Source organism: Dendropsophus ebraccatus, chromosome 10 (genome assembly GCF_027789765.1).
Source record: "Dendropsophus ebraccatus isolate aDenEbr1 chromosome 10, aDenEbr1.pat, whole genome shotgun sequence".
Taxonomy (NCBI): Eukaryota; Metazoa; Chordata; class Amphibia; order Anura; family Hylidae; genus Dendropsophus; species Dendropsophus ebraccatus.
The window spans coordinates 48,418,078-48,481,076 of record NC_091463.1 but is presented as its reverse complement, the minus strand read 5'-3'; the positions used below and the strand labels follow the sequence as shown (position 1 = coordinate 48,481,076).

Here is a 62,999-nt window from a genome sequence, read left to right as displayed (position 1 = left end):
ATGTTTTTTTTTAATAAAATGGTCAATGAGGGGTGTGGGGGTGTTTTTATTTGAATAAAAAAATTTTTTAACTTGTGTCTTGTCTTTATTTCTTTACTTTATAGACTTAATAGTGGAAGCCTTCTAATAGACGGAATCCATTACTAAGTTGGGGCCTAGTGTTAGCCGGTATAAAATGGCTAACACTAACCCCTATTATTACCCCAGTACCCAATGCCACCAGGGGTACTGGGAAGAGCCGGGTGCCAGTGGTCCCTTAGCGTCAAAATTGGCGCTCCTGGACCGGGCGGCAGCAGGCTGGTAAGATTTAGGCTGGGGAGGGCCTAAACCAATGGCTCTTCCCACCCTGGTGTTACCAGGCTGCTGTCGTTTGGTTTTTAACCCGGCTGGTTATAAAAATAGGGGGGACCCTATGCGTTTTTTTTTTTAAATAAATAAATAATAAAAAAAAAACGCATAGGGTCCCCCCTATTTTTATAACCAGCCGGGTTAAAAACCAAACGACAGCAGCCTTGTAACACCAGGGTGGGAAGAGCCATTGGTTTAGGCCCTCCCCAGCCTAAATCTTACCAGCCTGCTGCCGCCCGGTCCAGGAGCGCCAATTTTGACGCTCCGGGACCACTGGCACCCGGCTCTTCCCAGTACCCCTGGTGGCATTGGGTACTGGGGTAATAATAGGGAGTTAGTGTTAGCCATTTTATACCGGCTAACACTAGGCCCCAACTTAGTAATGGATTTTGTCTATTAGACGGCTTCCACTACTAAGTCTATAAAGTAAAGAAATAAAGACAAGACACAAGTTAAAAATTTTTTTATTCAAATAAAAACACCCCCACACCCCTCATTGACCATTTTATTAAAAAAAAAACATTAAAAAAACGCTGGTCATCGATGTAGTCCACGGAATCCGACGTAATCCACAGGATACCGATATCTGAAAAACAAAAAGGGAGAAACACACAAAAAACACACAAACAGGAGCACAACACCCATCATTGTGAGCGGTGTTGTGCACCTTACAGTATGCAGCATCTTTACAGATCGCTGCTTACAGTCTGGCCCCCAAGGGGTTAAGGGAGGATGTATTGCATCCCCCTTAACCCCTTGGGGGCCCAGACTGATGTTAGACTGCACCCATCCCAGCAAGGAAGGGGTTAACTGACCCCCCCTTCCTTGCTGGGAGGGGTGCAGTGCTGGGGAGGGGGTGGGGAGAGCTCTATACTCACCCCGATGTGTCCTCTTCGCTGGTCCGCAGCACATTGAAGTCACTGTGCTGCGGACCGGCTTATTATATGTGCGCTCAGCCGATCAGCCAATCAGCTGAGCGCACATATAATTCTAAATGTTTCTTCTAATAATGCTATTGTGATAACATAATTAGAAGAAACATTTGATGTTTTCATTAAAGTAAAGTGATGATTAGTACAGAAAGCTCTTTTGCCGGCAATATGAATTAACGGCTTATGCAGCTTCCTGTACTAATTAATATTTAATTAATAAAACACATTTTCGATGAAATAAATTCAGTTTCGTTGGTCAATAATTTAATTCTAACGAATCCATCATTGTGCAATTAAATATACTGTCAAAAAATAAATATATATATAAATATACATTTATTTATATATCTATTTATTTTAACAGTATATTTAATTGCAAAATGATGGATTAGTTTAAATTTAATTATTGAACAATGAAAGGCACTTTATTACAACGAAAATGTGTTTTATTATTTTAATAGATTAACCATGAGAGACATCGGCATTACTGCAGAGGATCGCAAACCCCGGTAATAGCAATTCATGTAAACTGTGTTCCCTGCTTTCCCAGATGCATCCAGAGGTGTTTGCATCACTTTCTTAAGATTTTATTTGTTATTTTTAGTTGAACCAGATTTCAAAGTAAATGACCGTATGTTTTGAGCCGCATGTCTATTTTTTCCCACGGCCGTAGTTTCATCCGCACATTTACAGCCGCATAAAAAATACAGCCGCACAGTTACATAGTGTGAACCTAGCCTAAGGCTGTAAAACTGCAAGCTGCCAGGCTGCATTCAGGATGTTCCTGCACCCGATACCTCTATATTGGCTGCAAAAACATTCTTTTTTTACTATTGATTTGCAGGCACCGTCGGGTGTGCCCGCAAATCAATTAGCCATTCACTTCAATGTAATGTGTGGCCGTCGATCAGCTATTATTTCCAGACGCTGTTTATTGAACAGCGTCCGGAAATGATAGGCAGGTACATTATTTTAACGCCCATTTTAAAGAGCGGGTGTTAACATAAAGCGCATGGACACATCGGGCAGCATTACATTGACTTCAGTGCAATGCCACCCTTGCAGTAAAGAATGGGCGCTGATTCCATTGCAATCAGCATCTGTTCTTTACTCAAAAATGACATTGTGTGAACATAGCCTAAATCTGTTAGTTGAATAATAAGTGCTATTTATGGCGGTCTGTATGGAGCAGCAGGTATAATCTCATAACACATGCTAATTCTGATGTCTTCCCTTTAACATTGCAGATGTTCCAGAGGACAGAGTAAACGATCCAAACAACCGCTATTGCCAAAGACCTGAAATCGTTCACCCATGGGTTTTGTAAATCAGACACCCCTTTAAAAGCTTGCATATTATTTATATTTACTGGTGATTTTTTGATTCCAGGTGGAATTCCTTATCCTAATAAAACAAATTCCGCTTTTTCCATTGGTTGCCAGGGAAAATAAACCCTAAATAAATAAAAAAGAATCCTGACTTTCATGTTACAGAGAAGTTCAGGAGGAGAAGCCAGTACAGAAAGAAAAGCTTTATTCATTTCTTGGCCCCGGCCTGTCTCTATCTTTTTGTTATCATTTTGATGATCTTTTTGCCATGTGTTATATATCACTTTTATATTTTTGTGCTGACTCAAAGTATTGGAATTAAAACCTTAGTGACCAGTCAGTATGATCTGTATGAACATGGCAACATCATCTGTCTGATCCACTGCCCACTTCAGGGATCCGGGAGCCGGAGAAGCAGCCAGGAGCGTGGACAGGTAATATATTAGCCCGGCAGCGGTGGGTTAAGTGGGCAGGGGCTACATTCTCGCATCAGAATGAAAATCAGTGGAGAGAATGTAGATTCATAGGAAATGACAGGACAGAGCAGCGCAGCGAATTTTGCTGCGGAACTCTCAGCGTGAAATCTGCTGCAATGCCGTATGTATGATACTGGCCTAAACCAGAATCTTGTGTAAAATGTTCCTGGTTCTGCCAGTTTTTAGACCAGGGTTATCATAGGGATAGTTGCAGGGACAGTGAGGCATAGTCATATCCTTTATTAGGTTTAGTGTTCAGGGTAAGATCTAAGCCAGTAGGAGGAGGATGGAAGTAGTGTGTGTGTGTGTGTGTGTAGGAGGAGGAGGATGGGGGTAGAGTGTGTGTGTAGGAGGAGGATGGGAGTAGTGTGTGTGTGTGTGTGTGTAGGAGGAGGAGGATGGGAGTAGTGTGTGTGTGTGTGTGTAGGAGGAGGAGGATGGGGGTAGTGTGTGTGTAGGAGGATGGGAGTAGTGTGTGTGTGTAGGAGGAGGAGGATGGGAGTAGTGTGTGTGTGTGTGTAGGAGGAGGAGGATGGGGGTAGTGTGTGTGTAGGAGGAGGAGGATGGGGGTAGTGTGTGTGTAGGAGGAGGAGGATGGGAGTAGTGTGTGTGTTTGTGTGTAGGAGGAGGAGGATGGGAGTAGTGTGTGTGTGTAGGAGGATGGGGGTAGTGTGTGTGTAGGAGGAGGAGGATGGTAGTAGTGTGTGTGTGTAGGAGGAGGAGGATGGGGTAGTGTGTGTGTAGGAGGAGGAGGATGGGGGTAGTGTTTGTGTGTGTGTGTGTGTGTAGGAGGATGGGGGTAGTGCGTGTGTAGGAGGAGGAGGATGGGGAAAGTGTGTGTGTAGGGGGAGGAGGATGGGGGTAGTGTGTGTGTGTGTAGGGGGAGGAGGATGGGGGTAGTGTGTGTGCGTGTGTAGGAGGATGGGGGTAGTGCGTGTGTAGGAGGAGGAGGATGGGGAAAGTGTGTGTGTAGGGGGAGGAGGATGGGGGTAGTGTGTGTGTGTGTGTAGGGGAGGAGGATGGGGGTAGTGTGTGTGCGGATGGGTCAGATGGGGGTAGTGTGTGTGTAGTGGGGTCAGATGGGGTAGTGTGTAGGGGGGCAGGTTTATTGTAGGCAGAGGGGGGAACTTTATTACTATGGTGGGTACAGTAGGTGCTATATTACTATATAGGGACATAGCAGTGGGGGGGCATTTTTACTATGGGGGACACAGCAGGGGGCAATATTACTATATTTGGGTGCACAGCAGGAGACATTACTACTATATGAGGGGCACAGCAGGAGGTAGTATTACTATGTGGGGTGCAGCAGGAGACATTATTACTATGTGGAAGCACAGCAGGGGACATTATTACTATATGGAGGCACAGCAGGAGATATTACTACTATATGAGGGGCACAGCAGGAGGCAGTATTACTATATGGGGGCACAGCAGGAGGTATTATTACTATATGGGGGCACAGCAGGGGACATTATTACTATATTTGGGTGCACAGCAGAGACATTATTACTATATGGTGGGCACAGCATTAGACATTACTATATGGGAGCAAAGCAGGGGACATAATTACTATATGGGGGCACAGTAGGGGCATTTAACAAAGTGGGATAGCACAGCAAGGAGCATTATTACTGTATTTGGGTGCACAGCAGGGGATATTCTATATGGGAATGCTGCACAGCAGGGGGGCTATTCTATATAGGGAGGATGCTGAGCAGGGGGGGCTATTCTATATAGGGATGCGGCACAACGGGGGGGGGGGCTATTCTATATGGGGATGCTGCACAACAGGGGGAGCTATTCGATATTGGGATGCTGCACAGCAGAGAGGATGCTGCACAACAGGGGGTATTCTGTATGGGAATGCTGAACAGCAGAGGGTATGCTATATGGTAAAGCTGCACAACAGGTGGTATTCTACATGGTAATGCTGCACAGCAGGAGGGAAGTTCTATATGGTGATGTTGCACAGCAGGGGGGATATTCAATATGGGGATGCTGCACAGCAGAGGGGGGCATATACTGTATTGGGTCTGATGCATGGGGGGCATATACTTTATAGTGTGTGTTGCACAGGGGGCCATATACTTCATAAGGACTGCTGCATGGGAACCTATACTATTTGGAGGCACAAGGTAGCACAGGTAGGGCATATAGGGCACAGAGGAGACCTAATCACTGTGTGTGCTGGAGCAAGGAGCCTAAAATGTTTTTCCTGGCAGATTCTGGAGAGAAGGGTTATGGCTGGGGCCGAATGGAAAAGAAAGAGAAACGTGAGTGACTCTGATCAGAGAAGACGTCAACTGTGAGTCACAATTTCAAATACTAGCCTATGTGATCGTCTGTTTTAAAAAAAAAAAAAAAGATATATATATGTGTGTGTAACGTCACTGCAGACTGCACATGCCCCGGATGTTTTAGGACCCTAGCAACGCCCCTGATTGTAATCCTTTTTCTTTATTCTTCTTCTTCCAGTTTGTCTCAATTTTCTGCAATACAGCCCGAACCACTTTGCACACAGACTCTATTTAAACTGCGTTTTGAAGCTCTCGGCGGTGACAGGTGTGCTAAGTATTTTTGGTTTCGATTGGATTTGTCTTTTTTAAGAAATTTACATTTAGGGTGCGTTCACACCTACAGGATCTGCAGCAGATTTGATGCTGTGTTCAGTTATTTAAATGAAATCTGCTGCAGAAAATCAGCTGCAGATCCTGTGGGTGTGAACGCACCATTAAAGACCAAACATTCCCCATAGAAATGAATGGTGGAATGTTCTGAAATTCAAATATCACACGGCACAGCCCTAACCAGCCAATTACAGCACATATGCAAATAGCTGAAATGTAGAAGCCTATAGAAACTCACAGGTACTTCACTCAATGTCTTAAAGGGACGGTACCGAACTCGCCTCTAAAGGACAAGTACCACATTTACTCTTAAAAGGCCAGTACTGAATTTGCTGGCCGTCACCCCGAATAACAGGAGACTGCCGCTCTCTTCTATGAGCTTTAGATTGTATGGACAGCCCCTCCCACTTCTCCCCGCGGCCCCCTGCTTGATGACAGTGCATCTAATAGCACCAACAGCGAGTAGGGAACGAGGAGACTTGCTCTGAAATATCAGGCTGTCTAGTACGGCCCTTAGACTTCAAGTGTAACCACATTGCATTTTAGCATTGTTCCTCTACTGTGACTTGTTTACAGTGGTGCCTTGGATTACAAGTATAATTTGCTCGGGGATCATGCTTGTAATCCAAATCAGAGGGTCAGAGTACAGTGCTGTAGACCCCAAGATGCAGACCATGCCCCTCCGCCGCTACCCCTCCTAGCCAGTACAGGGAGCTCTTAAACCAAGTAACAATTTTGAAACTGTGATTTCTTCTTGCAAAACGCTCTCAATCCAAGTTACTCTTAAACCAAGGTACCACTGTATTATACTATTAAACAAATAAGTATTATCCATTACCTACATTATATTTTGACATCATTATACCATTGACATCATTGCATGTATTACATCTGTGCTGTAGAATGCTGGCATCACTCATTTACTAAAACATCAATATAACATCATTCATATGAAGCGAAGTGTGAATTCTCCTTGTATTTTGTTGCCACTATATGAATTATAATATATTTATGTGAACTAAACCCTTTTATTGTGATAGCATTTCTGTACCGTGACCTTACTTTGAGGTTTGTCCCAATATTACAACATTGCATGGAGATTCTTAAACTTGTATATTACTGCACACATTCTTTTTCTGCATTCTGGCATCATTGTGTACGAGAACACTTAGATAGTGTACATGGACGCCCAATAAGAATAGATACAGTATTACACATGACATGTACAAGCTTCCCTGATAAGTAGGAAAAACTGGACACATCTGGAGACCTGGAAAAGAGTCAACAATGACCTAACAGCGAAAACCCTCAGTATCGGGGAATCAAGTATACAACATCCTGGACAGTTCTACATAGAGATCAAGATTGGAGAGTACAGGATGTTCTGATAAAGTTATGAGACTTCTTAGGACAGGTCTTATGTGTACAGATGTACTGTACACTCAATGGCTGGAAATATAAGTCCTTAAAGCTGCAGGGTACAATGGTGAGAAAGAGGGAGAGAGATGAGCATGGCTCCTCCTTCTCCCTGACAGATAAAATCACTGCTGAATCTCATTGAAAAAAAAATAATGTACTCAAAAATGTAAGATTGCTGCAAAAGTGCCTCCCTTGCTGCCCTAAGAAGCACATGAAGACATTTGCCAATTTGCCACACCTTGAGACTGGACTGGACTGAGAGAAGCAGGATGGGTGTTTCAACGAAGTGTCCACCATTTAGGTTGTTTTGACCAAGCTGTTCAGAGGTGTTGGGAGCCGTGGTTATGTGAGGGCATGTAAACACCCCAAACAGGTTCCAGACGGCCCAGAGAGATCACCAGTAAAGAGGATGGTTTAATCCTCTGCCAAGCACCAGCAGCTCCCCCAGTTTCCTTGTCCACCATCCAGACACAGGCACGTTCATTACACATCCCTACCTCAGCCTGAATTATTGGCAGATGCTTAGCAGAAAGAAATTTGGTGACATGACGGCGATTACAAGCCCTCTAACTGACAGCTAGCCAACATCACCTTCATTTCCCGTGGTGTGAAAGAGTAACATGGACTGCTAAACACTGGAACCAAATCCAGGTTCTGCTTGATTTTTAGATGATGGCTGGGTTCAAGTATCAAGGCCTTGTTATAGCGCTTCAATCCTGAATTTGTTGTCAAGCAACACAATGCCCCAATTGCTGGTGTGATGATCTGAGCAGCCATTGCAATAGACAGCTAGCTATCCCTAGAAGTGATAGGAGGGACACCTTCTCTGCCTGCTTGTTTGCCACTGTGCGACAAGTAGAGTGATAGTACCTGGAGGTTATGTATCAGATTCATTGTGCCATTTTTTTTTAGTGTGTTTTACAACTATTTTTCCCTGCAGATTCATCAGGTGCTGTTGTCTTTTCCCCCCTATTTTGTGCCTAGAAGTATTTCAGCGATAGAAAGGCCTGGCAGCCCAATGCAATCCCATTATATGAATGACAGGTGCATATTACCCCACACAGGGGCGTAACTAGAAATGGTTGGGCCCAGTGGCGTAGCCACCGTGGTCGCGGGGGTCGCCGCCGCGACCGGGCCCGCCACAAGGGGGGCCCACGGGGCCCCCCGATCAATCACTCTTGTGACCGCAAGCATTGTTTTGCTTGCGGTCACAAGAGTCTGGCTCCGTCTCTCCCACGGCTGCTGCGCGGCTGCCGGGGGTGTCGCGTCTTACCCCCGGCAGCGCGCGCATCCCAGAACTCCCTGCGCGCCTTGGGCCCTGACTTCCGGTTTCCGGCGCGCAGGGAGTTCTGGGATGCGAGCGCTGCCGGGGATAAGACGCGACACCCCCGGCAGCCGCGCAGCAGCCGGGGACAGAAGTGAGGATCAACGTGGGAGCGCGATGTCAGGTGAGTTAAGTTTTGTTTTTTTTATCAGCCTGTACGGGTGGGGGGAAAGGAGGGGGGCATCTATGAGGGTGGGGGGGAAGGAGGGGGGCATCTATGAGGGTGGGGGGGAAGGAGGGGGCCATCTATGAGGGTGGGGGGGAAGGAGGGGGCCATCTATGAGGGTGGGGGGGAAGGAGGGGGCCATCTATGAGGGTGGGGGGGAAGGAGGGGGCCATCTATGAGGGTGGGGGAAAAGGAGGGGGCCATCTATGAGGGTGGGGGGGAAGGAGGGGGCCATCTATGAGGGTGGGGGGGAAGGAGGGGGCCATCTATGAGGGTGGGGGGGAAGGAGGGGGCCATCTATGAGGGTGGGGGGAAAGGAGGGGGCCATCTATGAGGGTGGGGGGAAAGGAGGGGGCCATCTATGAGGGTGGGGGGAAAGGAGGGGGCCATCTATGAGGGTGGGGGGAAAGGAGGGGGCCATCTATGAGGGTGGGGGGAAAGGAGGGGGCCATCTATGAGGGTGGGGGGAAAGGAGGGGGCCATCTATGAGGGTGGGGGGGAAGGAGAGGGGCATTTATGAGGGTGGGGGGGAAGAGGGGGCCATTTATGAGGGTGGGGGGAAAGAGGGGGGCCATCTATGAGGGTGGGGGGGAAGGAGGGGGCCATCTATGAGGGTGGGGGGAAAGAGGAGCCATCTATGAGGGTGGGGGGGGGGAAGGGGACCATCTATAAGGGAGGGAGGAAGGGGACCATCTATAAAGGGGGGGAAAGGGGACCATCTATAAGGGAGGGGGGGGAAGGGGACCATCTATAACGGAGGGGGGGGGAAGGGGACCATCTATAAGGGAGGGTGGGGGGAGAGGGGGCCATCCATAAGGGAGGGTGAGGAGAGAGGGGGCCATCCATAAGGGAGGGTGGGGGGAGAGGGGACCATCCATAAGGGAGGGTGGGGGGAGAGGGGACCATCCATAAGGGAGGGTGAGGAGAGAGGGGGCCATCTATAAGGGAGGGGGTAGAGGGGGCCATCTATAAGGGAGGGTGGGGGGAGAGGGGACCATCCATAAGGGAGGGTGAAGAGAGAGGGGGCCATCTATAAGGGAGGGGGTAGAGGGGGCCATCTATAAGGGAGGGGGTAGAGGGGGCCATCTATTTGGGGGGGGGCAACATAGGGGGAGAGGGAATACACAGAGGGGGGCATATATTATTAGGAGGTCACATAGAGTCAGGGCTACCCACTAAATGAGGGTGTAAAGGGGACAGTACAGATGTGCAGTGTGTATAGAGATGAGGATGGTGCCAGAGTGTGGAGCCTAATATATCTGTCTGTCAGATTCTGTGGATTCGTGGCTCGGAAAAGTTCTCATAACGGCCCAGGACGGATGGAGAAGATGATGAAAAGGAAAGAACTCCGATCAGAAAAGACGTCTCCTGTGAGTCACCTGATATAACTGCACAGTAATGTATATGGTGTATAGAACCTGTGTAGAGCTGGGGCCACCTCTATATGACTGGATGAGGTGATTTAGTGTACTGGATTTGGTCAGTAACAATATGGTGGTGATGGTTGTGGTTGTGGTGTGGCAGTAATGTTTCCTCCCTATATACTGGTATTACTGGTAATATTGGTCTCAGTATACAGGATTTGGTCGGTAACAGTATGGCGGTAATAGGTAATATCTGTCTTGGTGTGTGTGTGTGTGTGTATATATATATATATATATACATACAGTGGTACCTTGGTTTAAGAGTAACTTCGTTTAAGAGCGTTTTGGTTTAAGAGCTCACAGTTTTTCAAAATTGTGACTTGGTTTAAGAACATTGCTTTGGTTTAAGAACTTCCTGTATTGGGTGGGAGCGCGAGTGGAGAAGGGGCATGGCCTGCATAGCGGGGTCTACAGCACTGTACTCTAAACACCTTCCAAATTATAGCAGATCCCCTTCAGGCTGGGGCTTACATCAGGGGACAGGACTGTGGGGGGGGGGTAATCTCTCCATAGCTGTAATCCCTCTCTCCCCGGATAGAGAGTGCTCCATGTATGTGCCCACATCTGTACTGCTCATTCCTTCATGCTCCCTGCAGTCTCTGTCAGCCCTTGTGTTTCCCATCCTCTCCATTACTGTACAGTACAGAATAATAAATATATTTGGGGTGTGGAACCAATTGTCTGCATTTACATGATTTCTTATAGGAAAATTTGCTTTGGTTTAAGAGTGGATTTGGATTACAAGCACGGTCCTGGAACGAATTATGCTCATAATCCAAGGCACCACTGTGTGTATATATATATATATCTATATATATCTATATATATATATATATATATATATATATATATATATATATACACACACACACACACACACAACAATAGCATCACTTGGTCGTGAAAGGAGGGGGGGGGGGGGCCCAAGTTGGCCTCTCGCACCAGGGCCCAGGAGACATTAGCTACGCCCCTGGTTGGGCCCCATAGCAAACTTTTAATTGGGGCCCCCCCCCTCAACCGACCACTACGCCGTCAACGCACCCAGCTCTACACAGGGTCTGTACTACATATAAATTACAGTGCAAATATATTTAGTGACTCACAGGGGACTTCTCCTCTCATCGGAGTTCTTCCCTTTTCATCTTCTTCTCCATCCGTCCTGGGCCATTATGAGAACTTCTCCGAGCTACGAATCCACAGAATCTGCCAGACAGACATATTAGGCTCCTCACTCTGGCACCATCCTAATCTCTATACACACTGCCCATCTGTTTTGGCCCCTTTAAGCCCTCTTTCAGTGGGTAGCCCTGGCTCCTTATAGATGGTCCCTTGTTCAGTCATCCACATAGATGGCCCTGTGTGCATCTACTATAGTAGAGAGCCCCTCTGTGTTTATAGTAGATGACAACCTCTGTGCATCCCCTATACCAGGGGTAGGGAACCTCGGCTCTCCAGCTGTTGCAAAACTACAACTCCCATCATGTGTAGACAGTCAAAGCTAAAGCTGTAGTTTTTAAACAGCTGGAGAGCCAAGGTTCCCTATCCCTGCCCTGTAGTATATGGCCCCCTCTGTGTAGTCCCCTTATAGATGACCCCTCTGTTTAGTCCACTAAAATAGATACCCCCCCTCTCTGCGCATGCCCTATTATATACATCCCGCAGTGTAGTTACCCTTCTAGATGCCTCCTCTGTGACGTCCTCCTTATAGATTGCCCCCTGTGTTGTTCCCCTTACAAATGGCCCCCAGTGTTGTCCCTCCTCCATAGGCAGCACCCAGTGTTGTTCCCCTTACAAATGGCCCCTAGTATTGTCCCTCCCCCATAGGCAACCCCCAGTGTTGTGCCTCCCCCATAGGCAGCACCCAGTGTTGTGCCTCCCCCATAGGCAGCACCCAGTGTTGTGCCTCCCCCATAGGCAGCACCCAATGTTGTCCCTCCCCCATAGGCAGCACCCAGTGTTGTCCCTCCCCCATAGGCAGCGCCCAGTGTTTTCCCTCCCCCATAGGCAGTCTCCAGTGTTGTCCCTCCCCCATAGGCAGTCTCCAGTGTTGTCCCTCCACCATAGGCAGCCACCAGTGTTTTCCCTTCCCCATAGGCAGCCCCCAGTTTTGTTCCTCCCCCATAGGCAGCCCCCAGTGTTGTCCCTCCCCCATAGGCAGCCCCCAGTGTTGTCCCTCCCCCATATATATAGCTCCCAGTGTTGTCCCTCCCCATATATATAGCCCCCAGTGTTTTCCCTCCCCCATATATATAGCCCCAAGTGTTGTCCCTCCCCCATATATATATAGCTCCCAGTGTTGTGCCTCCCCCATATATAGCCCCCAGTGTTGTGCCTCCCCCATATATAGCCCCCAGTGTTGTGCCTCCCCATATATGTAGCCCCCAATGTTGAGCCTCCCCCATATAGCCCCCAGTGTTGTCCCTCCCCCATATATATAACCCCCAGTGCTGTGCCTCCCCCATATATATTGCCCCCAGTGCTGTGCCTCCCCCATATATACAGCCCCCAGTGCTGTGCCTCCCCACATATATACAGCCCCCAGTATTGTGCATCCCCCATATATATATATAGCCCGCAGTGCTATGCCTACCCCATATGTATAGCCCCCAGTGCTGTGCCCCCCCATATATATAGCCCCCAGTACTGTCCCTCCCCCATATATACAGCCCCCAGTGCTGTGCCTCCCCCATATATATAGCCCCCAGTGCTGTGCCTCCCCTATATATACAGCCTATAAATACAGCCCCAAGTGATTTCCCTCCCCCATATATACAGCCCCCAGTGCTGTGCCTTCCCCATATATATAGCCCCCAGTGCTGTCCCTCCCCCATATATACAGCCCCCAGTGCTGTGCCTCCCCCATATATATATACAGCCCCCAGTGCTGTGCCTCCCCCATATATATATATATACAGCCCCCAGTGCTGTGCCTCCCCCATATATATATACAGCCCCCAGTATTGTGCATCCCCCATATATATATATACATATATACAGCCCATAGTGCTGTACATCCCCTATATATATATATATATATATACAGCCCCTAGTGCTGTGCATCCCATATATATATATATATATATATATATATATATATACAGCCCCTAGTGCTGTGCATCCCATATATATATATATATATATATATATATACAGCCCCTAGTGCTGTGCATCCCCCATATATACAGCCCCTAGTGCTGTGCATCCCCCACATATATACAGCCCCTAGTGCTGTGCATCCCCATATATATATATATATATATATATATATATATACAGCCCCTAGTGCTGTGCATCCCCCATATATATATATATATATATATACAGCCCCTAGTGCTGTGCATCCCCCATATATATATATATACACAGCCCCTAGTGCTGTGCATCCCCCATATATATACAGCCCCCAGTGTTCCCCTCTGATAAAAATAAAAAAACTCACAACTCACCTAACCACACGATCCCCCGTCAGTTGCAGGTCTCTTCTTCTCTCTTCATCTGCACCCGACAGATCAGCAGCTTCCAGGCGAAGTCCCGGGCAGCGCCACCGCTGAGCTCAGTGTGCACCGCGGTGGCTGGGACTTCCGGTACAGGGTGCGCGTCACTTTCTGTACCGGAAGTCCCAGCCGCCACGACGCACACTGACCTCAGTGATGTCGCTGCCCGGGACTTCGCCTGGAAGCTGCTGATCTGTTGGGGGCGGGGGCAACTCTCTTGTGATCGCAAGCAAAATGCTGCTTGCGGTCACAAGAGTGAATGACAGGCCTATGGCTTCTCGCGCTGTCAATCAGAACACTGAACACCCGGGAGGCCCGGGAGGCCACCGGGTGTTGTAGGCAGTAAGCTCCGGGGGCCCAGGCCACGGGCCCCCCGGTGCTAGGGGCCCCGTAGCAGCCGCTACGGCTGCTACGGCGGTGGTTCCGCCCCTGACCCCACACTAGGTGAGTCCAATCCCCTAATTGGCAGCACCACAACTGATTATGTTCATCAAACTATGTAATTTAAAAAAAAAAACATGATCTATGAGCCTCATAGTTTTTATGAACTACCGTGAGGAGTGTGGATAGTACAAGTGAACCACATGGTTAAATGCTAGGGCTGTGTTCCCACAATGTCATGTGTCTGCCATTGATTTAGTATTGCTGCATATTTCAAAGAAGGAATCTATGTAATTGATTTATGGCCCTTTCTGCACCATGCTTCTTCTCTTTCCATAATTTCTTTCTCTTCTCAGGAACTCAGGAAGAAAATGAAGAGGATATATAGTGCCACTTCTTTCTCACAGAAACCTGGCAGGAAATTACTATTTGAGTTTGCTGCAGTTTTTCATCCAATTGCAGGGCTCCTTTTTGGAGGCATGGCTGGTGGGAAAGGGTTTCAATTTATGTGAATACTCACATACAGTATTTTGTATGAATATCTTGAGCACAGGAGGTCCTAAAGAGTGGAAAAGCTAAAGCCACCGTTTTTTAAAGGGGTTATCCAGCGTGGGGGCACTTTTTTGGGGGGACCGGGGAGGAGGTGGCTGAAATAAAAGACGTCCACTCACCTCCCCGGTTCCAGCGGCGGGTCACTCATCGCGATTTTCCGGTCCCCGGTTCCCTCAGTGAAGGAGGCGGGATCCGAGCGGACTTCAAACAGATCCCGCCTCCTTCACTGAGTGGCTGAGCGGCCCTAAAACGTAGCGACTCGGGCGGTGTCAGACACCTGGAAGCGGCTGGGAACCGGAGTGACCCGCCGCTGGAACCGGGGAGGTTAGTGGATGTCTTTTATTTCAGCCACCTCCTCCCTGGTCCCCCCAGAAAGTGCCCCTACGCTGGAGTACCCCTTTAAAGAGGACCTGTCACCCCCCCGTGCCGGGGTGACAGTCTCCCGACCCCCCGTTACAGCCCCCTATACTCACCTGATCCCGCCGGGTCCCGCTTTTGGATCCGGTCGGGTCACGGAGATATCAGCTCCCGAAGCCTGGCGCGCGCTGACAGGAGAGTCCGACGCTCATAGAGAATGAATGAGGAGTCCGATGCTCCGTCATTCTCTATGGGCATCGGACTCTCCTGGCTTCGGGAGCTGATATCTCCGTGACCTGACCGGATCCAAAAGCGGGACCCGGCGTGATCAGGTGAGTATAGGGGGCTGTAACGGGGGGTCGGGAGCCTGTCACCCCGGCACAGGGGGTGACAGGTCTCCTTTAATATACGTTGCATGTTGCACCCCCCCTACAATATGCCTCTTTCTATGGCATATACATAAGTGGCGTATGACATATACTCTTTGCATGGCATATACATAAATGGCATATAACATATACCCTTTGTATGGCATAAATTTGAAAGGAAGTTATGGAGGCTGGAGGTACAGCCATGCAGGAGGTGCGGGACTTCACTGGTGCTGGACGGCAACAGATGTAGATCACTACTGAACTAATAGGTAGAAAATAATAACTTTATTGCAAGGATTGTGCGTTTCGAGGCTTTGCCTCTTTGTCAGATTGTACTGATCGGCTCATAGCACGACCACCCAAGGTGAGTGGCTTTGAAGCCACTATTTTAACCTTATTCCTTGAGTTTGCGGTAATACACTATGGGGGAGATTCATGAAAGGGTGTAAATATACACCTGGTGTAAACTGCCCCCAGCAACCAATCACAGCTCAGCTTTCAGCTCTGGTAAAATATAAGAGGAGCTGTGATTGGTTGCTGTGGGCAGTTTGCACCAGGTGTATATTTACACCCTTTCATAAATGTCCCCCTATGTGTGCCCCCGGAGTTTTCTAATCTTTTCAGTTGCATATATTTGAAAGGAGGGTACAGAACCTTGATGAACCTCTACAAAGTGCCTGAAGGCTCCTGATAAGGTCCTACCTGCTTGGTGTTGGATGTCATTTAAGTGTTCACATGCTGGGATTTTCAGTTTTCTGGTGGTACATCCCATATATATATATATATATATATATATATATATATATATATATATATGGGATGTTCCGTTCCGGGACCCCCATCGGGCATTGAGATCTCCGGATGCCGCTTAAGTCACTGATTGGCTCAGTGGTCTGTCCATCAGTCGGGACGGGCATTTTCCCATCGTCACAACTCGCAGGAAAATGTCTTTCGGCAGGGGTCAGATGGCGTTTTTTTGCAAGAAATTGATGAAAAAAAACTGGATGCATTTGTGTGCATCCGTTTTTCCATTGACTTCCATTGTAAAAAAAAAAAAACAGATCAAATCGGATAAGTTTTTTTTGACGGACACAAAAATGTTGCTGACACTACTTTTGTGTCTGTTAAAAAAAAACGGATCCGTTTTGATCCGTATTTTTTACAATGGAAGTCAATGGAAAAACGGATCAAAATGGATGCACACAAATGCATCCGTTTTTTTCATCTGTTTTTTTTGCAAAAAAACGGAGGAAAAAAATGGATTGAAAAAACGCAGTGTGAACCTAGCCTAAGCAATGCTTCATTGTTACTCTCTCCCCTGCCACCTGTGGCCAGACTCCTTTAATTTCTTCCATTGTTGGATAATGACTGGCTGAGAAGGCAGGACCTATACAAGGGCTATACAATCTATGACAAGACAGTGGGGGAGGTTTCTGCTGCAGCCACTTATCTCACAGGAAGAGGAGGATAGTGAGGAAGGGAAGGTCAATGGGGGATGACTAATATCCTAATTTATTTTAAAACATATCTGCTTTATTTGCAATATAAGACAAAATATGATCAAATAAAAGAGAATGGTTATTGGTAAAATTGATGTACCTGTTTTTGTGTGAATTCATTTCCTTCTGTTTGTAAGTTGGACCAGCAATAATAGAGCATTGTACACACTACAGAACACTTAATATGTCATGTAATCTGTTTTATTATAAAGTGGTCAATAACATTTGTACATAGAAAAATAGTGATATAACATCACTGATACTGTTTCTGTAGCGTGATTCTGCTAGGAAGTAATCTTTAAGATGTAGGAGAAATTTCCACCACCAAATCAACCTAAGCACTAATATTTCTTTGTTAAAGGTACAATTGTGTTCTTTTTACTTATCAGCTCATTAACCTCTGCCAGGAGGCTTTTCTACAAATCTACTACTTATAAAGTAGAGTACCAGCATTCAGAAATATAGAAAAAAAACTGTGCTGCCTAGTATAAATCCATGACCTGCACATATTACAGACAGCAATGTAGTGCACAGATCACACACATAGGAGAAGGCACCATGTAATGTCATATAAAGCCAGCAAACCATAGACACCATTCCTCAGTGTGCAGGTGGTATTGCAGCTCTGTTTCATTAATGTGAATGGTGTTGTAATACCGCACACAACCTGAGGAGAGGTGTTGCATACAGTTGTTGTATGGCCCATAACACTTCTGAGCCCATAACACTTCTGAGATTTAGGGGGACAGTTATGAACCTTGGGCCCATGGTGTACGCCAGGGAGAAGGCGCAGATTCGCTCCTTCTTCCTGGCATAAATCATGATACAAACTGCAGTTGCACCAGGCACAGGCCCAGCTGGGTTTACTAAGTGGTGTGTGCCTCTTTGTGAATCCGGCCAGGAAAAGGGGCAGGGCATAATTTAAGACCGTTGCACTCGTACAACGGTCTTAATAAATGTGTCCCTTAGCCCTATGTTAACCTTTTTTTATCACTGGACCTTCCCATAGCAGAGAAGCAAGAAACTCCTTGCTCCTCCTGAGTTCCTGCCTTAGCGGTGGTACTGCTGACTGTCAGCAGTACCATTACTCTGTCAGAGGGTGACATATCACATACACAGTGGCATACAGTTCAGGTCTCCATCAGAGATATATGCACATGAAGGACTCCAAAAATCACCAATAATCTTACCTTACACGTTCTGCACATTTTTTTTTTTTTTTTTTTTAATAAAGACAGCAAGTAAGTTTAAATGTCTTCAAATTTGTTGAGTAAATCTGATGGATATGTTGGAAGTTACTAAAATTGTAATCAGCAGATGTAAGCACAAGTTGCAGAATGAGGCTATGTTCACACAACCTACTTTTTATGAAACGACTGTCCGTTGTTTTCATAATGCAATAATTGGCATTAAAGTCAAAGCAAACAATGGCCGTTGTTTCACACAATGTATTGAACAATGGCCATTGTTTGTCGGCCATCGATATAATGTTCATGTCATTTATTTCCAGCCGCTGTCTATACACTTCAATGCATTTTTTCATTTAAAACAATGGCCATTTTTGCACGTTGTATGAACAAAGCCCAAATCTGGATGCCTGGATATTTATTGCTATCAAATGTTTAATTTAATTTGTTTATAAACTCTAGAAGTCATAGGCAACCCACTTCTTCTCCTGATCATAGAATCAGGTCATTCATAGGGAAAGACTGGCCTATACATGACCTGCCCTATGTCATTATCATATAGTGAACTGATATAATGGTTAATATCACTCCACAAAATGGCTGTCTGAACTATATGTATGTAATAGGTATGCTTTAAATATAGCTGAATAAACAGTGGAACAAAGTTAGAACAAAGTGAAACAAAGTTAGACTTAGATTTTCCCATTCCTCATATAATATGAGCCATTTTGTTGTAAACCATAAATGTGGGATGACACAAATTGTTTCCAGCGCAATTTGTAGAGACAAATAAGGTTGATTTGCTTAATACAGTATATATGAAATGTAATAGTTCACATGTGCAATCTGGTAGTGGTCATAGGGTAGGAGTAGATTTGACTTTGGAGGATAACACTTGTTTAAAACGTCTTTTCAGGTCCTGCATGTTAGGAGACCTAGGACGCACAAGATGAAGCCCTCTTCGTTTTTCTCCATTACAACTGAAAATCATCTTTCCAACCTCCTGGCAAAGCTGGTAGAATGCTCCATATACACCTTCATAATTTTCTCTGGCAGATACTTCAGCATATGTGCCGGTTAGTTCATTGGCAAGTTGGAGCCCCTCATCAGATTCCACCTGCCGGGCCCTCAGTAGGTCGGCTTTGTTTCCTACCAGAAGAACTGGGATTTTGGTGTTTGGGTGTATTTTCCGTAAGTGCTGGTATAGCGGCCTAATTACACGGTAACTATTGTAGTCTGTGATTGAAAACACAAGAACGAAGCCATCTGCCCAGTAAATGGATCGGTTGATTTGCTCCTGGCAACAAATACTGTCTGCATCTTCCTGTGAAAGCAAGAAAAATACATATTTAGCAAATGAAAAAAATGTTGCACTATCTTTCATACGCGGTGTGTGCTTTCCTACTGCGTATTTAGCAATGCTGACCCTGGAGGTTCTTTAGGCAACCACCATGAGAGTTAAAGGGGAACTATCAGCAGGTTAGATGAATCAGCGGGGCGCCTATCCGCACGTGTCATAGATACCATTCTATGGCCGGCGGATTCAGCAGCGGAATCGGCCCGGCCATAGAATGGTGTCTATGGAGCTGGCGGATATGTGTGCCGCCGCAAATGGGTAGAGCTTATCCGTGTGGATTCCGTAGTGTGAACCTACCCTTAGGCCATGTGCACATGGCCGCAGCAAATGTCAGAGAGGATAATTCCGGCCGGTACTGCAGTACCGGCCGGATGATCTTCACTGCCGCTGAATTCAGATGCGGGCGCATCTGTGCGCGCACGCATCCGAATTCCCCGCTGCACACAATGGAGTGTGCAGCCGGAGGCGCGCGCTCCATTGTGTGCACTGACAGGTTTTCCGCACATGTCAGTTTCTTGCGGCGTGCTAGGGATCCCTGCCGGAATGTATACTATGTGTATATACTCCGTCTGGGATTCCTTTGAAGGCAGCACTACGTAAGTTCTGTAGTAATCACGGCTGTTGTTACAACGGCCGTGATTATTACGAAACTTACGTAGTGTGAACATAGCCTTAGATTGAGAAATCAGATAGTGACCCCACTGGGAACAGAAATTGATGCAAATTGAATTGGTGTTTCTTTTTTAGAATCTTTCACTACTCCTAATATGTACACAGTATATGACAGCATACTTATATTACATATATGTTGCTCTTTGTGTATCTCACCAGTAAAGAAAACATTTATAAAAACAGAAAAAAAAGTTCCCCTGAAATTACAACTGCAAACCCAGTATTACAACTCACTGTATTACATACATATAGATCTTTGTATATTTCACATAAATAAAGAAAGGATTTATGAGAACAAACTTCCCCAGTTGATAGCTATGCTTACTAAGGACGTCCATATGCGTCCATATGAAACATGTTGAAGGGGTTATTTTCATTATTTTAAATAGCAACTCCCCTTTGTCCTCTTGTCCGATAGTCTGCTGGCCATCATCCCGTGTAATAGGAGCGACAGCAGCAGCCGCTAACATCTATGGGCCACCCAGACGATCTAAGGATCTTCCGGACAGCCCCTCCCGCTGCTACCCACTCAATGTCTGTGTAATAGCAAAGACAGCAAGCAGAGAACAAGGAGCAGGTCAGCACTAGCTTGCTCCTTAATATTGGGCAGTGTAATAGGACCCTAAAACCAGTGACTTGAACTGGGGAACCTACTGGGTTGTACACCACTGACATGGGCACAGGAACATCAAATTTTTAACCTTAGTGTTTTGTCTAATATAAATAACATTTTAAACAAAATATATTAAAGTGAAGTTTTAATCTCTAAGGAGGCTTTATTCCCCAGGCCTTGTGCCTGTGGGACTGGTAAAAGTGTTCTTATAAAACTACAACCACAAACCCAGTATGATAAAGAAAATGAACAAAATTGTAATTGAAATTGCTATTTGCGGGTGCTGAATACTAATGATTGCAATCTGGTCTAATAATGGTCATACAGGTAAAAATTGTGCTCAATTAAAAAAATTGACAGAGCAAAGACCTACTAAATCCTTGCTCTGTCACTAGGCCTCAGGCAGCTTCATGAGACTGGGAATGTCTCTCCCTTTAGAACACTCCTTAAAGCTTAGAAATGGGGAAACTACCTACTGGGGTCCTGTATTTTAGGGTTCTACCTACTGGGACACCTACATAATGAGGGTCCTACATACTGGGCAAAACTACCTATTGGGAGATCTACATAATAGGGTCCTACATACTGGGGGTAACCACATACTAAAAGGACTATATGCTGGGGGTCGTACATATTTATTCTCTTACATATGGGGGTCCTACCTACTGGGAGAAACTACAAATATTTTGTGTGTAGACGGCACTGTGCAGCAAAAGCTCAGGTGGGTGCACAGCCTCGAAGAAGTCAGACCCCCGACTCCACTGGATAAACAATAGGATGAAGATAAGGCGGCACTCCCAAATATAGTAAATTTATGTGTATTTATTTATGATGATCTATCTAAGGATCTACCTACTCTTCCTTAACCCACTTACCCCTCCCCCAATCCACTTACCTATCCACTTCACTGTGCAGAACATCAAGGAGGCATCATTACCAAAGAGGACTATAGATGAGGGAAAGGCGAGGCAGGGGCGGATTAACTTTACCATAGGCCCCAGGCTGTTCACCAAGCCTGGGCCCCCCCACCCCACTGTAACTATGGCAGCACTAGCCTGGCGTTCATAGTACAAAATAGATAATGTCATGATGTCCTGATTTGTGCAAAATTGCCATAAAAAAAAAAATGATTTTTTGCAAATCATGGCGGAAGTGTAGCCAGGAGACAGTACACCACTGAAAGTATAAGTCTTTTTGGGTGGTCATGGGCCCCCCAGGAGCTCAGGGCCCCGGGCTTCCGCCCGGAACGCCCCTATTATAATCCACTACTGGGCGAGGGGGGTGCTGGAAAAGTGCATAGCATAAGGTCTTTGTCTGGAAGGTTCTGCAGAGACAAGCTGTGGCTGGAAGAAACAGTCATAGCAGTCTAAGCCAGGTGAACATGAAATAGGAAACTGAATGACTCAGATCAGGAAAAATGCCACTTGTGAGTCACTAACCGAAACTGCACTGTAATCATTACATGGCCTCAAAATAAAGTCACTAAAGTCATGGTAGTAAATTAAGTCATGGTGTGGTGGTATTATTTCTGCATTATCTAGTTGTATTATTGGTGATAGTATCATAGGTGATTGTTTATAGAGAGTTTTGCTCAGTAGCAATATAAATGTTGTCAGCATTACTTTGAGTGAGCCCTGGCTACAGCTAATGGCTGCCATCAGGGGTCACACAGAGGCTGCAGGACACTCTGCTCCCTGTGTATGATGCTCTCTCAGGAGGCAGGAGCCCCCTCCCTCCCTCCAGCTCCTCCTCATGCACGATCGGACCCCCGTCCTCTGCTGCCCCTCCTGCTGTAACTGGTGTAATGTTACAGCAGTCGGGACAATGGGGGAGAGGGCTGCTGTGTGAGGATCCCAGCCTGCTGCCGTCAAAGACGGAAGGGGTTGTACCACTACTCCCAGCATGCTGCAGGAGGTAGTACGCATATCAACTGTGCATGTAGTATGTGTGTATGAATATAATGTGTATAATGGATGAATGTAATGTGTGTTACGTGTCATGTGTATAGTGTGTGGGCTGGATGACTTGGATTTTTTCATGAATGTGTTATTATCTATCTATCTATCTATCTATCTATCTATCTATCTACTTCGGAAATACTCTGCAGCACACAGGCGTAGGTGAAAAAATTGTGTGAGAATTTATTCCATAAAAAAGTAAGTCACAGCAACCAAGGTAACACAGCACGACGTTTCGGCGTACCTTACGCCATTTTCAAGTGCAACAAAATTACAAACAATCACGTGTTATATACAGGTGTGTTGATCAATACATAGATATGATAGGTGCTCAGACTTGTCAGTCAAGGAGCATTCCACCTCCCCTCCCCGTAGTCTGATTCGTGCTCACAAGTGTCCATCAACTGTCAGAGCCCGTGCGGCATTGCAATGGTGTAGGAAAATGAGTGAGTTATCCATTTCATAAGGATGATAGTGTCCATTAATAGTGAAAGAAGAGACTAAACTTGAATGCGGCGTAAATATAACAATAATAGTAATAATGATCACATGGAGGCTTCACCCACTGACAAATGCTCTGTTCAAGCCATAAGCACATAAACGAGCTGTGCGAACTCACGAACTAGGCGTATCTGGGTTTCTTTCGGGAGACCGCCCCCTCCTGGAGTCACTGAAGATCCTCCTCCGGACGGAGGAGAGATCTCCAGCTGGGATACCGCCCACCCGCAGAGTGGAACACATCTGCCGATAGCCGGATCCTCCTCCTGAAGCGTGGCTGCCGTCCCAGTGAAAACCGTATCTTGATCGCCATATGTGAATGACCATCTGGTCCCGAAAAAATTTGAGTAATTTATCCGCGCGCGCGGATAGGCGGTATCCTATCTATCTATCTCATATCTATCTATCTCCTATCTATCTATCTCATATCTATCTATCTATCTATCTATCTATCTATCTATCTATCTATCTATCTCAATCAAGCCCTACTGAGGGTCTCAACTGCTTTCTCCCTTAAGCCAAATGTGTCTCGGCTATGCCAGAGTAAGCGCTGCCAGATCTCTGGCAGCAAGAAGTAGGCAGAAGAAGCCATGTTCAATGTTCCATTCAGAAGTTTAGGTTCAATGTTCCATTCATGTTCAGAAAGTTAAATGTCAGGAACTGTCAATACAGACATTTGCATATGAATAATAATAATTACATTTCTCTAGTCAGCAACTATATGTGGTTTTAACAGATGAAAAAATAAAAAATTTGATGACATTGGAATGTTTTTGTAAGAGCTTTTCTTGTGGAAACCCTGATGCGGCCCAGCCTCACCCAGACTCTACCTCCAGCGGCCCCCGGGTAAATTGAGTTTGAGACCCCTGCTCTACACTGTCTGTCTTTCTTTCGCCTCGCTCTACAACCAATGATGTGGTGCCAGTTTTGTCCAGCTCTACATCCTAGCAAATATGGCACATGCTTTAATGTTTACTACAGCACATTGATATAATAACGAACAAATACTGGTTCTGTGCTATATATAAGAGACTGTTCACATCACATTTTGATTGTAAGCCACCAGATTACATTGGTATACAGTCAAAAAGGTAGTTCAATGTATACCATGGTGTGCCCACAGTGTAACTACAGGTTTTTGTAGACCATATGTAGGCTACCTGTAAATACTTCAGTCTGTTTTTTATGTTGACAGAATGCAAAAGCCTGATCTACTATGCTTTTTGTGTCCCACAGATAAAACATTAAAAAAAAAACTGGTCACCCAATTGGGTATTCAAGGTGTGTAATTATGGCTCATTCGCAGTATTCAACAATATACAATTTCCTTAACACAATCCCAATAAAGTTTTATTTGTAGGTCCTCAGACAAAGGGGCATATGTATTAATGTGTTTGCACACGGTATACACCACGTTTGCCATCTCTCAGTTTTTGCGCCACGGGGAGTGGTTTCAGATTAGCTACCTTTTTAGACTGATTTTAACAAAAGACTGTGCAGGAGTACTTCGCTGCTACCCTAGTTTTTAAGCTAAATTTTTAGGAAAAAAATTGCACAAGAATAATAGTAACTTTTGTGCAAGGAAAGCAAGAATATGCACAGTGTGTAATAACTGACATCTGTCCTAATGCAGTTCAAAAGGGTAAACCATGGTACACTTAAGGTTACCATACACCTTATACTTTTGTCGTCTGTTCGTGCAATGTGTATGACCACCGACTGATAATGTAGGTTTAGAAAGGGGTTGAGCGGGATGGAAAATCACTGCCTGACCCCTTTGTTCTGGCAGAGATAAGATGCAGCCAGAGTTCTATGGCTGTGGCTTAACCCTCCCCGTAGAGAACACAGCATTGCTCGTTTGAACCAAACGTTCCTGTGTACGGGGAGAACGGGAGAGATAACTGACAGTTTAATGATCTTTCGGACGTCAGTTGTTGAAGGTGTATGGGGATATTTAATCTGCCCCTGTTCACATGCATCAGATTTCTTGCACACATTTTAGTTTCATTTATCTGGTGTTATTTTGGTTGAAAACACACAAAAATATGCTACATGTAATAGAAAAGAACTGAGGTTTTTTTTTTATGTCATTACCCAATGTTGACATGTTTATACATGTTTTTGCTGGACATTTGTCCTGCATACAGTATGTTCCGATCCTTCAGCTGACTTGTACCACACATTGTACAAACATATTGTACCAAAGCAGTAAACAGCACAGCTGTGTGGTCAGCACGCATCCTTCTGTTCAGCTTTTCAGCCTCCTGCTTACATTGTGTATAACCAGCATACATGAGATTTTGAATAATACATTGATGGGTGAGTTTTCTCTATGTCTCAAGTCGCAGGAGAGAGCCTTGGGAAGTTTTAGAACTCTATGTTTAGATTGAAGATTAAATGTTAAACCTCAAATCCAGCAGAAAAAGCCCTGAAGTTATGTTCAAAATGATATAAATTAAATAGTGATACATGAGCTTGGGTCTTATGACTCATATTGTTTGCAGCCAAGTCAAGTCTTGCATATTGGCCATGTGTTGTGAATTACAACGGCTATGTCATTTACTGCAGAGTCATCAATTAGGATTTCCTGTAGTATTTATACACAGTTATACATTCACATCATCTTTCCAACATTAGGATAGCTTCACACATACCGGATTTGCAGCGGATTTCAGGCTATGTTCACACTGCGTATGTTTCCGTCCGTAGTGCGAACCGCGAATATACGCTCGTTGTTTTGAGGTTGATGCATACTCTTGAAAGTATACGATATACGCCCGCACAGTGCACACTACAAATAAGCCTACGGCCGGATCGTATACGGCGCAGTGAAAAATGAACAAGACCATTGTTTGCGGCCGGAACTGTTCCAACTTACGGCCGTGGATTTCAATGCGGCCCAGTACGGAATACTTTTTTCTGCCAAATCGAACTTGATTTTTATATTAAAAAGGTTCTGTGTGGTTTACGGGGCTGGGCGAAGATTTTCAAGTAAATGACCTGCTTCAGATCGCTTCGAAACAAGCTAGGAAGCATAACTGTACTATGGGCATATGTTCGCGGTTCGCCCGCATGTTCGCAATCTGGCCGCAAGTCTATTTTTCCCACGGCCGTAGTTTCAGCCGCACATGTCCGGCCGTGAACGAACTACAGCCGGACATATACGTAGCGTGAACATAGCCTCATGCTGCGAGTTTACAGAAATTCCCTGCAAATCCTGGTAGTGTGATCTTCAATGGGGTTATAAACCCGCAGAAGAATTTTCATTCCGCTGTGAGTATGTAACGCCGGCCCCTTTAACCCCCCCCCACACTCACACACACACAGCCTATATTACCTGCTCACACCGCGGCTGCATCTTAGGCTCCCATTGGTCCTGCTTAGCCAATCAGTGACTGCGGCCGGGCCGTTCACTGATTGGCTGAGCAAGACTGACGGGAGCCTCAGATGCAGCCGAAACGCTGAGCAGGTAACACATGCTGCGGGAGGCAGGGAGTTAAAGGAGCTGGCGTTACATACTCGCAGCAGAATAAAAATTCTGCTTCGGGTATGTAACCCCATTGAAGATCATTGTACCAGGATTTACAGCAGATTTTGCTGCAAACTCGCAGCATGAAATACGTTTGAAGCTACCCTTAACCTGTATTTTGTATAACTGCTAATCTAACATTTATATTGGATAAATGTAAGGGGAATGAACTGTAACAAGCTACTCACTTGCCTCCTTACAAAATTGATGTTGTTTGGACTGGGTACATCAAAAAAATTGTCTTCTCATTAGTGTGTACAGTGGAGCACATGAGAAGTGAGGCCTACTGTGATTGAGAGAGTAGGTCTAGAGCCGGTCAGCTGCACAAGAGGGGGGCTGTGTGCTATAGAAGAAGCAGAGAAGTGATTTTCATTTATCCCTGAGCTATTGGATGGAGCATTAATGATGTTATAGCATATACATACAGAAGAGGGGATCCTAATCCTCTATCTTTATAGTACCTTCTAAGAAGCAGCAGCAGCATGAAGGTAATTAGAGAGCTGTACTGAGCAGTGCAAGCTGTAAATCAAGCACTGGGGTGAGCAGTAAAACCCTCAGTTAGCTCATGTACTCTCTGAAGTCCATGGCCTTCTGGTTTTATCCAGCTACCACCTCATGTTCTTCATATTCCAAATAATGAATGTAAATTGCAAACTTGCTTTCTTTCACATGTACTGTTTAGGCTTTAAAACTTATAACGACAGTGACATTTTAAGGCATACCTGCCAGGTACATAAACTTTTGAGATATCACAGAGACATAACCAAATAAAAAAAGTCCAACAGCACCAAGAATCAAAGTTCAGGACTATCCAACCTTTACAGTATGGACGCATGAAGGAAAGTCAACAATCTTAGGTGTGGGGGTCTGTACTTACAAAGGAGAATCCAGAAGCATCCGTTTAATGAAGAAGCTTCAAGATTTTATTTATCAGGTACAGATAATGCGTTTTTCTGTACCTGGTGTAAAAAAAAGCTTGAAGCTACTTTCTATGTCACAGGGACATGTCAAAAGTTTTGATTGGTCAGGGTCTCAGTGCTGAAAACCCCACGATCAGCAGAGAACAGGAGAAGCAGGTGGTAGCAACACCACATTCTTATGGTGCATTTACACGTAATGATAATTGGCCCGATCGTACGATTAACGATGTCGGAGTAACGATTTTTTTTTCATAACGAGCAGCGTTTAGACGGTACGATATATCGTACGGAAAATACGTTGTGCGATCGTTTTGTGAACGCTTAAGCCTATCTCACACATCGGTTAAATCGGCGAACAACTGTTCACATGGAACGATTTGCGAATTTTTTGCGAACGACGAACGACGATTTGATAACATGTTGAAAGATCAAAATGCGCAATGTATCGTTCGTCGTATGATCGTTCGCTGCATTTACACGTACGGTTATCGTTCGAATTCGATCGTTATCGCGCAAATTCGTACGATAATCGTTACGTGTAAACGCACCATAACACTTACTCGGCAGCAGTTTGGGTGTAGTTTTAGAATTAAGCTCCATTCACTTCAATGGAACTGATGTGAAAAACCTCACCCAAACTGAACACAAAAGTCGTGCTGTTTCTGGGAGACAGCAGTCATGCTTTTCTTATTCTGGATAACCCCTTTAACTGTCAAGAGCACTGAGTAAAAAGATTTTCTCTGGAATTTAAGAATGTTGTAAAACAAGTGAGAGAACGACAATTTTTACTAAGTTCATTTTTGCAATGAAATTTAAACTTATAAATCTGATTTTGTTTACTGAAGGGGTTAAAATTAATAATTTAAACAGTCCAAGTATTTTTAGCTTTCTATTGAAAGATAAAACCATGTAGAGTACAATTTGTACAACCTGTAACAACAGATACTGTAGACATGACAGAGGTATGTATATATCAGAAGTGCACTGAACAGATGACACCCCTTTAGCTATACAGAGTGTTACAGCAGGAGACAATAAATAAAGAGCACCTTAAAGGGATTGTGTCACCTCCAAAATCCCCTAAACTACATTAATATGAAAACAGTTCAAAAGATGCTGATTCTGTACTTTTTATATTTCTGATCACTTGCATTCCCCTGCTATAAGCTTCACAAATGCAGGAGTCTAAGTAGTCCTCTCCATTATACCACTGATACGTACAAGTATGACATGGGTGCCCAGGCAGGCTCTATGAGACGAGCACCAATAATACTGATCAACACTATGCAATGTTATAGCATTAACCATTATATGTAATCTAATGACTGCATTTAATAATCTCCCAGGGGGATGCGTATAAACAAATAAGTTTTAAAATGCTAAAGCCCCTTCCCCCAATAAACAAAAAAATCTGTCCAATATACAAATAAAACATGTAAAAATAATTGACCATATTTGTTTAATAAACATATTATTAGAGATGAGCGAACCTGCCGAGGTTCGGGTTCGTATGAACCTGAACTCTCGGCTTCTAATTCCCGCTGTCTGCCCGCTCCGTGAAGAGGGTGGATACAACCGGAGGACCGCCTGGAAAATTGGGATACAGCCATAGCCATAGGCTGTATCCCAGTTTTCCAGGCGGTCCTCCGGCTGTATCCACCCTTTCCACGGAGGCTGCAGACAGCGGGAATCAGAAGCCGAGAGTTCAGGTTCAACCGAAGGACCGCCTGGAAAACTGGGATACAGCCATAGCCATAGGCTGTATCCCAGTTTTCCAGGCGGTCCTCCGGCTGTATCCACCCGCTCCACGGAGGCTGCAGACAGCAGGAATCAGAAGCCGAGAGTTCAGGTTCATACGAACCCGAACCTCGGCAGGTTCGCTCATCTCTACATATTATATATCGCATGCATTGTTACTGAAATATAACAATATTGGTTCCACATGGTGAGCAAAGTAAACAAAAAGAGGGAAAAGAATGGCAGGATTTTTTTTTGTTACATTATATATAAAAAAAATAATGAAAGGTGATTAAAGCATCTGATCTACATAAATATGATACTAATAAAAACTAGAGATCATAGCGCAAAAAATGACACCCCATACAGCTCTATAGGTAACAGAATAAAATTATATATATAAGATTCTCAATAGCGCCATTTTAATACAGTGGTGCCTTGGATTATGAGCATAATTTGTTCTTGGACTGTGCTTGTAATGCAAATCACTCTTAAAGCAAAGCAAATTTTCCCATAAGAAATGACTGAAATGCAGACAATTGGTTCTACACCCCAAAAATAATGTTTTTTTTTAATCTGAATGACATATAAAATAGATGAAACAAACAAAGAGAAGCAGCTGAATATGTCTTATTATAAGTTACTGTGCAGTATAGCAATCAGCATGTGTAGTATAATGTATAGTAAGTGCATAAGAATGAAAAAAACAGCAGCAGTTTGTAGTTACAGGGTGGAGCTGCAATTCTCCATAATGCAGTATCGTAGTACAACAGGTTCGAATAGAGAAGTAGGGCTGCTGTGAGAGCTCTGTGTGGTCAGATGACAGCACTGGGGAAGGGGGGGGGGGTGTTCAGCATGGACCAATCAGGAAGTGAGAATCACAGAGCTGTGCAGGAGGACAGTGACAGAAACTTTTCTATACAGCAGTGTGAGTGGCTGAGTGTAAGTGCAGGCACATTATAGCAGCAGTGTGAATGGTTGAATGTAAGTGAAGGCACATTATAGCAGGAATGGAGAGGATGGGAAACACAAGGACTGACAGAGACTGCAGGGAGCAGGAAGGAATGAGCAGGGCATATGTGGGCGCATAATGCAGCACTCTGTCCGGGGAGAGAGGGGTAACAGCTATGAAAAGATTACACAGTCCTGGCCCCTGATGCAAGTCCCAGCCTGAAGTGGATCTGGAAGGTGAGGGAGACTTCCTGGGTCAGAGTACAGTGCTGTAGAGCTGTAGACCACGCTATGCCGCTCCCCCACAGTACAGGGAGCTCTTAAACCAAAGCAAAGCTCTTAAACCAAGTTACAAAATTTTACAAAAACTTGGAGCTTTTCTTGTAAAACGCTCTTAATCCAAGTTACTCTTAAACCAAGGTATCCCCGTAATAATAGCTATTTGCAAAAAAAGTTTTACTGTAAAAAAAAATAGTAAAACATTAGAAAAGCTGTAAAAAAATACATATTGTTGTATTCTGATCGACATATAGAATAAAGATATCATGTCAATTTTATGGTAAAGTAACCCTCCAAAAGTTACAAAATTGCCTTTTTTTCTATTTCACCCCAAAAATAATATTTTTGGCATTCCTTCATACATTTTATGGTAGACTAAAAGACGCCATTATAAAGTACACTTGTTCCTGAAAAAACAAGCCCTCACATGGCCATGTAGATGGAGAAAGCTATAGCTCTTAGAAGGCAAGGAGGGAAAAAAAGAAAATGCAAAAATGAAAATTGTCGCCTGGTCATTTAGGCCATTTTGGGCCTGGTCATTAAAGGGTTAATGGAAAATGAAATAATTTACTAAAATAGATATTTCAGGAGGGGTGGCAAATCCTATAACACATTGAATTGCTGTGGTTAATGTGGTACTAGAAGATAAAGGGGTGAAATAAGGAGTGAGTCACAACATTTCACCTTCAGCCTTTATTTTCATAGATCTATTTGCAGGAAATGATGTTAGTTACACAGTGCAAACAGGTCTGAAATATTCCTTTTTATTTCAGGTTGGTGCATGCTTCATATATCTGGATGACCTAAGAATGAAACCTTGGTCATAGCCCTTTGTAATATTTCTCTCTCAAGGGCATCAGTAAGCATCACAAATAATTGATGCTGTATGATATGTATAATATACACAAGGCCATTCCATCCTGGAGCTTTCCGATTGCAGGTTACATTAGTGCAGCTTTTAACTCATCCTTTGTAGCAGGTTCATCCAGTGTTCAGCAGTAATGTAGTGTCCCCCAAGGATCCCTGCCAGACCTTCGGGTTGGTGTCATATGTTGTACATCACATTCAAGACCTGCTGTTTTTATGTGTAAAATGTTTTATACTGTTTTGAATGGTTTTCACAATGTTTTATACTGATATACCAGGCAAGGTTGAGAGCACTGTAAGGGTTATTCTACGTGTATATACACATGGCTGGGAACCTTGCTGAATAGAGGGAGTAACTCTATGGATATATATATATATATATATATATATATATATATATATAAATATATATACTTTGTACATCATTGTCTGTCTGTTAAGGCTCAATGTTTCTTTAATGGTACTGAAGATAGTAACTACTGTCTCCACATCTCCACATCACAACTGAGAAAGCAAGAGATACAAAAGTACATGTATTTATGTATGTACTAAAAAATACACCCGGTGCTGCCCGGGTATAAAGTGTCAGTGTGTTAATTAGATTTATTCTAAGGTGCCCAGGAGGCCAATCTATGTCCTTGTTTTTTTTGTTTTAGGGAAAATCGCCAGTAGCCCTATATGCCCCTATATACCAGACAATTATGCACTGTTTATGTAAATTGTAGCTAAGGGTGCCTTCACACATACCGTATCGCTGCGTATTTAACGCTGCGTATTTATCGCTGCGCGTTTGGTGCGACTTTTACATGCGAGTTTTGATTTTCACATGAAAATCATGTGAAAATCAAAACTCGCATGTAAAAATCGCACCAAACGCGCAGCGATAAAAACGCAGCGTTAAATACGCAGCGATACGGTACGTGTGAAGCTACCCTTATGCACATTAGAAACAAACTAAAAACTTCAAACATCCATCCTGTATACCTGTAGTGTATAGTTGGTGGGGTGGGGGGCTGTATATCTGTAGTGTATAGTTGAGGGGGTCCTGTATACCTGTAGTGTGTAATTGGGGGGGTTGTATACCTGTAGTGTATAGTTGAGGGAGGTCCTGTTTACCAGTAGTGTATAATTGGGGGGGGGGGGCTGTGTACCTGTACTGTATAGTTTGGGAAGTACTCTATACCTGCAGTGTATAGCTGGTAGAGGTCCTGTATACCTGTACTGTATAGTTGGGGGTCCTGCATACCTGTAATATATAGTTGGTGAAGGTGCTGTATACCTGTAATGTATAGTTGGTGGAGGTTTTCTATACCTGTAGTTTATAGTTTGAGGGTCCTGGATACCTGTAGTGTATAGTTGGTGGAGGTCTTGTATACCTGTAGTATATAGTTAAGGGGTCCTGTATACCTATAGTGTATAGTTTGGGGGGTCCTGTGTACCTGTAGTTTATGGTTGGTAGAGGTCTGGTATACCTGTAGTGTAAAGTTTGGGGGTGCTGTATACCTGTAGTGTATAGTTTTGGGGTCCTGTATACCTGTAATATATAGTTGATGGAGGTCCTGTATACCTGTAGTGTATAGTTTGGGATCCTTTAAACCTGTGGTATAGAGTTGGTGGGGTTCCTGTATATCTGTAGTATAGAGTTGGTAGAGATCTTATATACCTGAAGTATATAGTTTGGGGGTCCTGTATACCTGTTGTGTATAGTTTAAGGGTCCCGTATACCTGTAGTATATAGTTGGCGGAGTTCCTGTATACCTGTAGTGTATAGTTTTGGGGTCCTTTATACCGGTAGTGTATAGTTTGGGGTCCTGTATACCTGTAGTATAAAGTTGGTGGGGATGCTGTATACTTGTAGTGTATAGTTTTGGGTTCCTGTATACCTGTAGTGTATAGTTTGGGGTCCTGTATACCTGTAGTATATAGTTGATGGAGGTCCTGTATACCTGTAGTGTATAGTTTGGGGTCCTGTATACCTGTAGTATATAGTTTATGGAGGTCCTTTGTACCTGTAGTGTATAGTTTGGGGTCCTGTATACCTGTAGTATAAAGTTGGTGGGGATGCTGTATACTTGTAGTGTATAGTTTTGGGTTCCTGTATACCTGTAGTGTATAGTTTGGGGTCCTGTATACCTGTAGTATATAGTTGATGGAGGTCCTGTATACCTGTAGTGTATACTTTTGGGGTCCTGTATACCTGTAGTGTATAGTTGGTGGAAGTCCTGTATAACTGTAGTGTATAGTTTTGGTGTCCTGTATTCCTGTAGTGTTCTGTAGCATATAGTTCGGGGATCCTGTATACCTGTACTGTATAGTTTGAGGGTCCTGTATACCTGTAGTATAGAGTTGGTGGAGGTGCTGTATACCTGTAGTGTATAGTTTGGGGTCCTGTATACCTGTCGTATATAGTTGGTGAAGTTCCTGTATACCTGTAGTGTATAGTTTTGTGTCCTGTATACCTGTAGTATAGACTTGGTGGGGGTGCTGTATACCTGTAGTATATAGTTGGTGGAGGTCCTGTATACCTGTAGTGTATAATTTGGGGTCCTGTATACCTGTCGTATATAGTTGGTGGAGGTCCCATGCACCTGTAGTGTATAGTTTTGGGGTCCTGTATACCTGTAGTGTCCTGTATACCTGCAGGATCGTATTTACCATTAGGCACTCGTGGTCTGCCTAGGCAGCACCTTGCATGGGGGCAGCACCGGGGAGCAGAGGGAAGGAAACAACTTTTAAATTTTTTTTATTTTTCTACCTTCCAACTTCCACCTTCTGTTCAGACTTGCCAGAAAATCTAGTCTTTTCGAAGGGGGCGTATAAGGGGGGTAGTATTGGTCAGGTCTGGTGTGGCAGTGTTATCCAGTCACGGTATGGTAGTATTGGTCAGGTCTGGTGTGGGTGTGTTATCCAGTCACAGTATGGCGGTATTGGTCAGGTCTGGTATGGCGGTGTTATCCAGTCACAGTATGGCGGTATTGGTCAAGTCTGGTATGGCGGTGTTATCCAGTCACAGTATGGCGGTATTGGTCATGTCTGGTATGGCAGTGTTATCAAGTCAGAGTGTGGCGTTATTGGTCAGGTCTGGTATGGCAGTGTTATCCAGTCACAGTGTGGTGGTATTGGTCAGGTCTGATGTGGTGGTGTTGAATGTGACGTCTGGAGCTATTATCTACCAATCTATCATGATGCTTATTGGTGAGTAAGGATAGGGCGTCCTCAGGTTTAGTGCTTAGGGCAGCAGCAGCTGGTAATACTGCCCTGTATACATGTACTGTATAGATGGAGTAGGGGTCCTGTATATACATGTACTGTATAGATGGAGTGGGGGGGTCTACCAGTTATTACTGTGGATGTTGTGAGGCAGCTGCCCTAGCAACCATTGCTCCCTGTGAAAATGAAAGCAGTAATCCTATTGGTTGCTAAGGATCCCGATTGCAGTTTACTGCTGGGCAGCTAATTATGTCACCTGTGTGTGCAGTGTGGAGATTTTCCCATTCATCTCTATGGGGCAGTCTTCTGCATCCCCCTCCTCTCCTGTACATCTGGCAAGGACGGGACCTTCGCTATAACCTTCTCGGGCACCCAATGTATCTGTGTGCCAAATTTGGGGTCAAACGGTTCAGGCGTTTGGAAGTCTATAGAGGACAGACAGACAGACAGACAGACTTTCATTTTTATGATATAGATGTATGGATATCTATGTGAAAATAGATGTTCTGTAAAATAGTTGTTCTGGCCCTATTTTTGGTGCTACGTAATAAAGGTGTTCAGAACATATGAAATGTGTGCATGTGGGACCTCAATTCATTTGCATGTCATTTGCAAGTCGTTTTCATCAACGTACAATGTTTCTACATTTGATGTGCTAATATGGAAAATCCATTTATTCTAACTACTTGAAATGAAACAAATTTTTTCCAATGTGGGAATTTCAGCTTTTTCTAGTGCTTTGAAAATAAATGCCCATGAGATCACGCAATGTAACTTACCAGCAATTAGACAGAATGTAGCTAAAATACCTAATGTTCCTTCCACAGAAAGCAAACATTTGGAGACATTCAGCAAACATACATATATACAGTATATATCCTATTTACCACTGGAGGTCTAGTACCTAGGCTGGCGCCTTGCAAGAGGCTGCACTGGTTGATATCAATTACTAAAAACTTAGTTTTTTGCATTCCAACCTAGCTAATCCGTTATCTTTCTGGGGAAGGGGAAGATGGAAGTGCACTGGTCCATGGCAGAAGAGAGAGGGAAAAAGAAGCAGAGATATCCCTAATGCTGTTCCTTTTCACCACTTATTGGTAGACAGCCCAATCAGAGCGCAGGGGTCTTGAAAAAAAGTCTTAAAACTATATTCTTTTAGTACTACCAGAAGCCAAATGTCAAAAAATAGTGCTATTTGGCTACTAAGAGTATGGACTTTTAGCTATAATGTTGCTTTTAAACAGGACAATGAATCTAAAGTAAGGTGGTGTCCCAGCTGGATATGTATCGAAGATAAATATTGTCTCCACTTACTATGTAAAACAAAACAAAAGTAGGTAGAAGTAGAGTAAGTAGTAGACTCAACACTGAAAAAATACAGTGTAAAAAAGATATTTATTTGGTGAATAATAGTGTTTCATATATACAGTGGAAACCAATATACCAGTATACAGATTATTTGGCAATCCTATGTGTGATACGTCGTGAGGATGGGTGTACGTGTAGGTAAACTATTACACCCTGCCTCACATCTAAGGAGCCGCTTGGGTTGAGCGTCCCCAAAACCAAGCAGAAGACTTCCCCTATCACTAAGTCGGAGAGACAGTCAGGTGGAGTGGAATGTGACGTCACTCTGAGATGTGGGGAATATCCTACAAAATATGCTTGGTAGCTGATAGGTTTGAGTCTGCGAAATGAAGCAGTATATACTCTTGTATTGACTGTTGACGAGGCTGCTGTTTTAGAGCAAAGTCTGAGTGATTCCACAAGTCATTCGACGCGTTTCCCCCTTCTTCCTGGTAGGGATGTCTGGGTTCATCAGGGATGTACAATAAGTGGATATTCAGCCATATGATGCAACGTCAAAAGAGTCTCTCAAAATGTTCAGCCCGATGTCTAATTTCTCCCCGTGGAGATGAGGTGGCTCAGTCAGAGATACAAGTAATGGTAGGTATATAGGTGAGCACTGGTGTTCTACTCCGGAGGGTGCCCGAGAGTATTATAATAATAGCCTGGGTAATAGTCCTTTAGTAATTCCTCATGGTGGAGGTATTCGGCTTAACTGATAGGTGTAAATGGGATACAGGCTAGACCTTGTTCCTCGTTTGTGATGTGGAGGAGGGATCCGGTGTGGCCGTCCAGACAGCAGATGTGAGACGCACATCTGTTCGGGCTGAACATTTTGAGAGACTCTTTTGACGTTGCATCATATGGCTGAATATCCACTTATTGTACATCCCTGATGAACCCAGACATCCCTACCAGGAAGAAGGGGGAAACGCGTCGGATGACTTGTGGAATCACTCAGACTTTGCTCTAAAACAGCAGCCTCGTCAACAGTCAATACAAGAGTATATACTGCTTCATTTCGCAGACTCAAACCTATCAGCTACCAAGCATATTTTGTAGGATATTCCTCACATCTCAGAGTGACGTCACATTCCACTCCACCTGACTGTCTCTCCGACTTAGTGATAGGGGAAGTCTTCTGCTTGGTTTTGGGGACGCTCAACCCAAGCGGCTCCTTAGATGTGAGGCAGGGTGTAATAGTTAACCTACACGTACACCCATCCTCACGACGTATCACACATAGGATTGCCAAATAATCTGTATACTGGTATATTGGTTTCCACTGTATATATGAAACACTATTATTCACCAAATAAATATCTTTTTCACACTGTATTTTTTCAGTGTTGAGTCTACTACTTACTCTACTTCTACCTACTTTTGTTTTAAACAGGACAGCATGATAAAGGGGTACCTTGGGCAAGCTTACTGTGAATGGAGCTCAGACACCGGAAGTCTGACGTCCTCTGCAGTTGACGTCGCGGCACAGAATGGTGGTGCTGGAACGCAGCCGTGCCATGACATCAGCTACAGAGGATGTCTCTTGCTTCAGGCTGTGCAGCCCTCTGCAGCTAACTCCATGGCACAGAATGGCGGTGCTGGAACGCAGTCGCACCGCAACATCATACTTCTGCTGGCTGAGCTCTGTTCACAGTAAGCTTGTCCAAATACCTCTTTAAGTTGACACATTTTCAAGTTATGTAACTGGTCACCAGATAGTCGGTGGAATACTAAGTTAATTAATTAGTAATTAATATTATATCAGAAGCTACAAAAAATACTGACCAAGTATCAAGCCTCCCTAGATAGGGAATACAATAGAATAAGAGTTACCACAATTACAAGGATTCATTTATTTTTAAACTTTTCCAAACTATATTCTTCTGGGTCTAAATATAAAAATGTATATGGATCCCAAATATATATATATATTAGGGATGGTCCGAACCCGCCGATGTTTGGGTTCGGATGAACCCGAACGCTCGGCATCGGACTCCCGCTGTCTGCCCGCTGGGATACTGGGATACAGCCTGGAGCGGGAATCATTACCGAGGGTTCGGGTACGTAAGAACCCGATCCGAACTTGGTTCGTACCATCCCTAATTATATATATATCAATTTGTCATAGTCATTAACTACTCAATATCTTAGCTGGAAGTAAGTGACTGTCTTGTTATTTGTGGATTTTGAATCAGAATTCTTTTAAGTCTGTGTCCAATTTTGTAAACATTCTGGTTTTTATGTTTTCTGGAACATAATGGGCCGACTGTTGTCATAATTAAACACATGTGAGTGGGAACAATAGAACGCGACCATTGGAAACAACAAAGGAAGTGGTGTACAGTATATGACCTTAGACTACATGGATGCAGGAAAGATGTTTGAACACAAGCTGAATAAAAGGGGAAAAGAAATTGACCACTACAGGACCATAAAACATTTTACGAAATGACAAATTAAAATCTCTAGTAGCATTAGAAGCAAAGAAATATGACTGTTCAGGGAATTAATGTTGTTATTATTCATTCTCCGTCGATGACATCACTGTGTCATTGTCCTATGAAGTGACCTTGAGAATCACATTAGGAGAAACTTGAGTGGCTATGGTTAGATGGTCCAAGTCTCCTTGTCCTTATTCGTCCATTCCCTTCCCTGAACTATACTTGTACAGGAAATGATCTAGATAGTTCCAGAATGGCAGCAGCTGTTCTTGTCAGCCTGGGACGGTTCCTTCAGTCACTCGTGAGAACATAACATTTTCATTCTCACACGAGTGACGTAAGGGAAAACTCCCCAATTAAGGGTTATAGCCTGCAGTGTCACAGACACTTCTGTGTTGCATGATCCCTTCTCTGGCAGTGCAGTAACTTTTGTTCTCTCTGTCTTTATGACTCTTAAAAGAACTAGAGATAAGCAAACATCTGCTTCATTTATCACGGTTACATATTTAACTTTTAGATGAACAGTGCAAAAGTTTACTGAATGATAGAATAGATGCATGGAAAAACACATTCACACATACTGCATACTGTATAGATGGTGTCCCTGTCACATAATAATCAGGCCGTGCAATATGAAATCCTAACAATTGCCAAATTGTGCAAAATTTTAAAGGCAGATTGTTCATGGGAGACAGAGGGAGGGAAATGCAGAAGGGATCATGTGACTGCCCACAGCTCTGTATCTAGCAGATGTTGCTCCATTCTAGACATGATCCCATGACTTGATGACATTCATAAATAGCCAGCCTGCCCCTGCTTAGTATATGTTTTACCTTGGTCAGGCTCTCACTCCTGGTTCAGTGAATGGGAACTGAGCAAAAATGCATACAGCGTGTCCACCGCTGCTCACTACTGTACAGGAACAGGGAGTCTGGTGATGGACAGGACTCCCTACTTCTGTATATACATTCTGTGGTTCATGATGCTGTGTGGGCCATGTGTAGTGGGCCATGTAAACACAACATCATGCTGTCAATCATATTGGCATCCATTACATTTGTATGGCCAGTCTGTAATGTGTTACAAGCCATCCATTGGACTAGTGCACCGCTCAGCTTAGGGGGTGCAAAACTTGCCTTGCCCAAGGCGCTTTCAAAAAAGCACAAAAACTTTAAATGAATCCAGCTGTTTTATTGTGTATTTCTATTTTAAGGAAATGTCAGTCATCTAGAAGGTAACTTTATGGGGCCTCACTAGTGTATATCATTAACATTACCCGTCTATGATATATGACTGCAAAAAGTATAAAAGAATTTCTGCAGTCCACGTGAGTTATATCCTGCCCAATTTTTACTCCCTCACCTACTTTCATCTTTAATATTCCTCTGCTCTAGAGAGAGCTATATTTTTTACAGCAACAGTTTGGCGAACTGACCGCCCCTGATACATCAGATTCTTTCTGGTGCTACAGCCATTATCATAACTCCCAACAGCGATATCATAATACAAACACTTTTAGGGTAGCTTCACACGTACCGGCTCGCAGCGTTAATAACACTGCGAGTCGGCTAGGTCCTGGCAGATCACTTTCACTACATACACACAGTGGTCTGAATGAGCGCTGCATGTATGTAATTCTGCCGGCCGCTTAACCCCTTCAGCTGCCGCCCGGCTCCTGCTCCGCCCCAGCTCTGTATACATTACCTGTCCTCACTGCACGGGGTCCCGGCGTACTGCTCTCCCGCCCGGCCAATCAGTGTGTTGCCCTGCCGCAGCCACTGATTGGCTGGGTGGGAGAGCAGTACGCCGGGACCCCGTGCAGCGAGGACAGGTAATGTATACAGAATGGGAGCGGAGCAGGAGCCGGGCAGCAGCTGAAGGGGTTAAGCGGCCGTCAGAATTACATACACGCAGCGGTCGTTCAGACAGCTGCGTGTATGTAGTGAAAGTGATCTGCCAGGACCTAGCCGACTCCTGGCAGACTGCTAGCCTGACTGCTAAGCCTTCAAACTTGGATCAATAAGGGATGCTAAAAAAGCATTTTTGCTTATATAGTCCATAATAGTTTGTTATTAAAGAAGTATGTGAAGGCACTTGTGTATACCTATTTAAGTTGCCATTTATAGGTTGTCTGCCATCTTGATTCCTCTTTCCAACCTGATATAGCTCGCCAAATACAGCCCACATTTTCCATGATGCCTCTTGCTTTGCAGAGTCAGAAAGGAGTCTCATCCATGGATATATTTACAACCGCCATCATAGATTCTATTATAATAAAACCATGACAGCAGTTCTGCATCCATCAAACAATGGACCTCATTGGCACTCAACAGAGCCCAAATGACATATTGGAATCCTATAGAGTTCTGTCATAGTGTCTGCTGGTCGGGTTGGAAAAAAGTGCTGCATGCTGCACTATTCATCCAGTCAAAGCTGATGGAATTACTGACTGAGGTTTCAAAATGAGTCACTGACAGCAACATAAACTTGCACTATAGCTGCAGCTTCAGCCTGTCTCCCCCTAATAAGTCTTACAAAAAGTGGACAGCAGCATCAAGCCACTTCTTATAGGCAACACCTGCAATTTGACACAGAGAAGACAGACAGTGTAAGTTGTATAACTGCAGCTAATCAGTGTATGGGTTCACCTAATGCTGCGTTTACACGTAATGATTATCGTGCGAATTCGTGCGATAACGATCGAATTTGAACGATAATCGTACGTGTAAACGCAGCAAACGATCAAACGACGAACGAGAAATCGTTCGTTTTGATCTTTCAACATGTCATCAAATCGTCGTTCGCAAGAAATTCGCCAATCGTTCCGTGTAAACAGTTGTCGCGCGATAGTCCGGCCGCCGGCAGCCCTGCCCGCCGCCCGGCCCCCACTCATCCGTAGCGCCTGTGCCGGCTCGATCGCCCCCGCCACCGCTGCTCCGGTCGCCCCCCCCCCCCCCCGCAAGTGCAAGGCAGCACTGATTGGCTGAAGAAAGGCTCCTCTTCAGCCAATCAGTGCTGCCTTGCATTGATTGGCTGAAGAGGGGAGGCGGGAATTTCAAACGGCTCCTCTTCAGCCAATCAGTGCTGAAGAGGAGCACTGATTGGCTGAAGAGGAGGCGTTTGAAATTCCCGGCTCCCCTCTTCAGCCAATCAGTGCACTGAAGAGCAGAGCTGGGGATGTCGGAAGACCTGCTGCGACCCGGTGGCGTTCGGAGCGGCGGCGGCAGGGGGGTGGCGATCGGTGCGGCGGCAATCAGAGCAGCGGGGGTGGCGATCGAGCCGGTGCGGTGGGCCGGGCTGCGAGCGGGGGGCCGGGCTGCGGGCGCGCGATCGCAAAACGATTGCAAAACGATTTTTCCGTACGATATATCGTACCATCTAAACGCTAATCGTTATGAAAAAAAAATCGTTACTCCGACATCGTTAATCGCACGATCGGCCCAATTATCGTTTCGTGTAAACGCACCATAATATTTCACTGCTCTCCTGGTCCTTACGGTAAAAGTGATCTTTTTAGTAGCACACTCTACAAATGGGGGACATGACAAAAACATGGAGTTTGGAGCTGGGTAGGGATAAGGGGGTCTAAGATTTCATGCGCGGTTATGTAATCTTAAAGGGAACCAATCACGCCGAAAAGCCATCTTAAGATAAGGAAACGTGCTGGCACATCACCCAGCACGTTTCCTAAACATCCCCCTGTAACCTCCGTGCCCCCCTCCATCAGTCAGTAATCTTACTTTGAAGAAGTCCTGCGCTGTATGTAAATTTCTGGCAAGTAGTCACGGTGGGCGGAATTAGTCAAGGTGGGCAGAATCAGTTACAGGTCCTGGGCGTCTGTAATGGCTGTAATCACGCCCAGAGGGGCGTGCTTGAGGTCTGCCTTCCATCCACGTGACCCGGAGGCTTGCGTTTCACGTCGGCGGCGCGCTGACACCATCCGCATGCAGCACAGACGTCTTCTGTAAACCGCGCATGCGCAGTACAGCGGGAGACGACGCCGACGTACTGCGCATGCGCGGACTCCGGAAGACGACGGTGCTGCATGCGGATGACGTCAGCGCACCGCCGACGTGAAACTCAAGCTTCCGGGTCACGTGGATGGAAGGCAGACCTCAAGCACGCCCCTCTGGGCGTGATTACAGCCATTTCAGACGCCCAGGACCTGTGACTGATTCTGCCCACCTTGACTAATTTCGGCCACTGTGACTACTTGCCGGAAATTTACATACAGCGCGGGACTTCTTCAAAGTAAGATTACTGACTTATGGAGGGGGGCACGGAGGTTACAGGGGAATGTTTAGGAAACGTGCTGGGTGATGTGCCAGCACGTTTCCTTAACTTAAGATGGATTTTCGGCGTGATTGGTTCCCTTTAAACTTTACAAAAAGTCAACCACATAGGAGTGGCTGCAGGCTGCTGACGCTTATAGGACCTCCAGCAGAGCTTCATGACCAAGATAAGTACAGAATAGGACTGCTTTCATCTCGGCATAATACAAATAAATCCATTCATTTTGGAAAAAAATAATATCATTATAGCTCTGGTGAGTTTATGATGTGAAAAGCTTTGATTCTAATGAAATTTCCTATAATAAAAAGTCATTTTCTTCAATACAAAGCAGTTCTTCTATTCATCATTCCCTTCTATGAGCAGATCTGCTTAATTTAATACTTAGATTCAAACTTGCCTGGTTGAAAACCCTTTCAAAGAGAGGAACGGGCTGCTGAGTGGTTATCTTACAATTATATATCATGCGCCACAGATTAAAGGGATTTTTTTTTCCTGGCATAAAAGAAACATTTTGTCAGTAATGAAATGATAAAAAATAGAAATGGCTGACCAATGGGTCTTGTGTAAAATCTGTAATGTTCCTTGTTCCTGCAGTACAATGTAATACATACAATTCACTCTTGAAAGCAGAGACAACTTTAGGCTAACTATATAACATAATGCCTATGGGCAGCATAACAGGGCCACCAGATCCTACTTCACACGGCCTAATTCAAAATAAAGCCTCTATTACACGGGGCGACAAAAGGGAGCAAACGAGCGCCAACCTATCAGGTCAGCGCTTGCTTGCTCCTTGTTCCCCACTCGCTGCTGTTGCCAGGGGGCTGCTTGGGTGATTACTGGATCATCCGGGCAGCCCATAGATGATTTCAGTGGTCTGCTGCCACTGCTTCTATTCTACGGAGCGACAGCAGCAGATTGTTGCTTGTCGTTTAACATGTTGAAGGACAATGACAGACAATGATCAGCCGACATCTTCATGTTGGCTGATCATTGTCTTCTATTACACGACACGATTATCGGCCGTAATGGACGATAATCGTTTAGTGTAAAAGGGCCTTAAAGGAGACCTGTCACCCCCCGTGCCGGGGTCACAGGCTCCCGACCCCCCGTTACAGCCCCCTATACTCACCTGATCCCGCTTCCTGATCCGGTCGGGTCACGGAGATATGAGCGCCCAAAGCCCAGCACGCACGCTCACAGGAGAGTCCGACGCTCATAGAGAATGAATGGGGAGTCCAATGCTCCGTCATTCTCTATGGGCATCGGATTCTCCTGTGAGCGCGCGCCGGGCTTCAGGCGCTCATATTTCCGTGACCCGACCGAATCAGGAAGCAGGACCCGGCGGGATCAGGTGAGTATAGGGGGCTGTAATGGGGGGTCGGGAGCCTGTCACCCTGGCACGGGGGGGTGACAGGTCCTATTTAAGATAGTGGAGTATCTTATGAACATGAGACTTCAACCAGCCAATATGGTATTTCTTCCCACTGGATATATTGTCCACTTCACAGTCCTCTGACTGTAGTTTTGGACAACCCAGCTACACACTGTCACGGCCGCGGCGGCGTCCCGTGTTCCGGGCCACCGCCGCGACCTCCTCCTGCCCCATGCAGCCGCCGGCGTCCTTGTGCAGGGACCCGGCGCTGCTGCTAGTTCGGCCCCTGGGGGCGCCTCACCTCTCCTCCGCTCCTGTCTCCGTCTGTGCCGGCCGGCGCGCGCGTCCCCGCCTCCTAGGGCGCGCGCTCGCCGGCTGTCTCAGATTTAAAGGGCCAGTCCGCCCTTAATTGGTTAATTGCACCTATCACTCCCTATAAATCCCAGCATGCCCTGTCCCTTGTGTTGGAGCCTCTACATGCTTCCCATAGCGTTTGGCCCAGCTCCCTGTTGTTCCTGATTCCTATCCGCTACCTGGTCCCTAGTCCCTGTTCCTGATTCCTATCCGCTACCTGGTCCCTAGTCCTTGATCCTGGTTCCTGTTCCCCTGTGACACCTTTGCTCCGGTGTTCAGCCTGTCACCTGCGGTTACGCCCACAGACCTCTGCCAGCACCATCTCCTGCCTACTGCTCCTGCCACGCCTCGCCTGCCGTCACTAGCAACCAAGCCAGGGGTAGCGACCTGGGGGTCGCCTGCCGCAGCAAGTCCATCCCGCCTTGCGGCGGGCTCTGGTGAGAACCAGCGGCCCCTTAGACTCCGCTCCCTGGTGAGGTTAGTGCCATCGCTGGTGACGGTCCAGTGGATCCACTACTCCAGGCGTTACACACACATGCATGACTTTTCACAGTTCAACAGCAGGGAGAATGAAAACCATTTTGTATAAGCACATAGCCATATAATAACCAATAATCAGGAAAAGGGGAGCAACTAAAACATTCCTGATCCTCCTTTTCTCAGAACAGCAAACATCAAGGAGAAATTGTTAGGCCCAATGCACACTGTAAGTCAACCCTGACTAAAGTGACTGAATTTGGAAAAAATTCCTGACAAAATCAAAACCTATCATAGAATTTTGATTGTGTGCAGATCCCCAAACATGCCTTTATCTGCCAGCAAATATCTTGTGTCGATGAAGAGATCATTTGGCTAGCAGCTTTCTCCTCCAACTCCCTCCATTACATGTGCATGTATAATGAGGAGACAAACCTCTCTGGAACAGTGGATAATCTCCCGACTGGGATCCTTCATACACATTAGAAGGTTGGTGAATGCAGATGATTTTGGCCGGATATGTCAACATCATTCTAATGTATTTAAGCAGCTTAAGACTGGGTTAAAACCTTTACATTTTGTGCATCCATTGTACAAGCCTTTGTCTAATGACATTAAGGCTGAATGCCACTCACAAATTATTGTTCTTTATTATTAGGTACTATTTCCAGAGATAACCCCACTGCGACACAAAGCAATACAAAAAAAGTGATTTTATTTGTTAAAACATAACAGATTTAATCGGAAACTGTTGTAGGAACATTTCCAGTGAGATATAAGATGGGATTACCAGTTTAAGTGTAGAATAGATAGAAAAGGTCTACATGTCTAAAGGCCATATTACACAGTTAAAGGACAAGTGCCATGAAAAACTTTTTCTCAGTAATTGAAGCACATTACAAAGTTATATAACTCTGTAATATGCTTCAATCACCTATCTGCCTCCCTTCCCTGTCTTTTCACCCCTCAACAGGAAGTGCACTAAACTCACACATACCTAATTACTGTCGTCACCAAGCTCCTCTCTCAGCTTCTTCTTGTGAAGATGAGTCATCACCAGGAGGGCTGCTCTAGCTCCTGTTACACCAGCCTCCCCCTGCCCTGCCTTGTCAGGTGACTCAGCTTGCTCAGCTCCGATTGGCTGAAGAACTGCAAGCCATCTGAGTCATGTCACTTGCTTATCTTCTCTCCGACTGACTCCCAGCACATAGGCAGACCCCCCCTCCCCTCATACTCTCTCCTGCTGCCGATTGGACTCTGTGAGTGAAGGAGTCATGTCACTAGGGAAGATAAGCAAGTGACATGGACTCAGATGGCTTGCAGTTGTTCAGCCAATCGGAGCTGAGCAAGCTGAGTCACCTGACAAGGCAGGAGAGGGGGGAGGCTGGTGTAACAGGAGCTAGAGCAGCCCTCCTGCTGATGACTCATCTCACAAGAAGTAGCTGAGAGAAGAGCCTGGTGACGACAGTAATTAGGTCTGTGGAGTTTCTTACACTTCCTGCCGGGGGGTTGGGGGGGGAAAGACAGGGAAGGGGGGCAGATAGGTGATTGAAGCATATTACAGAGTTATATAACTTTGTAATGTGCTTCAATTACTGGGAAAAAGTTTTTCATGGCACTTGTCCTTTAAACCCGCGTTGTAGGCGAGTGCCGATCTGTTACAGAGCCTAGTACACAGCTGGATAATCGTGCGGGTAGAGCTGCACAAACACAGAGAGACGTGTGCCGAGTGTTTGCTCACTCATTGGCAGCTATAATCACACTGATTTGGCAGGTAGTCTCTCCATGTAAAAGGGCCTACACCAGGGGTCTCAAACTCAATTTACCCGGGGGCCGCTGGGGGTAGAGTCTGGGTGAGGCTGGGCCGCATCAGGGTTTCCACAAGAAAAGCTCTTACAAAAACATTCCAATGTCATCAAATTTTTTATTTTTTCATCTGTTAAAACCACATATAGTTGCTGACTAGAGAAATGTAATTATTATTATTCATATTCAAATGTCTGTATTGACAGTTCCTTAACATTTAACTTTCTGAACATGAATGGAACATTGAACCTAAACTTCTGAATGGAACATTGAACATGGCTTCTTCTGCCTACTTCTTGCTGCCAGAGATCTGGCAGCGCTTACTCTGGCATAGCCGAGACACATTTGGCTTAAGGGAGAAAGCAGTTGAGACCCTCAGTAGGGCTTGATTCAGATAGATAGATAGATAGATAGATAGATAGATAGATAGATAGATATGAGATAGATAGATAGATAGATAGATAGGAGATAGATAGATAGGAGATAGATAGATAGATAGATAGATATGAGATAGATAGATGATAGATAGATAGATAATAAATAGATAGATAATAAATAGATATATAGATAGATAGATAGATCGATAGATACTAACACATTCATGAAAAAATCCAAGTCATCCAGCCCACACACTATACACATGACACGTAACACACATTACATTCATCCATTATACACATATATTCATACACACATACTACATGCACAGTTGATATGCGTACTACCTCCTGCAGCATGCTGGGAGTAGTGGTGCACCCCCTTCCGTCCTTGACGGCAGCAGCAGGCTGGGATCCTCACACAGCAGCCCTTTCCCCCATTGTCCCGACGGCTGTAACATTACACCAGTTACAGCAGGAGGGGCAGCAGAGGACGGGGGTCCGATCGTGCATGAGGAGGAGCTGGAGGGAGGGAGGGGGCTCCTGCCTCCTGAGAGAGCATCATACACAGAAAGCAGAGTGTCCTGCAGCCTCTGTGTGACCCCTGATGGCAGCCATTAGCTGTAGCCAGGGCTCACTCCCAGATGCTGCAGGATGCTGTCAGTGCTCATAACACACACACCTTGGCCTGCCTGGCACCCCTGCTTACTCAGCTCCCTCACAAGCTTAGTTAAGCTAGCTAACCTGCTATAGCTGCTGCACTGTGACAGTTGGCGATCCCTGTGGCCCAGCTCCGGTGCAGATGGTGAAGTGCTCCCCTCACTCCAGGCTCCTGGAACTCTGACTCCCCCCCCCCCCCCCCCGTAAGTGTACGGTACAGAATAGGGGACCTGTGTACATACACTTACATTGGGGGAGGAGACAGTGCGGTGGTGGCCTGTGCTTCCTGGAACATCAGAAGGAATTACCAATTAACCCCTACTGTGCCCGCCCAGCAGTGCAGCAGGAGCCGGCTGAGATGCAGGGCAGGGCCCGGCTTCAGTACAGTCTCTCCCCTGGTTAGCTAGTGGCAGGACAAAAGTCCCGAACGGCTAACCAGGGAGAGTTGAAACATCACATGTGGCAAACTGATTGGGCCGGGCCCCTTCATGTGAGGGGCCCCGTAGCAGCCGCTACAGCTGCTATGGCGGTAGTTTCGCCACTGGCTATCAGATTCCTTCCTTTCAGCCTGCACTACATAGAGCACAGTGTCAGTGACACAGGGCCTCACTTACAGTAAAGTTACCATTGAGGTGGGGGCCGCAAAATAGTGTCCCGCGGGCCGCGAGTTTGAGACCCTTGGCCTAAAGGGTCCTATAAGACAAAGCAGTTTTTATTGATTAAAGATAAACGATCGCATACGAGAGCTACCTGAAGTTGTTCACCATATTAAACAGAACTATAGTTACTACAGTCGTTTACTCCATCTGATGCCAGCAAATGAACAAACGATATGGAATTACACTAAACGATTCCATGCACTCAGCGACACACAAACGATTTTTCGATTGTTGCCTGCATTCACACGAAACCATTATCATTCAATTTTAAACGATAAAACTACTTTGGCATGACAATCGTCCCGTGTAATAGGGCCCTAACTAAACAAAAGATAGTGAGATTGGGAATGATCAGCTGTGAACATACAGATAAGATAAGCAATAGGAGTGTGCATTTTATATCTACCAAAAAGCTGTCCTTATTAATATTAGATACTATGTTTCATATTTTATTGTAATACTTTTATTAATTTCAGGAAATGTTCATATAGTCTTTCTTATTCAGATCAATAGGTCTTTCGTCCTTTATGCCTTCAGACATCCACTACTTACAGGATTGCCTGGCCTGACCACACATTTCCATTAAATGCCCATTGCTTTCTTGCTACAGGACATATTTTCACATCCATAACCTTGGCTACTGAAGTGTGCTATAAGCACGCTGGGTTCCTTCTCAGACTTCTGTCTAATCTTGTTCAAGTGGTAAATCTTGAATTCAAGCCCTTATCTATGCGTCTTGTACCAACACCTACCCCATATTAAACTCTAGAGTAGATCGTTTCTTGATAACTTAAACTTAACTTATATTTGGATTTTATTATATATATGAATATGTCTTTTTTTACATTTCCAGTAAAGTAATCTATACCTTGAAGGTTCCATTTGTATTCATTTATTATAATATACACAGACACAGTTACCCATCCCGGCAGACAATGTAAACAGGACATTACAATGACTCATGCTTAGCTAATTACAATTAAGATATGCTCCTCTATTTTCTGGGAATTTGTATGGTAATTCTAGTTGGCTCTTCTCCCAAGACAAGTTTAATATGGCATTAACCTCACTGCTGACAGAAGGATGTGAAATGCACTGTTATCTGATGGGACAGGACATGCATTTCCATGTATTAGTAATGGGACTCATACAGCAACACTTTCCACTATCTGTAAACTACTTCCTAAAAAGTTAGCGCATAATGTACCAAGCCCCCAGATCTATAGTTGCAGCAACCGATATGGACCCTATGCTCAAGTGTTTTCAGTAGATAGAAGATAGATACAAATTTGTGACTAGATAGCAAAGTGGCTCTGTGGTTGTGCTTATTTATAATGATTTATCCTAACTTAGGCTAGACTTATTATCATGGTAATGCTGCGTTTACCCGGAGATATAATTCGCCATTTTTCGCTTAACGATTTTGAAGCAACAATTTGGTTTTTATTTATTTATAGACGAATAAATCATTAGAAAAACCGCTATTGCGATTGTTTTTAAGATCGCTTAAGCCCATTTCACACATAGGGTGAATCTTTAAAAGACTGTTTACATGAAGCGATCTGCGAATTTTTAGCGAACGACCAGAGATGATTTGAGAACATGTTGAAAGACCAAGATGAACGATTTCTACACAAGCCGATTATCGCCCAAATGCGATCGTTATTGCGAAAATTCGAACGATAATTGCTCTACACCTTAGATTCACCAACATAAACATAGCGGGCATACTACTTTGTTACTTCAAATCAAGTCACTGTATACTAGTTTGTTAACCATTTAGGCTATGTTCATACACAGTAAAACAAAATAAAAATGTAACAGTAAAATAGGTATAAAACATTGCAATAGTCTGCAAAGTCTATAGAAAAAGCTGTTAATACATCACAGGAGCAGTGATTCCCAATGGGCATCAGACTCATCTCTTCTAATTTGCATTTTGATTTTCTCCACAACGGATCAGCAGGAGAGGGTAAGGTGCGCTCCGCCCCGGGTGCGGGAATGACAGGTTCTCTTTAATCCAAGGTTATGTTTCCCTACCAGAATCTTGAATCTAGTTCCTTGTGCCATATTCAGGTGCACTCTAGTACAGAAAAGCACAAGACCTCTCACTTTTAAGCTATGTTCCCACTACAGGAACATGCCAGCCTACAGTATATCGGGGAGAGGCGGCCATCTATTAATCACGGCCATTATTTGCAGCCATCAATATTAAAAGATGGCTGCCTTTTCCCACTATGATCCCATAGTGTGAACAAAGCCTATGGCTATGTTCTCACACCACCAAAATTACGTCAGTTTTTATTTGATGGCCACCATTTAATGGTAAATAGAGGACGTTACTATATGAATAACAGCTGTTGTTTTAAAATAATATGTGTTATTTGCTGTTAAATGGCAGCAGTCCAATTAAAATGGTTTTCATTTTGACTGGGGGTAGAGAAGGAATTGGATTGCCGGCCTGCCCATAGTTGCCCAGCAAAGAACACACGCAAAATTACAGCTCCTGGCAAATATTTCACAATAATTAACTATCCACTACATTAAAGTTTTCTTTTTATAGCAAGGATGGTGGTTGGGGAGAAAGGAAAGCTTATTCAGGGTCTCTTCTCCAGTAATAAGGTTAAGAATCACCTATCAAATGTGTAGCTATATATGGGGCAGCACAGATATTGTCTTTGAAAATAAAACATAACTCCAGCCCTGCTAGTTATGGTTAGATAATGGAGTGTTAATAGACATGCTGTCATAAAAACAATAAAACCCTCACATGCAATAGCAGAATCATCTGTGTAGACCTTGCCAGCTAACTGACATCACCATGTCTTATCATGCATACCATGACCTCATTACAGATGCCAGTATCAGATCATTTACCTATACCTTTTTTTTTTTTTTTTTAAATTAGGTGGCATTAGATATCCACTGATTATTAAGAGGTCATGGCTACAGAACGAAGGGATATTAAAGCAGATGTTATTTGTAGCTACAGTAAAATGCTATCCCTTCTATATCTGAGCTGTATTACCTTTTTGCCTCTGATATGCAGATTGTCTCTATATAACTAGGAGGCAACCATTGTGCATGAATAGAATGTTATGAGGGTTGTATAAAAAAAACTGATAAATAGGGGATTCTTTTAGAGACAAGCAGATCCTCTTTAGAGATACCCAGCCCAATCACACGTGCAGTACTAAAAGAGAATTACTATAATGAAACAAATCTAAATGCGGCTATAATTGTTTTATTTTTAAACTTTGGTTTTCAGCTTTTAAAGGGAAACTAACACAGGGTGCTGAGGATGGAGGTAATTTTCTTACCTTGTTCCTCGGCGCAATTTTTGGGAACATTGTAGTTTATTAGATATGTGAATAAGGCAATTCTGTGCACTGGGGGCCCTCAGTGCTTCTATTTTTCTGTCCGTCCCTTCTAATGAGTATTGGGGCACCGGAGTCATATCACTGTAGAGCCCAAATACTTAGTAAAAGTATTCATTAGAATGAATATTCATTAGGAAGGGTGGGCCGGCCAGGGGGGATTGCTGCACTATAGGGTGGTACTCATTTATATATCTAATAAACTACAAAGTTTTCCAATAATGATGCAGAGGTAAGAAACTTACCTTCATTCGCAGCTCCCCATGTGCTATAGGGACATAACAGCAGGTTAGATGCTTCAAACCTGCTGTAAGTTGATTCAGAAACAAGTGTTAGACATGAGGAGTTGGCTGTCAATCTGTATAAAACCTGTATATACTAAGCATGTAATAGCATTTCTTGCAATACAAAAAGAGAGTAAAAAGTAAAGCCAAAATCTTGACATCTGCCTTCGATTTGTGTTGGCAATAGATGGCTTCCAGGACATAAAAAACTGTAAATGTAATGTAAATGTAAAACTGTCCAGGCGTTTATGATTTTTTTTTTTTTTTAAAGTACCATTTTTAAAAAGAACAACGTTAGGAATTTTTTCCCCCCTTCTCATTATTAGCTTAGCATTTTGGGGATGAACAGCCATCCCGCTCCCTACTTGGGAGTTTTTGTTTTCTCTAATATGCCAGTTTCAGCGCCCATTGCTATCCACATTAGCAGCAGATAGTGCTTGCTGTGTGGACCAGAAGACTAGAAGTAGAAATATAACAGGCGTTGTATCAGAGACAGGAAGCCACCTGATAAAAGAGGAAGCAGGGGGGGTCTACTGATGATATTCCCTAAAAGTTTCAAAGAACCTTATGACCATCACAAAAGATCCCAGAGAGATATTGTACTATGGTCACAAGGTCTTTAGCAATTTCTTCCAATGGGAAGCAGTACAGTTGTCTGTAATATAAGACCTCCTTCACACTATCGTATATTCCTATTAATATACTGTCCATAATTATGGATTTGTAATTACAGATACTATACAACCTATTGATATCTATGAGCCAATGCAACACAATTTGTTTCACGTTTAATACATTTAGGTCAATGGGTCAGTGAAAGATGCAGACTACAGTCCATTTGCAGATTGTTTCCCTGGCAAGAAAAATTGTGGACCACGGATCCACATTTTTTCAGTCTGCAAAGAACTTATGGTCGTGTTACTTCTACTTATGAGTGAAATACAATGTACTATGCGATCTAAGCCATTACTGTTCCTACATTACCACTGAATGGGGCATCAGAATCAATTCATAAAACATTTAATATTTCTTAAAACTATTGTGAAACAAATTAATAAATTAAATATTAACCTTTACAAACTAAGGACTGAACAAGCTACTAGTGTACTCTCAAATTCTTTTTTACATAATGCAGTTAATAAATGATAGTCTGTTAATCAATAAATACTAAAAGATCAACAAAATGGTCTGTTCACATTGTAATGTTACGGTATGAAACAGGAAAGCTCTGGGTGTATCCATTAAACATGGTCACAGGCCACCAAGAACCCATCAGGGGCCAAAAAGGAATCAAAAAAAGGTGAAATGTGCTAAAGTACACCAACTGTGCTTTCCTATATTGTGGGCCAACCAAATTTTTATAAATTTTTTTACTATTGAAGCAATGGCCGACATTTTCCTTTGTATAGCTATACTGTGACATATGTTGTAAGTAAAGCAGATAAACATATACCTGTTGGACATAAACCAATAATGTGATGTGTACTGGCCTAAATTGGATAATTAGGTGTAAATGTGCTGTAAAAGAGTTTATCATTATATTTAACCCTTTCAGGGACTAGGGCCATTTTTTAAAATCTGACCTGCCTCACTTTATGTGGTTATGGCTTTGGGATCCAAGCGATTCTGAGATTATCCAAGCTATCTTTGTTTTATCGTAAGATTCTGTACTTTGTAGCAGTGGTAAATATCTCCAATAGTTTTACGATTTATATTAAGCATGCAAGCTAAATCATGTAACAATTGTATTGCCAGTGTCATTGCAGACATGGCATTACCAAATATGTGTACTTGTTTTTTTTTTTTACTAAGGCGTACTGCAGAGTAATTTGCCTGTCAGTGTAATTTGCCTGATCCATAGCCAGGACTTCGGAGGCCTCAGTGAGGCCTCCAGGTTGCCCTTGTTATCATCGGTATCTTGTGATCACTTTGGAGCTCGGATGGTAAACAGAGGGAGATTTCTTCCTCTGTTACCCCTTTAGATGCTGCGGTCGCACTGACTGCAGCATATATATATATGGTTAACTGTCAGCATTGCGTCAGGTCCCCGGCTATCAATGACAGCCAGGACCTGATACAGCTTCTGTGCCTGTGTCATCCGCTGCACATTAATTAACTTTGCTACAGCATCAGGCATAGGCTGCAGCGACATTGATTAACAATGCAGCAGCAGGAGCTGGTTCAAGTTAATATTTAGAATTGTCTGAATATATATCGTCCAGCGAGTGCTCCATAATAATAGTTTTATATATGGCTTACCTCTATTGAAACATATGGTGTGTCCTGGACTTGAAGGGAAATTTGTTCCCCATCGATTGTCACTTTTCTTGAGTATAATGCACCTACATAAAACAATTTGAAAACAATTAGTTTTATTAAGGAGCTTTAAAGTCTAGAATTTAAAGCCCCTATTTCACGGGGTAACTATGAGGAACAAACGAGCGCTATTAGTGCTTGTTTGCGCCCAGTTTGCTGCCGCCGATGTTCCATGCGGCAGCAGCAAGTGGGTGAGTGCGGGAGGGGCCGTGGGGAGGTGTGGGGGGGCTGTCCGGGTGATTGCTAGATTGTCCGGGCAGCCCATACAGGATAGCGGCAGTCGCTGCAGCAGATCGCTGCTTTATCAGTTCAACATGCTGAAAAACAAAAGACTGCAACGATCAGCCGACATGAACGATGTCGGCTGATCGTTGCCTTCTATTCCCCAGGACGATTATCGGCCGAATACGGCCGAGAATCGTTACTTGGATTAGGGCCTTAAGAAAATCAAGAATTACGCAATACCCAGTCCAATCCGTGGATTATCTATGTAATGCAGGACAGGGTCTAATGAGTGAGAGGCACTATGGTAAGCACTCTCTACTCTGGACAAGAAATAAAGATCCTGAATAGGTGATATAGGGTATAAGAAAATTGAAATTCTAAACTGGACAACTTTTTTATTATTTTTAGTAACGCCTAAGCCATTATAATGCTAAGCCATTATAACTTGACTGGGAAAGATTCTGTGTGACAGATCACCCTCTGTAGCTGTTGGTAAGAAATTCTGGAGAATATATAAGGAGGCTTAGATTTACACAAAGAGTAATGGATCATGGTTTAAATGAATGACCCCTAAGGGGATGTCTATACAATATGATGATAAACGAATATCCTCTACTAAGGAACTGAGGAATGGAGGACACTTAGAAGTTCAAATGCATAAAATCAATTGGCACAACATTGAAACAGAGCTTTCCATTGAGAAAAGTGTTGGTAAAAGACAAGCAAGGTCTCAGATAATATTGATTGTACAAGTGTATCCACTGATAATACCCAGAAGAGACAACCAGGAATCCACAGGGTACTATGCAAGCTGTGGCCATTTACTAAGCACATGCTGGGCAACTGATCCCTCTCTCCACCCTCTGTTTAAACTTACCAGTGTTTGCTTCGTAGTCTCCAATAAACCTCTTTGTGAGAAATCTTACAACCAGAGCTAGGACAAAGGGGGAAAAAAAACCTTAGTTAGTTCCGTCTGGTAGTGTTACAGGATACATATTTATTAAGTCTTAAATTACTCCCTACTGCATTTTTTTCACTATGTGAATTGTGACTGCAAATAGACATGGTCAAATGTTCATTCGCAATAATTATTTAAAAAGGTCACCTGGGCAAGGTGGCAATAGGTCACATTTTTAGGTCATTCTAAAGTTTTGCTGATGTTAACTGATTGATCAGTTGTCATCTCTCTATTAGGAAAGCTCGGATGAGTTGGCTTACAAATGTACTACTGCAAATTAGAGATGAGAGAACCTTGAGTGCGTCTGGGTTCATCCAAACCCAAACTCTCTGGATTTGATGCATTGATGTATCCAACTTCTTCAGCCACCGGTAATCAAACCCGAACATGCTCGAGGTTTGCTCATCTTTACTGCAGATATATGAACCTTACTTGGTATTGTTACCTAAGGCCATTTTAAGGCTACATTAACAGTAAAATACAAGGACAAATACAAAGACAGTATAAAACACGGCCATAGTTTGAATCTAATAATGTGCTACATTAAAGTCTAAGGAAAAACCATCTGTGCACACATTGTAAAAAATTATTATTTTTTTACAGTGTGTGCACAAACCGACTTTTTTCCATAGATAAAATTCAAAATACAGCTGTGTTTTACACCGTTTTTTTTATTTTATTTTACCATATGTGAACACAGCAAAAATCTTTGATAGAATTCTTTTATTGGTCAAGTGATATATCGTATACTATTGAGTGTTATATTTAGGGACAGTCAAAACAGAAATGTAATCAAACGGATCAACTGACCACAGAGATCAATATATCCTAACTCATGTATTATGTGAAACAAAGCATATTAAAAAATGTAAAAGCCTTTCTGATCGGTTTGAGATATATACTCTTCCTAATCCCCTATGGGCCTTCTCTGTTTTGCCTTGTTGCTCTTGGTTATCACTGAGATGTCATAAGGCTCGAGTGAAGTGTGTGCTCCGTTGCATGGCAAGAGCAGGGTCACGGTTCACAGAGGAAACCAGTAAGTCATCAGATCCACGGGCAGAAGAACTGCAGTTCAGGTTACGTAAAAAAGGCACATTTGTACTTCTTTACTTATATGTATGTGGTACACGTCAGATTTGACCAACTCTGCTTTGTGGGAACACAACTTCAAGAGCAGAACTGTGATTAAACTATGCTGGCCTATGTGAGGCTAGCATCATATTAGTACAGGTCCACTTACACATTAGCCAAAAGAGCACTAAATAAAGGTGCGTTTACACAAAATGATAATTGGCCCGATCGTCCGATTAACGATGTCGGAGTAACGATTTTTTTTTTCATAATGATCAGCGTTTAGACGGTACATTATATCGTACGGAAAATCGTTTTGCGATCGCTTAAGCCTATCTCACACATTGGTTAAATTGGCGAACGTCTGTTTACACGGAACGATCTGCTAATTTTTTGTGAATGACGAACGACGATTTGAGAACATGTTGAAAGATCAAAATGAACAATTTCTTGTTTGTCGTTTGATCGTTCGCTGCGTTTACACGTACGATTATTGTTCGAATTCGATCGTTATCGCGCAAATTCGCACGATAATCGCTACGTATAAACGCACCATATATTGTGCCATTTGGCTAATAAGACTTATTGGTGATCAGCCTGCCAAACATTGTGAAGAGGGCTTGAGGATTCACAATGCAGCAAGAACGGTGTTGGCCTCTTGAAAACACGAGACTTATAATCTATAGGGAAAAGTTATCAATGTTTTCACCAGAAAGCCAGTGTTGCAAGTCCCAAATTCCTGTGCAACACGTAAACTTTTTTCACAACTCTCCCTCTTTTTGAACAAACACAATAAAAGCTGCACATTGTAACATTTTCACACTACAAAAGTCCCCCCATGTCTTTGGAGTATTTTCTAATCAGTCCCATTCATCAGATGGCACAGGACAGAGAGAGGACTTAGGGGCCTATTCCATGGGAGCGATAATCGACCGAATCAGCCGATTATCGCTCGTTGGAATAGAGAGAACGATCAGCCGATGATCGTGTCATCGGCTGATCGTTCATTTAGGTTCAAACCTAAAATCATTGTGCGCCACCCGCGCATCGCTATGGTGGAATAGCGGTGCGCAGGGGCGACTGACGATTCACTGTATGCTGCATACATTACCTGGCAGGACTTCTCCTCCACTCCGTCTTCCTCCCCGGGTCCTGCGGCACAGCATCAGCAGCTCCGGAGTGGCCTGACTGAGCTGTCAGACGCTCAGCCAATTACTGGCCGGGAACGCCGCGGCCAGTGATTGGCTGAGCCGTCTGACAGCTCAGTCAGGCCGCTCCGAAGCTGATGCTGTGCCGCGGGACCCGGGGAGGTAGAGGGAGCGCAGGAGAAGCCCTGCAGGTAATGTATGCTGCAAGGACATCAGTAACGATGTCCCTGCAGCCCTAGCTAAATGATTATCGGGGCCGATCTAGCAGATCGGCGCTCGTTTACATCGTTGCTCAGGGCCTGCTCGGCCCGTGGAATAGGGCCCTTATTCCCATACTACTTACATAGGGCAGCAAAGAGTGATGACAGATCCGCTGTAAGTACTTTCACCAAAGGTGTAATTGAGATATAATGGTCCAGGTGCAAAACGTATTACAAGGCCCCCACCTATAAGCATGATAAATGACTGGTGTATCCTTATATGACTGTTTCTACTCTCTGCCGCATCTCATATACTTTAAGGAGTTGTCCGGGATAAATGCTTAATTAGCCATACTGCAAGGGCTATGGGAAACTTGACAGTGATGTATACTTACCTGTCCCGCTTCTGTCCACAGCAAATTAAGCAATATCTCCGACAACCCATTTAAAACCCTGAAAAGGCACACAGTGATGTGACTTCGGAGGAATACGTCCACAGAACTTGCATAATACAAAGAAATGTCAATAGTGTGGGGATAATAAATACAGTGCCAAAATAATACATACAGTGACTTCACTGTACAACGATAATAATTATATCTACACAAATGTTTTAAAAATTTCTGAGACCTAGGCCTGGGCTGTATGAGGGCCACAATTGTGTAACGGTTAGATGACAGACGCACCACCAGGAATGCACTTTAAGTGTTTCTCACTGCGTCTTAATCAAGGAGATGTATGACAGTTGCAACTTAATGTAACTGAGCTGTGATCTACCATAGTCACGTGACAGCCATGCTTCAAAAGAACTGAATGGGGACTAAGGTGGCAGTGTAACTTTTCCCATTCAATTCTATCAGTGTGAATCAAGCAAAGAAAAAAATCACTAAATGCAATTGCACAATCTATCTCTGGCTGGGATCTCACAAGCAAAACACGGGTCTTACCATGGCCTCAGCCGCTAATGCCTAAATCACAAATTGTAGCTAAGTGTATAGTTCTAATTTCTCACAAAAATGTATTATTAATAAATTAACTTTTTCAGCTATATACAATATGAATTAACCAAGTGACAAGCGACTTACTGAATAAATCAATCGGTATGTACTGTATTTATATAGTGCATTGTTATATAGATGTCTAACAGAAGCCTTACATGAATAAGCAGTTTTGCAGTGATAAATATACACTGGCCTTTCTGTCTACAAGGCTGTGGAGAAAATACACTGGATCCCCTCTGTAGTGAATTGCCTGGGTAACATGAATGGACACTGGAGCAGGGCTTTGACAGCAAACTACCATGCGTCTCATCCTATATAGTAAGCTTCCATTATAATCCTCTATGCTTAACTTCCACTAATAGACATTGAAATACAAAAGAAATATCATTATGAACACTGGTTAATAAAGTATGTAACAGATCCAAAAATCCATGGACAATTATACATTAAAAATACAAAATGAGAAGTAAAGTAATCCAATTTCATGGTACTCCATGTAATATTCCTCAAGCTTTGAGCTCTCTTGTATAACTTCATATACAGTCACTTACAGTCTTACCTGTTTTTCCAACACCGCTGCCCCCCAGAACCACAATCTTGATGTTCCTGTTAGCATCACAATCCAATAGGGGGTATTCAGGGATAGGAACTAGTAGATAGTTGTGGGAATACTGGGACATAGTCTATGGAGACGAGCGCAAAAAAATGCCCAGTGGGAATGATGAAGTGTTACTATTAGGTTCCACGGCTTCTTGAATCTAATATCATTGTCTGAAAGTAGGTCAGCCTGCTGAGACCTCCAAAGGCAAGACAGAAAGTCCCCACACTGAGGGACTGGCTGAAAGGCAGAGGGGAACTGTTCTCTCCCAGCTTGAGTGAAAACTGATTCCTACATCCACCATCCAATCAGAAGTTGTTCATTGACATTCCATTGGGAGGGGATATGGGAAATAGTGATTTTAACTGTATCTCCTCCTTAGATACTTCTTCTCTAGATAAGCTTTTATACATCCACGTTTCCTGTATATGTAACACAGATTAAGACGACTGAAACACAACTTATTAACTTTTTATTTATTTACTAACATTTTATATTCTTCTTTTAATATTTGCTTGCTGCAGCTTTTGGTTTAAACCACATTTTAAGCAACTTACACATCATAATCATATGTTTTGCTGAAAGGAAAGATCTACTGTATATATCATCTAGGAACTTAAAAATGTAAAGAATAAAAATAGATACACAGTACAAAAGACGTATCTCTTTAACTAAGTGTCTTCAATTACACGTGAAATCTAAGGTTTAGATAGTACAAAGTTAGTGGGATAGTGACGCTGTCCCCCCAAGAATGCACACAACGTTAGTCTGAATAGAAATGGTTAAGCAAAACTGTTGGTTCTTCAGTTTGAGAAAGAGTTCAGGCTTCATTGATTTAATCCTTATTCTTGTGAGACACCCTGCTAGAGGGAGACAGAGAACAATAAGTCCTGGAGCCTGTGAGTCAGTTGTAAAACATGCAGCCTTTCATAGACTGATACTAAATGTAGCAGGAGAACCTTGTCCGCATCCAGGGGGAGTAGCAAGCTTCCTCACACTACAGTGCATGCTAGAGATATAGATCACATTGACACAATTTATTGTAAAATGTTACCTTAGTATAAGGCTGGGTTCACACTACGTTTCTGCAATCAGTTTTTGGGAAAAAAAAACAAACAAAACAAAACAAAAAAAAAAACGGATGGAAACAGATGCATTTGTGTACATGCGTTTTGATCCGTTTCTCCATTGACTTCCATTATAAAAAAAAAAAGGATCAAAACACGTCCTTTTTTTTAAAACCTTGCTGACCTTACTTTTGTGTAGGTTAAAAAAAAACAGATGCGTTTTAAACCGTTTTTTTATTAAAAGGAAGTCAATGGAAAAACAGATAAAAATGGATGCGCAAAAATGCAGGCGTTTTTCCTTCTGTTTTTTGCAAAAATGGATGAAAAGGAAAAAAAAGGATTGCAAAACATAGTGTGAACCCAGCCTATTATTACTGTCTAGCTGATGATGTTGTAAGTATCCCGTACAGAATTCATTGGACATTATTTAAAATCAACATATTTTTAAATTCATTTGAATGCTGTGAAGTGTTACCTGGGCACTGGTTACTTGGGCAGCATGGTACGGCATGATGTTGTTGTAGGCATAGCGCTAGGTATAATGCATTGGAACTAGAGATGAGCGAACCAGGTTCGGGTTTGAGTCGATCCGACCCCGAACGTTCGGCATTTTATTAGCTGGGGCTGCTGAAGTTGGATAAAGCTCTAAGGTTGTCTGGAAAACATGGATACAGCCAGTGACTATATCCATATTTTCCACATAGCCTTAGGGCTTTATCCAACTTCAGCAGCCACCGCTAATCAAATGCCGAAAGTTCGGGTTCGGATGGTCTTAGCATGCTCGAGGTTCGCTCATCTCTAATTGGAACTATATTTGTAAGCCATAGGTATAAGGATATCTTTCACAGAACTGTATGCTACCAGACTGGTTCATTACATTAATTTTGAAAGACGTAAGAAATGTATTTGAAAGGTTCTTGTCACTTAAAAAAACTACTTTTGACATTGGGTGTTCAGACCCCCACCAATCATTAGATGGAGCCAGGAGCATGTGTGCTTCTATCAATCAGTGGGAGTATAAATACCCAGATCCCCACCGATCAAAACTTTAGGCAACACAAAAGTTGTGTAAAGTGACAGTATTGCTTTAACCCTTTAAGGACATGGCCCATTTTCGTTTTTACGTTTTCGGTTTTTCCTCCTTGTGTTTAAAAGGTCATAGCACTTGCATTTTTCCACCTAGAAACCCCCATGACCCCTTATTTTTTGCGTCACTAATTGTACTTTGCAATTACAGGCTGAATTTTTGCATAAAGTACACTGCGAAACCAGAAAAAAATTCGAAGTGTGGTGAAATTGAAAAAAAAACCGCATTTCTTTTATTTGGGGGAAATGTGTTTTTACGCCATTCACCCTGGGGTAAAACTGACTTGTTATGCATGTTCCTCAAGTCGTTACGATTAAAACGATATATAACATGTATAACTTATATTGTATCTGATGGCCTGTAAAAAATTCAAACCGTTGTTAACCAATATACGTTCCTTAAAATCGCTCCATTCCCAGGCTTATAGCGCTTTTATCCTTTGGTCTATGGGGCTGTGCGAGGTGTCATTTTTTGCGCCATGATTTGATCTTTCTATTGGTACCTTGATTGCCCATATACGTCTTTTTGATCGCTTTTTATTACATTTTTTCTGGATTTGATGCGACCAAAAATGCGCAATTTTGCACTTTGGGATTTTTTTGCGCTGACGCCGTTTACCGTACGAGATCAGGAATGTGATTAATTAATAGTTCGGGCGATTACGCACGCGGCGATAGCAAACATGTTTATTTATTTATTTATTTGTTTACTTTTATTTAAAACCTGGGAAAAGGGGGCTGATTCAGACTTTTATTAGGGGAGGGGGCTTTTTACTATTAACAACACTTTTTTTTTTTTTTTTACACATATACTAGAAGCCCCCCTGGGGGACTTCTAGTATATACACTGTGATCTCTCATTGAGATCTCTGCAGCATAGATATGCTGCAGAGATCCATGAGATCGGCACTCGTTTGCTTTCGGCTGCTGCAGCCGGAAGTAAACGAGTGCCGAGCCGAGGACGGCGCCATCTTGGACGCGTCCCCGGCCGGCATCAGTAACGGAGATCGCTCCTCCGGGACAAGGTCCCGGAGGAGCGATCTCCCCCACTAGACACCAGGGAAACGTTGCCTCCGGTAATCGGAGGCAGCTGTCAACTTTGACAGCTGCCTCCGATTAGCTAATTAGCGGGCACGGCGATCAGACCGTGCCCGCTAATAGCGGCGGTCCCGGGCTACACGCGGCACCCGGGATCGCGGCACTTCAAAGCGGGGCCGCCGCGCGGCCCCGCTTTGAAGTGCAAGTGAGGACATAGGACGTACCGATACGTCCTATGTCCTTAAGAGGTTAAAGGGGTTAAAAAAAAATATTTCAAATCAACTGGAGCCAAAAAGTGCCACATTTTTATTTACTGTACTTCTATCAAAAAAATGTCAAGTCTTCCAATACTTATCAGC

The 62,999-nt window shown here is 43.9% G+C and overlaps 1 protein-coding gene across 1 annotated transcript; it reads right to left on the bottom strand.

Moving 5' to 3' along the window:
• Positions 1–18,025: 18,025 nt before the first annotated feature.
• LOC138802839 (ras-like protein family member 11A-like) lies at positions 18,026–59,890 on the bottom strand. The gene is made up of 4 exons (XM_069986536.1): positions 59,411–59,890; positions 55,351–55,407; positions 54,192–54,274; positions 18,026–19,212 (listed from the first exon to the last, which is right to left on the bottom strand). The coding sequence occupies exons 1-4, from the start codon at positions 59,529–59,531 to the stop codon at positions 18,745–18,747; spliced, it is 729 nt and encodes a 242-aa protein (XP_069842637.1). The 5' UTR covers positions 59,532–59,890; the 3' UTR covers positions 18,026–18,744.
• Between the last annotated feature and the right edge of the window lie 3,109 nt (positions 59,891–62,999).

What these genes read in the sequence shown, in the direction of transcription:
- LOC138802839 (XM_069986536.1), bottom strand. Translation starts at nt 59,531, where the DNA reads ATGTCCCAGTATTCCCACAACTATCTACTAGTTCCTATCCCTGAATAC. An exon ending in CAGCGGTGTTGGAAAAACAG is followed by an intron (nt 55,408 to 59,410) that starts GTAAGACTGTAA and finishes CCTTTGTCCTAG; the next exon opens with CTCTGGTTGTAAGATTTCTC. An exon ending in CACCATATGTTTCAATAGAG is followed by an intron (nt 19,213 to 54,191) that starts GTAAGCCATATA and finishes TTGCTTTCACAG; the next exon opens with GAAGATGCAGACAGTATTTG.